Here is a 72,089-nt window from a genome sequence, read left to right as displayed (position 1 = left end):
TTCCACAATGACTGGACCAGTCTGCATTCCCACCAACAATGTACTAGGGTTCCCTTTTCTCCACAGCCTCGCCAGCTCCTGTTGTTTGTTGATCTGTTTATGATGGCCATTCTGACTGGTATGAAGTGGTATCTCATTGTGGTTTTAATTTGCATTTCTCTGATGACTAGTGATGCTGAGCATCCTTTTATATATCTCTGGGCCCTCTGTATCTCTTCTTTGGAGAAGTATCTGTTCAAGCCCTTTGCCCATTTTTTAATTGGATTGGTGTCTCCTTGGAGTGAAGTCATATGAGTTCTTTATATATATTGGAAATTAAACCCCTGTCTGATGTATCATTGGCAAATGTATTTTCCCATACAGTTGGTTCCCTTTTTATTTTGCTGATGTTTTTTTTAACCATGCAGAAGCTTCTTATTTTGATGACTTCCCACTTGTTTATTCTTTCCTTTATGACCCTTGCTTTAGGGGACATATCAGTGAAAATATTGCTGCATGGGATATCTGAGAGTTCCCTGACTATGTTCTCCTCTAGGACTTTTATGGTGTTGTGACTTATACTTAAGTCTTTTATCCATCTTGAGTTTATTTTTGTGTATGGTGTCAGCTGATGATCCAATTTCAATTTTTTGCATGTAGCCATCCAGCTCTCCCAACACCATTTGTTGAAGAGGCTATTATTGCTCCATTTTATGCTTCTACTCCCTTTGTTAAATATTAATTGGCCATAGAGACATGGGTTTATTTCTGGGCTCTCTGTTCTGTTCCACTGATGTATATGTCTATTCTTGTGCCAGTACCAGACTGTTTTAATTACAGTGGCTTTGTAATATAGTTTTATGTCCGGTACTGTGATCCTTCCTGCTTTGTTTTTCTTTTTCAAAGTTGCTGTGGCTATTTGAGGTCATTTATGGTTCCATATAAATTTGTGAAATGTCTGTGAAATATGTCATTGGTATTTTAATAGGGATTGCATTGAATCTATAAATTGCTTTGGGTAGTATGAACATTTTGATGATGTTAATTCTTCCAATCCATGAACATGGTATATGCTTCCATTTATCTGTGCCTTCCTTAATTTCTTTCTTCAGTGTTGTATAGTTTTCTGCGTAGAGGTCTTTTACCTCCTTGGTTAAATTTATTCCTAGGTACTTTATTTTTCTTGTTGCTATAGCAAATGGGATTTTTTCTCCCTGATTTCTGCCTCTGAAATTTTATTGTTGGTGTACAAAAATGCCTTTGATTTCTAAATATTGACTTTGTATCCTGCTGTTTTGCCAAATTGACTTATTGAGTAGTTTTTTTGTCAAGTCTATAGGGTTTTCTATGTATACTATCATGTCATTTGAAAACAATGATAGCTTTACTTCTTCCTTTCCAATTTAGATACCTTTTATTCCTTTCTCTTGTCTGATCACTGAGGCTAGGACTTCTAATACTGTGTTGAATGGAAGTGGTGAAAGCAGACAACCTTGTTGTGTTCCCAATCTTAGTGGGAAAGATTTTAGTTTTTGCCCATTGAGTATGATGTTGGTTGTAGGCTTTTCATATATGGCCTTTATTATGTTGAAGTATGCTCCCTTTATTCCCATCTTGCTGTGATGCATTAGATCAAATTGACTTAACTGACATATATAGAACCTTTCATTCCAAAGAAGCAAAATACACATACTTTTCAAATGTGCATGGAACAGTTTCAAAGATAGACCACATGATAGGACACAAAACAAGCCTCAACAAATTCAGGAAAATTGAAATAATAATAAGAATTTTCTTGGACCACTAGGGCTTGAAACTGGAAACCAACCTCAAGGAAAAACCTCAAAAACATTCAAACTCATGGAGACTGAATAGCACGCTATTAAACAATGAATGGGTCAATAATGAGATAAGAGAAGAAATCAAAAACTTTCTAGAAACAAATGAAAATGAACACACAACAGTCCAAATCCTATGGGACACAGCAAAGGCAGTCCTGAGAAGGAAGTTCATAGCAACACAGGCCTACCTAAAAAATATAGAAACATCAAATAAATGACTAAATCCCACAACTTCAAGAACTGGAGAAACAACAACAGACAAATCCCAGAGCATTCCAAAGGAAGGAAATAGTCAAGATCAGAGCAGAATTGAATGACATAGAGATTAAAAGAACAATTCAAGGGATCAGCCAATCCAGGAGCTGGTTCTTTGAAAAGATAAACAAAATTAACAAGCCTTTAAGCAGACTCATCAAGAAAAAAAGGGAGAGGACCCAAATAAATAATGTCAGAAGTGAAAGAGGAGAAATAACAACTGATACCACAGAAAAACAAAGGATTGCAAGAAATTACTATGAACAATTATATGCCAAGAAATTTGAAAACCTCGATGAAATGAACAAGTTTCTAGAAAAATATAACCTTCCAACACTGAATGAAGAAGAAGCAGAAAGCCTGACCAGACTGATAACAGCTGGTGAAATTGAAGCAGTAATCAAAAAACTCCCGGCACAGAAAAGCCCTGGACCAGATGGTTTCACAGGAAAATTTTACAAAATCTTTAAGGAAGAGCTAACCCCTGTCCTCAGAATGTTCCAAACAATCTGAGAAGAGGGAAGACTCCCAAACTCTCTCTATGAGACCAGCATCATCCTGATCCCAAAGCCAGACAAAGACCCTACAGAGAAAGAAAACTACAGGCCAATATTGCTTATGAACATGGACACTAAAATTCTCAACAAAATATTGGCAAACTGCAACGAGCAATACATTAAAAGGATCATCCATCATGATCAAGTGGGGTTCATCCCAGGGATGCAAGGATGGTTCAATATTCACAAATCAATAAACATAATATGTCACATAAAGAAAAGGAAAGAGAAAAACCGAACGATCATCTCAATAGATGTGGAAAAAACATTTGATAGGGTACAGCACCCAATTTTTATTTCAGTTTTTGAACCAGATCAAATCAAACTTCATGCCTTGAATATTTTTGTATCTGTTAGACTCAGTCTTGAAGAATTATCCAGTGTTTTTAGTTTTTTATTCATTTTTTAATGACATTAACTTTTTGGAGAAACTAGATTAGTTTTCTTGTAGCATATCCCATAGGATCTGCCTGCTCATTTCCTCACAAGGTCATTTACCTTATTTTTTTCCCTCTTATGTTTCCTAACTCTGGAACCAGGTCTAGATACTTGCCTGGGTTATATGGTTATAATCACCTATAGTACTAATTCTTTTTGATGTTAAAATGGTCTCAAATTTGCCCATGGAAAGCCTCATTAAGCTAGCTTCTCTATCCTTTTTGATGTGACTCCATTAATTTTTAAGTATGCTCTTGTTTCCCAGCACAGAAATATGTCATAGCCACATCTCCTGTTTTACTCCCTGTACCTGAAATATGTGATTTTGCAAGAAGCACTGTTTGCCATTTTTTTTCTTAAAGTGAAAAACATTATTTAAAAGCAAAAATTTGAGTGCTGGATTTGCTCATTATTATAAGATTGCTATTGCTTCAAGGACCTTTTAGTGGACTAAACTGTTATATATACTTTTAAAATTTTAAATTCAAATTTACATTATAAAGATTTTTCTTAACTTCTTTTACTTTATATTTTTCTTTTTAACTCTCACCAACCAAAATGCACCAAGGAAAAAGTTAAATTTATTTAGCTTATTTCAGCAAGGGAAAATGTACACAGTAGAAAATCATGGGGCATCCCAAAAGAGGGGCTTTCGGGAGGATTGGAGTGTGTTGAAGTTAAATGTGAGATAGTCTCAGCAGAGGTTATTTAGAATTTGTAAAGTAGTTAAGTTGCTGATATAGCTTGTGATTTTATCTTTAGAACACATAAATTCCTAGGACTGGGGTCTTTCCCAAAAACTATGGGATGAAATGAGCTGACATTAAAAGAGTAAGAGCTTAGGTAATTTGTCTTGCATGTTAGGGTTTGGTACAATTTATCTGTTTTGTGAACCATAACACAGGTATGTAAATTGTGGTTTTGGTTTCAATTATTAATTCCCCCAAACTGTACTTTTCATATACAAACCAACCGATACATAACCCATACGCCAACTACTTCCTCTATTAGCTCTCTCACTCTGAGACACCATCTACCTGTCCTAATCACATAAGGGTCAGATATCAGACATCTATCTATACACACGTCTACGCCCTAGAGCCCGCTGAAACTATTCAAACTATCCAATTCTAACCATGCTTACCACACTTTACCCATTCATTGGACTTCCAACGAAAGCTCTTGCCCGTGTTTCACCTTCCTCCCTCTGCCTCCTCACTAACTCTCATGCTTCCCTGTGTGGCCCTGTATGGTGTGGCATGCCCCCTACTCTTGGGGACTGAGAAATAAAATACTTTTTCAATGGCAATTGTCTTCTGATCTCTTGGCCTCATTGTATTTGGGTAATAAAAGAAACATACGTTTTTAAAACAAACCCCAGGTTGCAAATATATGATAGCCGGTTTGTCACTATGGCTTCTCAGGGACCTTTTATTTGTTTTTCCCTTTGTTCTTTCTCTTTTTCAAATTGCCCCACACCAACCTTGGGCATATTCCACCAGGAGTGAGGCACAGATTTAGTCCTAGTTCACGCTTGCTTTGAAGGTTTATGCCAGTTTTCTGCCTCCTTGACTGCAATTAGAATCACCTGACGAGGCATCTTTAAAAAACACTCATGGTCAGCTACCAGTCCAGACCTATTAAATCAGAGTCTCTGTGATGGATCCAGAGTTCAACTATAAGTATTTTTGTTTAAAGTGCCCCAGCTGATGTTTATGTGCAGACAATGTTAAAAATAACTGATTTGTCTTTTAACATTTAAAGGAGGTTTTCTACTAGACTTGTGTTTTTAACATGTAAAGGATGTTTGCTACTAGACTTTTTTTTTTTTTTTGCTCCCAACTTCCTCTACTGATAAAGCTTAACCTTTGGACATTTTTCAAGAGAAAAACACTTAAAGGATTTAAATCTGTTTTTTCGGGGAGACAGGGAAGGAAGATAGATTTAGAGTAGAGAGGCAATGAATTGATAACACACTATCACATGGAGAATCACAAGAGGTATGGTGGTGAACATGCTTAATATGTTAACATTGGACATGTTTAGCACAGTGCCTGAAATATGGTAGGTGATTAATATATATTATAGAATCATTATTTTTCCTATGTATTACATTCTAGTTTTATTAATGAATGAGGCTAGGGTTCTAATTAATCACTCATAAGAGATGGGAGACAATGGATAATGTTCAGAAATATGAGACAGTATCTATTCTCTATAATGCTAAAAGAAAATAGGACAATTACTTATTTACCTCATGTAGAGTAGGAGCATCCTGACCCAAGATTATTTTTTGAAACAGAAGTGTAAATCACTAAAATACCAGCAAGACTACTTTGCTAAGGGCTCTAGTATGGGGAATTCTAAGCTTAGAATTTTTAATATTAAAACAAAACATTTTTCATTAATAAAGCCACTTTCCTACTGAAGTTTCATTGTGTTTTTTTACATAAAATGGAACTGTGTTGTCATCTCACTACTTAGTGTTCTTTGGAGGAAAGAGTATAGAATTATCTATCTCATTTAATACTGTCTTCACTTCTCAAAATTGTTTAATATCACGTTATTAAAACCCCTTTTATTTTTCTTGTTGCTAGCAATAGATTAGCAATTTTTGATCCAGAACCATATTATTTTGTTAATTTGATGTATGGATTTTTGTACTAATTTTTAAAATTGAGATATAATTTGATGTTATAACACACGATGTTAGGTATACAATGTAATGATTTGATACATGTATATGTTGCAAAATGATCACCACAGTAAGTCTAGTTAACATCCATCACCATATATAGTTATAACTTTTTCCCTTGTGATAAGAACCTTTAAGATTTACTCTCTTAGCAACTTTCAAATATACAACGGCATATTAACTATGCTGTGCATTATATCCCAATAGGCTTTTTTTTATGTTGAACAAGCTCTAGTTTTTGAATGCTGGCCCCTATTGCAAAACTAATGGTACATTCCCTTGTTTGGAACATGCTATTAGGAGAAGGCAGCTTCAATGTTCCACTGACCTCTTCAGGCCCCCATTTTCCCTTTGCATTTGGCTTACTAATATTGTTCATTACTGGTTTGCCAATTTTTTTAAATCCAGAATTTTAAATATTATTTAAATTTGCCCATACTTAGGCTTTAGTTATTTCTGATGCTTACTGTCTGCTCTTCACTCTGCACTCAAACCCACTATAGCTGTGAAGTCATGGTACCAGTCAGTATAATTGCTATCTCAAATATTTTTCTCCTATTCTCCCTCAGCCTTGTCTTTAAGCTGTTAAAGGCAGCCCATTTTGCACAAGCAAAGCCTGTAAGTTTAGGCAGATTGAAGACCCCTATGGCAACTCTATCAATGGGAAACATGGATTATTGGATAAATCCCCACACTGTCCTTCGAAAGAATAATTCTGAAATGGATTCTAAGTTGTTCTTCAGAATACCCATGTTGGGACTGATTTTTAGTTTCCCACAGTGGTAACTCAATAGCTCACCTTTTTGACTTTTTGATTTTCTCTGTCTTATTCTTACTTTTCCTCTTCTTTCTTTTTCCAGCTCCCTGCCATCACTTCCCAAATAAATTACATGTATCCAAGTAAAAACACATTCTCTCCATAGGAGCTTAAGACCTTACCACTTTCATAATTTCAATGAACATTTAAAGACCCTACAATTACAGTCAATGCTTATGTCAGGAAGCATAAAAAGACAAAATTAGCATTATATGCATATTTTTATGAGAATTTCAACTATATTATAATCCTATTTCTGTAAATTCTCTATTGATATCAATAAAGCAATTTTCATAGAAATGTTTGTGATATTGAGTCACCACATGATGGCAGTGCCTGCAAACCTCTATATCTTAGGCTTGACTTCGGGCTGAATCCACGGGAATTGTGTTGTTCCTAATCTGTGAATGGGATGGACAGGCCACATCTAGAAGTGCAGGCAGAAATGCTCCCACTCAGGCTAGCTGAAGTCGCCCTCACATGCACCCAAATACTATGCTTCCTTGCTCACTCTCAAAGGCCTGCAGACCCGGGCTGGTGTCTCCCCACTCCCTCCTTCCCTGTCTCCCTCCCTCCCTCCCAAATCAGCCTCTTCCTTGTTACCACTGACTATATTCCATCAGCACATACTTTTCTTTGGCCTAGCTAGAAGCTACCTGTAGTGTTTGTTTGTTGGGAGTTAGACAATTAGTTGTGTAGACATGGCCCAGGCACCCAGATAGGAACTCACTTGGGTGATGCTCGGACAAGTGGAGTAAATACATTCCTCTTCCTTACCTCTGTTCTAAAACATTAAGAATTTTTTTAATATACTGTTTGACCCAAATGCCCCTAGAAGCAGATGGAGATGGAGATTCTGGAGTTGGACCATTGTCCTGTTAAGACGATGATCCATGGGGTAATCGCGCCATGATATGCCCCAGCATGTAGCAATACCACATTTACTTAAATCAGGGATGACCGAACCGTGGGCCATAGGTCAAGTCTGTCCCATTGCCTACTTTTGTAAATAAAGTCTTATTGGAAGAGTCACACTCATTTGTTTACCTATTGTCTATGATGCTGTCATGCAGACCCTATGGTCTGTAAATACTAATATATTTATTTACCTCCATAGGTAAGGAGGATGGTGAGCAAGTGCAGAAGGTGAATTCTCTTTATTCTCATACAAGCCAGCTTCCTCAGGTGACCTTCCTACAGCACCTCTTCTTTTCCTGTTTTACACGTGCTCCATTCTTTCCTCACAAACAAAACCTGCGCACCCAATCGCTTTCTTATCTGACTGAATCAACTCCTTTGGAACCAGGTATTTGGCTAAATTTCTGTACATAGGGGGTGCCTATGTTAGGAGAGGGTCCATGTGTTGGAAATGTATAAGAATAAATGCTTATAAGAATAAGAACAAATGTTAGTGAGCCTCTCTGGATAAAGCAATGAATGGTTATTCATTTTTATCTTATCTTTATTTTCTAATGATTCCATTGTAAAAGATACTTGTCTAACTAAATATGTTTTATTTCTTTTTAGAGAGAGGGGAAGGGAGGGAGAAAGAGAGGGAGAGAAACATTGATGTGAGAGAGAAACATTGATTGGCTGTCTCTTTTATGCACCTGCTGCCGAGGTGTGTGCCCTGAACCAGAATGAAACTGGCAGGCTTTCGCTTTGCAGGATGACGCCAACCAACTAGGCCGCACTGGTCAGGGCTTAATTAAATATGTATTAGGGAACTTATTCAAAATCCTCTCAATAAAAGCTCTTTACTAACCAAAGGCCCCTGGAATCCCACTAAGAGAAAAATGCTGGAAATACACTTGACTTTTACAGCTTTCCTTATATTTCTGCAATGAATTTCCTGTTTTTCTTGTGTGCCAAGGAAAATTAACCAGCTGGGAGGAATGTATTGTAAGAGAGGTCTCGAAAGCCTTTCAACATGTTGAGGACACAAGATGGCTGGTGGAGTGTGCTTACTAAGGTGTGACTATCCAGTGACTGAATTTTTGTAACCTCCTCCACACTGCACCAAACACCCGTATTCATGCCTTTCTAAGCTCTTTCAACATGCCCTTGCTAACTCTAAATATCCCATGAGCTGCTTTTCCTTTCAATTTCAGTTTTATCACACCATTTTACATTTTACTAGACCAATGACTAGCTTCCTCAGTCTTTTTCAGTCCCTCTAAAGGAGGGACAGAAAGGTGGAAGGAGCAAGTAAGAGCTGAGAGGCAGCTGAGACTGTTCTTGGACCTGTGTTGCTGTGGTGTGAGTAAGTCCATCTTTTACATGTCACTTGTCTGGAACTCGAGACTTGATTTCTGATTCAGAGTGACCTGAAGAGTGGGCGGGAGGGCAGCTTGCCTATTGTCTGACCTGCAGGGGTCTGTGGCGAGCTTTACTTTTGCAGAAGCTCAGCCTCTTTGTAAACTGACAGTCAGGTACAGGTGTCCCTCTCGATGTCCTGCTCCCAAACCTCATCTTAGGGCAGCAACACGTAGAGTGGAAAGAGCTCTTGCTTACTGTTTGCTATAATAAAAAATTATAGTGTACACCTTGTTTCCTAGTATACTGTGATTTGCAGATCATATTGAAATGCATAACCTAAAACTTTTTGCTCAATGCAATTATTGTTGATTAATCTCCATCTGTTTCAACACACAGCTACTAAAATGTTATTTTGTGCTTCATGCTATGCTAAGATATAAGCTTATAGTATCTAACTTTAGATGCTATAAATTACATACTATAAAATTAGATACTAGAGTATCTAACTTGGATACTACAAAATGGAGGAAACTATTTTGATATTTACAATGGCAATCAAAAATTTGTCAGGAGACCCATGGGATAACTGTACTTTTTACTCCTCAAAGATTTCCTTTATTTATTTATTTATTTTAGGGGGGGGAGGGGAGGGAGAAAGAGAGGGAGAGAAACATCAATGTGAGAGAAACATTGATTGGTTGCCTCCCACACACTCCCCAACAGGGTGGTAGGTTGGAACCCACACAGGTGCTTTGACCAGAAAACTACCTGTGACATTTCACTTTGCGGAATGACACCCAGTCAACTGAGCCACACTGGTCAGCATGCATAATTGCACTTTTTTTAAAAAAGATTTTATTTATTTACTTTTGGAGAGTGGTAGAGAGGGAGAAAGAGAGGGAAAGAAACATCAATGTGTTAGAGATATGTCGAGTGGTTGCTTCTCTCATGCCCCCAGCTGTGGACCTGGCCCACAACCCAGGCATGTATGCTGACTGGGAATTCAGTTGGGGACCTTTCAGTTTGCAGGCTGGCACTCAATCCACTGAGCCATACCAGCCAGGGTGGAAAGTCGTACTTTTAATACTTAATTTTTTAAATGAAATTTTACTTTGAAGAGTAATTACAAGAAAATCTTATGTACCTTTCACTGAGATTCACCTTCTGGTGACGTTTTGCTAGATTTACCTTATTTCTCTTAACATATGTATATTTCTCCCTACAAAATATGCAATGGTATGTGCATTTTTATTCTTATTCTCATTCATGAGCGTAAGATGCAGAAAGACCCTTCTTAGTTAAGTACTTTAGCACATGTCTCTTAATATTCAGGACATTCTCTTGCCTTTCCTTGGAAATGGAATCTGCATTCTTTATATTGCCTTTATTCCCACACAGCTATTCCTTCTTCCACTTATTGCTCCTATTCCCATCACTCTCCTAAACCTGTAGATAAAAGATGAGCACGTAGGGTCACACTAAAGCATTAGGGAGCATGTTTTGGTAAGTGGTGGTCACTAGAAATCTACCGTAGGTTATTGGTAAGGAACTTATAGGATAACCCATGTCTTCGAGGAAGATTATTCTGCCAAGCAAGTTGTAGTAGCAATGCGGAGAAAAATAGACAGTCCAGTTTTTTTCTTTTGTTGTTGTTTTTTGCTAATTTTTTTCTTGCAGTAAAAACTATATAACAAAATTTACCATTTTAACCACTTTTAAGATATATATCAGTGGCATTTACATTCATAGTGTTATGCAACCATCACCACTATTCATCTCCAGGTATTTTCAGTAGCCCAGATAAAAGCTCAGTATCCATTAAATAATAACTCCCCATTCCTTCTCCAACTTAAGAAAACCGCTATCCTACTTCCTGTGTCTATGTATTTGGCTATTTTAGGTACTTCATGCAAGTGGAATCATGCAGTGTTTGTCTTTGTGTGCCTGGTTTATTTCACTTAGCATAATATCTTCAAGGTTCATCAGGGTTATGAAGTATTGGAAGATTCTTTTTACAACTGAACAATATTCCATTGTATGCATATATACTGTGTTTTGTTTGTTTATCCCTCGATGCACAATTGGATTGTTTTCATCTTTTGGCTATTGTGAATAGTGCTGCTATGAACATACATATGCAAATACCTGTTTGAGTCTATGCTTTTAATTCTCTTGTGTATATACCCTGAAGTGGTGTTATTGGATCAAATGGTAATTCTATGTTCAATTTTTGGGGGAACCACCATAGTGTTTTCTACAGTGGCAGCACTATTTTATATTCCTACCAGCAGTGCAAAGAGTTCTAGTTTCTGCACATCTTGGTCAGCATTTATGTTCTTTTCCTTGTTGTTGTTTGACTATTTGCTACCCTAATGATTGTGAGGTGGAACTTCTTCGTGGTTTTATTTGCATTCCCCTAGTGATTGGTGATGTCAGGCATCTTTTCACATGCTATGGGTCATTTGTTTATCTTTTCTGGAGTACTGTCTATTCCGATCCTTTCTCTATTTTTAAATCAATTTTTTTGTTGTTGTTGTTGAGTTATAGGAGTCCTTTATATATTATGGATATTAATCCCTTATTATATATGTGATAGGAAAATATTTTCTCCAGTTCTCTGTGTTGCCTCTTTACCTTGTTAATGGGGTCTTTTGATGCACAAAAGTTTTTCATTTTAGTAAAGCCCAATTTATTTTTAAATTTTTACCCATGCTTTTGGTTTCATATTTAAGCAATTACTGCCAAATCTAGTGTCATGAGAATTTCCCCTGTTTTTTTTCCTCTAAAGATATTTAGTGTTTATCTCATTTAATTTATTGACCTATTTTGAGTTAATTTTTGTATATAGTGTTAAGGTAATGATCCAGCTTCATTCTTTTGCATATGAATTTCCAATTTGCTCAGCACCATTTATTAAAAAGACTTTTTTCCTCCATTGAATAGTCTTGGCACCCTTGTCACAAATCATTTGAACATTTATAGGAAGGTTTATTTATGGGCTTTCTATTTTATTCAATTGATTTATATATCTGTCTTTATGTTAGTACCACACTGTTTTGATTACTGTAGCTTTTTAATAAGTTTTGAAGTCAGGAAGTGTGATATCTTCAATTTTGTTTTTCCTTTTCAAGATTATTTTGTTTATTCAGGATTTCTTGAGATTTAATATGAATTTTAGGATGAAAGTCTTAAAAAATTTCTTCAATAAATTTGTTGGATTTTAATCAGGATTGAATTGAATCTATAGATCACTGATATTGGAATCTTAACAATATTATGTTTTCCAATCAATAAACAGGATGTATTTGTATTTATTACTTCTTTAATTTCTTTCAGTAATATTTTATAGTCATTGTGTAAGTTTTTCGTCTTCTTGGTTGCCATGACCTGCGCGGACTGGTGGTCCCTGAGTGGGGAACACAGGAGGTTGAGAAAGACACAGCACAGTTTAGAGAAAAATGGGGGCCAGGTGGGGCGTTGTTCTCTGATGGAGAGGCAATGACCTTGAACATGGTCTCTGCATTTATTTTACAGGGATTGGTTAGATAAAGCTCTAGGGAGTTTTGCACACTTAAGGGACTGCTGTGGGCACAGATAGTTCTATTCCCAGGCTATCTACATGATACAGCTTTCTTCTGCAAAGGTTGCAGTCCTCTTCAGCTGAAGCTTGTGGTTATCTACTCCCTTCTCAACCCCTCCCTCCCTCGCACCCACTGGCCCCGGGGCTTGGGCTGTTGCCAGCTGCCAGCTTGCTCTGCCTTGCAGGTACAAGCGGGCAAGTGTAGTCTTGCCAAGCGCTTAACCTGACTTTTGACATCAGCCTTCACCGTCTTTCTCACTTGGTTAACTTGATTCCTGAGTGTTTTATTCTTTTTGGTACTATTATAAATGACTGTGTTTTCTTACATTTATTTTCAGTTTTTTCATTGTTAATGTATAGAAACACAACAAGAATTTTTTTGTGTTTATTTTGTATCTTGCAACATTGCTGGATTTATTTATTTTTTCTAATAGTGTCTTTGTGTCTCCATGGTTTCTACATATATGATCATGTCATCTGTAAAGAGAAATAATTTATCTCTTTCTTTCCAGTTTGGATGTCTTATATTTATTTATACTTTCTATTTGATCTTGCTGAAACCTGTAATGCTAAGTTGAATAGAAATGGCAAAACCAGGCCTCCTTGCCTTGTTTCCCTTCTTACTAGATAAACTTTTAGTATCGCACCATGGAGCATGATGTTGTGAGTTTTCATCTCATATGGCCTCAATTATTTTGAGATAGTTTTCATCTGTTTCTAATTTGTTGAGTGTTTTTTTAAATCATGAAAGTGTGTTGAATTTTATCAAATGCTTTCTCTGCATCAATTGAGGTGATCATGTCATTTCCTCCCTTTCATTCTCTTAATGTGGTACTTACTACATTGATTTTTGTATGTGGAAACATCCTAGCATTCCAGAAATAAATATCATATGATCATGGTGTACATCATTTTAATGAGCTGCTGATTTTGATTTGCTAATATATTGTTAAGAATTTCTGCATCAATATTTGTAGAGGATATTGTTCTGCAATTTTCTTTTCTTGTTCACATAGCTTTGGTATCAGGGTAATGCTGGTTTCAGAATGAATAAGAAAATGATCCTTCCTCTTCAATTTTTTGGGACAGTTGAAAAGAATTGGTGTTAGCTCTTTAAATGTTTGGTAGAATTCACCAGTGTAGTTATCTGGTTCAGGAATTTTCCTTGTGAAAGATTGATTACTAATTTAACCTCTTTTCCAGTTATGAATCTATTCAGATTTTTATTTCTTCATAATTTTGTTTTAGTAGACTTTGTGTTTCCAGGAATTTGTATACTGTATCTAGGTTACCCAGTCTGTTGGCATCCTTATTTATAACACTCTCATACATTCTTTTTACTTCTATAGAATCTGTCATAATGTCTTCACTTAGATATCTGCGCTTGGTAATCTGAATCTGCCTTTCTTCCCCTGAGCTATCATAGCTCAAGTGTTGTCATTTTTGCTGCTCTTTTTGAAAACCAACTGTTGGTTTTGTCAATTTTCTCTACTGTTTTTCTATTGTCTATTTATTTATTTCTGCTGTCATTTTTAAATTTCCTTTCTTTTGCTGGTCCTGGGTTATTTTTCTCCTAGTCTCTTAAGTCATCGAGTTAGGTTGTTACTTGAGATCTTTTTTCTTGTAAGCATTGACAGTTATAGATTTCCAACTTGGCACTGCTTTTGCTACATTAGCTTCTTATGTTTTTACTTTAATTTATCTTTAATTATTAAGTAATATTCCTTGTGATTTCTTTTTTGACCCATTGGTTGTTGACGAATATGTTGCTTAGTTTCTACATATTTGTGAATTTCCCAATTGTACTTCTGCTATTGATTATAGTTTTATTCTATTGTGCTTTATATGATTTAAATCTTTTAAAATTTATTAAGACCTTTTTGTGGCCTAACATATGATCTTTCCTTGAAAATGTTCCATGCTAACTGCGTGAACTCACTGAGAGGTAACAGAAGTGAGACAGTGACAGAAGTGAGCCAAGGTGTGGGGGAGTGGGGGAAAGAGTGCTGCCGTTACCTCACCGGTAGGACAGAAAAATGGGGCCTTGGGGACAGGTTCAGGGGGTAAGCCCAGGACGAACTGCTGCTCCCTGCTGCTCCCCTGGTTGGAAGTCTCGTGGGTGTGATCTAGAGAGTACAAACATGCTATGAGTCTTGTCTGGAGGCTTTTTATCTTTCTTTAGCCAGTAGGAATTCTAGGGGGTTCTCAGAAGAGGGTCTGTACAGAATATTTATTAGCTTTCCAGGTGTGTCCTTCCATATGTTGATTCATCAAAATGTATGAATAGAGGGGTCAGGGTTATTTTCTGGTTAGTTTCCTTTTTAAAGGACATCATTGAAGAGAAACTGAGACTGAGGCTGGACTGTCCTGGGATGGTCTGGAATGTATAAACCATTTGCTCCTAAATATCCTTGGTTAGAAAAATTAAAACCATGTAATTCATTAGCTGGCTGTAAATTGCTCAAATTGTTTGGCCTTACTTATTTGTCTCAGTTTCCCTTATTCCACGTCGTAAGGAATTTTCCAAGCTTTTTACCATCCTGCCTTACTTACTTCTTTATATACTGTCTATCCATTCACATAGATTTACATTTTTTTATGCATCAATTTCTGTAAAAGTGTAGAAAATACAAGTGGGGTTATACACCCAAATTACTGGTTTTATATTACCCATATATTTCTACTTCCGAGAAATCTTTATATTTTATATGGTTTCCAGTTGTTGTCTATTGTATTTTAAAGGATTCCCTTAAGAGTTTCTTGTAAGGCAGGTCTAGTAGTATTAAAACCCTCAACCTTTGTATAGCTGGGAATGTCTTAATTTCCACCTCATTTTGAAGGACAGTTTTATTGGTTATAGAATTCTTGATTGATTGTTCTTTTTACTTTTAGCACTTAAATATGTAATTCTACTGCCTCTGACTTCCAAGATTGTTTGCTGAGAAATTGTCTAATAATGTATTGTATGTGACAATTTTCTTTTCTTTTGTTGCTATCAAGATACTCTATAGATTTATCCTACTTGATTGCTAAGTTTCTTACATTTGTATGTTGTGTCTTTTATCACATTGGAATTTTTTAGCCATCATTTTGTTAAGCAATCTCTCTGCCACCACCTTCTTTCTTTCTGACTTTCATAATGCATATCTCAGTCTTTTTTTTGGTGTCCTACATATTTCTCAGTTTTGTGCAGTTTTTTCATTCTTCCTTCTGCTCCTGAGACTTGGTGATTTCATATGTCCTATTTTCAAGTTTTCTGATTTTTTCTTCGTCTCATCATGTGTGATATTGAAGCCCTCTAGAAAAATTTTCAAGTCATTTTTTGCATATTCCAATTTCAAAATTTGTTTGGTTTATTTTTAAAACTTCCTTCAGTCGATATAATAATTTTGTTCACATATTTTCTTTAGTTCTTTGTATTTTCCTTTAGCTTTTTGAGCATATTTAATACAGTTATTTTGAAGACTTTGCCTAGTACATTCAATGATTGTATTTCTTCAGGGATGCTTTCTGCCACTAATTTTCTTTGAGTGGGCTACAATTTTTGGTTTCTTTGTATGCCTGGTGATTTTATTGTTGTTGAAAATTGGGCATTTATAAAAACAGCCACCCTTTCTAGTTCTTTGCACACTGACTTTGTGCTGAGAAAGTCCCACACTAATTAGTTTTGGTTTTGGGCCTTGGTATTATCCTCAGGATAAAACTTAAAGCCTTTTAGGCCTTTTATTAACATGCATCTTCTCTGGGCTTATGTGTGGCTGTTTTAATTTTTCCATATACATACTGCTTTTAACTTTTTTACACTTATCTGAGGACATGCTCATTGATTTTAGAAAGAGGGGAAGGGAAGAAGAGAGAGAGGGAGAAAAACATCAATGTGGGAGGCTAACATTGCTTGGTTGCCTCCCATACATGCCCTGTCCGGGGGCCAAACCCACAACCTAGGCATGTACCCTTACTGGCAATCAAACCCATGGCCTTTTGGTTTACAGGATGACACTCCAACCAACTGAGCCATGCCTGCCAGGGCCATAATGTTCTTAAATGTATTAATTCTCCAAATAACATCTCCTTGAGGACTTTGGCGATCTATTTTTTGTATACACTCTGAAAATGAAAATATTATGTTTCTCCCCTCAACAGCCTATTCTTAACACGTCACTTTGGTCAGCACACGTGTGGTCATTTTCCTGCACTAAACAATTCTGACTCTAAATGCCTGAAGTTAGTGCATACTCCACAGGTTAAGGACTCTGTCCCACAAAACTGCCCCATTTTAGATGCCAAACACAAGTGCAGGTTGTTGTTTATACTTCTGTATAATTTACTATAAATTGGAGGTCCCCATGACTTCCTCCTCAAGTTTAATAATTTAACAAAACAGATGATAGAAGTCAGAAAAAATTTACTTACTAGATTATGAATTTATTTTAAAAAAGGATAAAATTCAGGAACAGCCAGATGGGGGAGATTCATAAGGTAAGGTTCTGGGAAGGGGTGTGAAACTTCCATGGTCTATGCTCTCTCTGCGCATGCCACCCTCTGAGCACCTCCATGTATTTGTCAACCCAGAAGCTCTCCGGACAACTTCAGCTAGAGTTTCTTATGAAGGCTTCGTTAAATAGACACAATTGACTAAATCACTGGCAATTGGTGATTAACTCAACCTCTAACCCCTCCTCTGTCCCCAGAGGATGGGGGGTGTGAGGCAGAAAGTACAACTCTCTAATCACATGGTTGGTTTCCATAGAAACTGGCCTCCATTCTGTGATTATCTAGGAGCTTTCCAAAAAATCACCTCGTTAACATAAATTTAAGTGTGATTGAAAGGGGCGTGTTATAAATAACAAAATACTGTCATATCTTGGTAGTCGTCAGTTTTGACACTTGTCATTAGTTGTGGAACAAATTCACAATGAATACCAAGGTACCAGTGTAGTCTCTTTTCACCTGTATTTTCTTGGATTTCTTTCAGGATATGAGGCCAAAAAAACAAATATCATGACAAAATAACACTCCCATCATTTTTATTCCTTAGAAAAGTACAAGGGTTTAGGAGCAGTGTACCAGCAACAAAAAGGAAGGCAAAATACATTTTTTAAAATTATAAATCACAATATCATACACTTATAATGTCTTGCTGCCCCTGTCTGCCCGTCAGTTTCTCTGCAGCTTTCCCAAGTGGTACCCATTGTTTCTCCCTTACTGAGATCCAGATTAGGCAAAAGAGCCAAGTCTTCTGGGAACCCCTGCTAGGTTAGAACATTGTAAGCAAATTCTTCTCTGTTCCATTCAGTTTGAAGGAGGGAATTGGGAACTGAGCTGTTGCCTTAGATGGTCTATTTTATGTCTTCACTCATAATCTCTTGGTTTAGGTTTCTATGGGTCAGTTTAGCTTCAGTTTTTCTCAGCAATGCCCACTACCTTTTCCACCTGAGATTTAAACTATGCCACTACCCCTTCATCTGTGGCCCTTTTGAAATCCATGTGAGGTGAAACAAGACATCAAGAGCTAGCTCCCAAATGAGTTAGAACATTGCAAATAAGGTCTGCACTATTCCCTCTGATCAAGTGAGAAAATAGAGAACTGGGTAGTCACCTCCTACTGACAAAGACTATACCACACTGGGGAGTACGTGGGGAAAGGACAAGTATAAACATCACAGAATTTCTGGCCATTTTGAATGTGGCCTTTTTTTTTTTTTTTTGATTGGGTATTTGCTTGGTTACTTTAGGCTTTTGACTGCTTTTCAGAAGTGTTTTAAAGTTATTTTAGTCAGTTTTGGAGTTGTTTTTGATGTCTCCATGGGAAACAAGGACTTAACACTTCCTAATCTGCCATTTTGCTTGGTTTTCTAGGTTTTAATCCTGAGTCTATAATCTACTTACTCACAGCCTTTGTGAGACTCATTTATCTCATTGGAAAGTGGTTACATAATTTTTAACTTGCAGGTTCTTATAAGTACCACTGAGGCCAGGTATGTAAGGTATGTATCACAGAGCTTAGTATATTGTAGGCCCTCAGTGTATGGTAGTAATTGTTTGCATTTTATTATACTATGGAAGTGGAATTTGGAAAGTGATAATATCCTATATATCATCATTATCATCATCAGAGATTTGGGGGAATGATGGAGCAAGCCATCTACAGTCTGCTATTCAAGGTTACACTTGGTCTCATAGAAAGTACAGAAGTCTCCCTCAGTCCTAAGTTTATGGATGCCTTATATAACACTGAGTAAGAGAATAAATTTGCAATCTTATCTCTACTTGGAGGTTTTTCAAGGCTGGTATATTGCCTTGATGTCTGGATCCAACATGATGGCCCCCATTTGCCTGGTAGAAAACAATAATGAGCATTCTGTCAATGAATCAGGAAGCTGTACAGATTCTTGACCAGCTTAGCCAGTGGTGGTCGTGGCCATTGTGGGACTGTATCACACAGGCAAATCCTACTTGATGAACCGTCTTGCAGGGCAGAACCATGGTGAGTGTTGTTTCAGGCAGGGGACAATTCTTTTTCTTAGTTTTCTTCACTGGGCACATGAAAGAGAGCTAAACTCCTTTCAATAAATCAACTTTCTAATTCTCATTCTTACAAATAAATTACTACCTTACTGAAACCTGTTACCATATTTCTTGCTTTATTCCTATTAAGAAAAACGTTTCTTACTAATGATCAAATTCCTACATTCTTTAATCTGTGCAAGCACTTCGCTCTTGCAGTTGTGTCTCCACTGCCTCACAGCATATCTTGTCTTCTTTGTGGAATATTTCCACCAACATACAGAGATGTTTGAATATCTGTCATCTTAATAATCCTTTGTGAGTTTACATTCCTTTGGGGCCGCTACCCCACCTCGTTTTTATTACTTTGCTTGGCAAAAAATACAATTTCTCACTTTCCTTTTTTCTACTTTCCCCTTCCAATGTCTCTCTTTAATTCACTTTTTTCCTGACTTTGAACCTCAACATTCTTTCTAAATGTTCTTGTTATAGTTATCAATGACCTCTATTTTGTCTGGTTCATGGATACCTCTCTGTCTTCACCTGCATCTCTGGCTTGGTATCATTCTCACAGTTAACACCACCATCTCCTTTAAGTTGATGACATACAAAGTAGGAAATTCTTCACAAATAGAGAAAGCAACACCTTGTATGCTGGGATACTAACATTTTGACTAGTCTGATATTACAGCTCCTTGACTGCTCAAGTTATCTGCTGTCACATATGTTGCTTTTTCATGTCCCTTGCAGGTTTCCCTCTGGGCTCTATGGTGCAGTCTGAAACCAAGGGCATCTGGATGTGGTGTGTGCCGCACCCCTCTAAGCCTAACCACATTCTTGTCCTTCTGGACACCGAGGGCCTGGTAGATGTAGAAAAGGTAAGTCAGGAAGTCACAGATACATACTTTCAATCTTATTTTCTCTGTATTTCTATAGCATATTTGGTCATTTAACTGCTGTGACTTATTTGTGAGATCTAGAAATCCAACTAGTCCAATAGTAAACAAGACAAATTTTTGTTTGTTTGACTTTCATTTCTAGATAAGGTGTCGTGGTATATTGGGTCAATTTTTTCATTATTTCTTAACAGTGGGTAAAAGATTGGATTCAACTTAATAACTATTATTAAACACCTGATTTCTAGGTATCTGGCATGAGTACTGTAAATATTACTGACTGAACTGAAAGTTCTGCCCTCAAAAAGTCTGCAGTCCTAGGGTAAAGTTCATCAGGTGCTCACAGAGCACTTGACAAGGCTTTGGTGTACTTCCGAAGGAGCTGGTTCTATAAAAGCATGCGTTTGTCCTACAACAAATATTTTAAGATGGATTTTTGATACTGTAGCTTTATACTAATAGGTTAAATGAATAATTTCTTCATATTTGGCTTACTTTGAGACTTATGGAAAATACTACCTAAGTTTCTATACTGGTCTATTTCAACTGAAAGAGGAATTAGAAATTCTGTGTTAATTTTTAAAGTTATACATCATACAATACTATATACTCTTGGTGTCTAGATACTTTATTATTTGTTACCAGTTTTATCTTATCTTAATTGATTATTTTTGAAAGATGGTGGTCAGAGAAATAAACTAATTAATAGGCTAGATACTATGATTATTTTTGAAAGATGGTGGTCAGAGAAATAAACTAATTAATAGGCTATTTTTCCTCCAAACTCTTGTAGAGAGTCTTTTTGGTATAAAACCCAATTTTTACATTTGCTCTAGGGCATATCTTTTGATAACATTTATAATAGAAATAATTTCTAGATTATGCCATTATTTAATGTTGTAATTTATATAATCAAATTAGCCTGGCCTTTAAGGCCCTTTGTCTGGCTGCACTAGGCTCACTATCCAGCCTTAAATTCTGCACCTAACCTCTGGTTCAGTCAAATCAATGAACTCAAAAACCCATGTATTTGGCCATCTCTAATTTTGCTTCTGTGAGTCTTTCAATCTATGGGATTACCTTTATTTCTTTAAGTCCACATTTTAACAATTCTTTGTCACTCAGATCAAGACTTTGATGAAGACTTCAAATTTTGCACTCTTTTCCAGATTTCAGAGCTCTGTTCTCCCTTGATGGACATCTGAATTTTGATTCAATATTATAGCTATGGTTTCACTGCTTATATACATTATTAAGATGTAAGCTTCTTATAGATATTGTCATCCTTATTGCACTTATTGTTATGGATATTTGTCACCATTTTGAAATAGTCAACTTAAAAGGAATAATTGTCATTTTAAACTCTGCTTTTTACATTTAAAAACAGTGGGAAACATTGAGTAGCTCCCCTGAACATTTGTTGAATTTAATTGGACACAATTTGAATCCCTGGTTATGTCAACCAAGGTATATTATATATGGCCTATGACCAACAAATATGCATAGAGTGAATATGTGCCAACACCCACCACTGAGTATCTAATTGCACTCCAGCCACTCCATTAGTTTTTCTATATATGTTATTTTATTTCATCCAATTAAATTTTAAGAAGACCTATAGAGACAAGAATCTTTTTTATCTATGCAAAATCTGCAGTTACAAGAAATGCCTTTGTAATTGTCAAAGTTGATATCTGCATCTGTGTCTGTCTTCACACTCACTACTTTGCATGGTGGGTATGTCAGCTGGAATAAAAATGAAAGACTGATAGGCTTAGTATCTGGATGAATTTCCACATGTAAACTTCTAAATGTCTGACCTTACTGTGCTTCCTAGGGCGACCCTAAGAATGACTCATGGATCTTTGCCCTGGCCGTGCTTCTGTGTAGCAGTTTTGTCTACAACAGCATGAGCACCATCAATCACCAGGCCCTGGAGCAGCTGCAGGATCCTTCCGGGGCCATGCCTCCATGTGTCCTTGAGTTTGTGGGAAGGGAGGTCCAGTCAGTTTCTCCTTTGCTCTCACTTAGTTGCCTTTGGTGGATGAGAGGGAACCAGAGCAAAAGATTCTTAATATGTATTTAGAGAAATATGGGAATTGTGGGTAGGAAGCTTTTTTCCTTAGCCAGCTCCTAGTTATGTGACAGAACTCACAGAACTCATCAGGACAAAGTCCTCCCCTGCACCGGATGGAGTAGACGATTCCCTGGAGTTTGTGAGTTTCTTTCCAGACTTTATCTGGACTGTACGGGATTTCACCCTGGAGCTGAAGTTAAACGGTCGCCCTATCACAGAAGATGAGTGCCTGGAGAATGCCTTGAAGCTGATTCCAGGTGACAGAGCATGACTGGGCAGTGGACGGTGCAATACAGGGTGGGAAGTGCTAAACACTGTCGTCTCTGGAGTTTGCTCTTGTATTTTAGGCTGGATGAAGCCTGTAGAAATGGTGGCTGGGAGATAGGCTGGAATGCTCTAGGGACTGGAGTTTAAGTTCACTTAAGATAAGTAGAGCCTCGAGTATAGTATAATTACTCAAAACCAATGTTTTTTACACATTATAATTTAGCATCCAATTGTAACTTTGAATACAGGGTGCTAAAATGTTCTAAATACCAGACACTTGTGTTTTTAATTTTGGCTTCTTTTTTGCTTTAAGCAAAACAACTGACCAGATCTTTGTTACAAATGGAATTACAATGAAAAACCTATTTAATGAAAAACAATTCATGCAATTAGAGTTTTTACCTTTCTAAAATAAGGATATAATTTCCATTTGACTGTATAGATATATCATCTACAAAAAAATGACTTTATGTTCTAAAAAACCTGAAACATGCATTATTTCAACCTATGCTACTGTTATATGACTGAAATCAGAACATTCATTTTACTTTCTGTATCAGAGTTTTTAAAAAGTTCCCACATTTACCCATGCTGTAATTTCAAAGCAGGAAGTTATTTAAATGGCTTACATTTATGTGAGTGTATATTTGGTTAAACCTTAAGAGAAACATCAATTCTGTTTTATTCATTCTTGTCTTCATATTTCTGTTTTCTCAAAACACTTAATGAGAAATTGGCTAGGCAGAAGAGCAACATTGTCAAATTAAATATACTTTTATATGTTATAGAGTTTATAGATTAGTGATGACACTTTAAAACAAAATTTTAGTCACATATACTCTATAGGTTTTTGCTATAAGAGAGCTAACACTGTACACATTATTATTATCCTCACCTGAGGCTGTTTTTACTTTTTAGAGAGAGAGGATGGTGGGAGGAGAGAGAAAAAAAAAGGGAGGTAGAGAAAAATCAGTGTTAGAGAGAAACATGGATTGATTGCCCCCTGTATGTGCCCCAACTGGATCGAGCCAAAGCCCAGGTATGTGCTCTGACTGGGAATCAAACCTGCCACCTTTTGGTGTACAGTACAATGGTCCAAACAACTGAGCTACCCCGCCAGGCTGTACACATTCTTTTTAACATCAAAATAGTCTTCCTTAAATAATCAGGGTGCCATTCCCAATATTGTTCCTTTATGCTTTGTTTGTTTCTCTTCCTTTTGATTCCACAGCTGAATTTCTACATGGGATCAAGTAGACCAAAAAATTACATTTGATCTTTTATTCCAATAGTCATTCATTCAGTAAACCTCTATCCTGTTTAGGTCTGGAGATAGCAGCAATAGGCCTTTTATTTATTTATTTATTTATTTATTTATTTATTTATTTACCTAAGTTAGATCTCACCCCAAATTTCTCCCCAGTTTGTATCATTGATAAGTTTGAAGTTTAAAGAAGCATTAGGTGTCTCTGCTAAAGGAATTATAAACATAGAAGATGACAAAGATACACAAGTCACTATTATAAAAACCTTTATGCACCTTGTCCAAGACTATTCATTCCTACTGTAATCTCTGGATCTTTTTATCCATCAGGCAAGAATCCCAAAGCCCCAGATATCCAATCTGGAGCAAATATCTAATCGCCCCAGAGAGTGCATCCACATTTCTTTCCAAAATGGAAGTGTTTTGGTTTTGACTGGCCAACAAATGACAACAAGCAGCTAGCCAATATTGAGAATATTCCAGGAAACCAACTGGATCCTAAATTCCAGGAACAAATAAAGAATTTCTCTTCTCACATCTTCACCCAGGCGAGGACCAAGACCCTCAGAGAGGGAATCAAAGTTACTGGGAAACATGTCTCCTTTTCACATACTGAAGGACTCAGTATGAATACATTATACGATGTGTTTTCTATTTTTGTTTGATTCTATATAGAATTTTGGGTCTAAAGATATTCATACTACATGAAGAAATGTGTCTATTTTATAGTTATCACAATTTTGAGGGTCTACGAATTCTTATCAAAAATTACAAACTTTATTAGTAATACCTGTGGCTTATACATATCTGAACAAAATGCTCTACAGGTAATAACATTTCTAATTAGATATAAAAAAAGAACATATTATATTCTCAAGGTAAGTCCCATGTAATAAGTGTAATTTGCAAGAAAAATACAAATCTATTTTGGGAATTTAGAGCAGTTTAAGAGTAATTATTAGCACATAAATCCTTGAAAAATGCATTGAAAGTTTCAGAATTAGAGTAAATATATCTAATTTACCCAGCCTCACTTGTCTACCTATATAAACAATTTTGTTTTTAATTTTTAAGTAGGAAATTATGTTTTTTCACATAGCCTTCAGTGAGTTAGATGATGGTAGGCATAAAATTTTGTTTTTAGCTCTGTGGCCTGGAGAACCATAAAAATGAAGTCAGTAGAAAAATAAAGGTGATAATAGCAGAAAGTGGTAGAGTGGTTGTGTGTGTATGATTCAGAAATGTAGTTTCATATATTTCATTTTGTTGAGTGATAATTTGATATTTTCCTCTTAAATTTCCTGGCTTATTAGGGCTAAAAACTCTAGTGGTGACTTATGTGGATACCATTAAGAGTGGAGCGGTGCCTTGTTTGGAGAACGCAGTGACAACCCTGGCTGAGCAAGAGAACTCAGCGGCTGTGCAGAAGGCAGCCGACCACTACAGCCAGCAGATGGCCCAGCGAGTAAAGTTCCCCACAGACACGCTCCAGGAGCTGCTGGACCTGCACGCGGCCTGTGAGAGGGAAGCCATTGCGATCTTCATGGAGAACTCCTTCAAGGATGAAAACCAGAAGTTCCAGAAGACGCTTGTGGTACTTAATCTTAGCACTTATTTATCCTTTGTGACTTTTCCCTTTGACGAATGAAGCCTAGAAGTGGTTCTTCTCTCCCTAATGAATCAAGTAATCTAAATTCTCATGAGGGATAGAGTTTCAAAGGACTCCATTTTCTTCTCCCCTTTTCCCCAAAACTTCAGGTACTTTATCTAAAACTCTCTCTGATCTCTGAGGCATAATCAGTAAAGATATTCTTAGGTAAATACTGCTAGTGAATTCAAGCCTTTCTGGAACATCCAAAAGTCATTCCTGGGCTAGCTGCTTTTTAGAGAATACTCCCCTATTCCCAGGAACCAAATTTTTCTTAATAGTCCCTCATTACAGGCTATTTTCAACTTCTGTTGCTCCTTGTATCATTGTGTCATTGAAGACAGAATCACTGAATGTTAGAGCTGCAAAGAACCATAGAGATAAGGTAATGCAACGTCACCATTTTTGATGAAGATGAAACCTGGGGAGGTAAGAACTGTTTTCCTGACACACATGGTATTTTCGGGGTAGTGAGTAAGTCAAGGCTCATAATTCCTGTTTTATTCCATGTCTTTCTCCAACAGAATGCTTTTCTAATAAGGACCAGAGCTAGACTTCCTTCTGCCAGATTCTCTGGAATTTTATCTGCTCTGTTGCTTTCTTTTGGTGACATTCCTCTCTTCTTCCCTTGCAGGAAATCATAAAGGATAAGAAGGATGATTTCATGCTGCAGAATGAAGAGGCATCGGTTAAATATTGCCAGGCTAAGCTTGATCAGCTTTCAATGGCCCTCATGGAAAGTGTTTCAGCAGGAACTTTCTCTGTTCCTGGTGACTACAAGCTCTATTTAGGAACAAAGGAAAGGATTGAACAGGACTATTGTAATGTGCCCAGGAAAGGAGTGAAGGTGAGGAATATGGGAGCATAGGATCCTACAAATTAAAGTCTAGAAGTTCCGAATTGTGAGAGCACGGCACCCATTGTGCATAATATGAGAGCATGGGGATAGCATGATAGCTTTAGCTTTTAAGGTCCATTATTTGGTCTTTCTTCCCAAGGAGAGTAGAAAAGTCCATTCTCAAAAATGAATATGGATTTCTGAATTCCATAAGAGACAGAAGAGAAATAATTATTTCTTCATGCAACATTACATACAGTGTGCCAAAGGAAGACAATTTACAAGTTATAGTCAGCGTCTTTGTATTCAAAGCTGATCCAAAGAAAAAAGGAAGTTAACCATGGACATAGTTGCATATAGGGTTATAACACTTATGAACCTTAGAAAATTGGCTTATAGGTTGTGGTAACACAAAATAATATTAAAAAATAATGATGATACTAATGATGCAACTAATATATATTGCGTTATCATCATAGTCATAACGTCAAGTTCTTTCCCTAGACTTTTAATTTAATCCATCAAGTAGCATTAAGAAGCACCTACACTTTTTGTGAACATTTTATACATCTGAACTGAGATGCAGAGACAGATTAAAATGACTTGCCTAAAGTTATAGCCAGCAGGTGGTAGAGGGAAGGAGAAGCACTAATTAGAGACAACATTTCAACCTGGGGAGGCAAATATAAAAAAAGCACCAGCGAGAGTGGGTCTGTAGAACTGACCATGGTTCTCACTGGCTGGAACCTGGAGTGTGGGAAGGAAGGGGCACTGGGAGAGAGACAGGAGGGTGACGGGAGGGAGACAGGAGGCAGGGGGTATGGAGAACCTCTAGTCACTCTAAGGAGCTTGGATACTGTGTGTGGAGCCAAGATACAGTTTTAATCATGAAGGAAAAAGTACATGGACTGACTTGTTCTTGTAGCAGTATTCTTCCCAGTGGAAATCAAAGTTCTTTGCTCCTTCCTGTTTCCTTAGGGTAATGAAGTCCTGCAGAGCTTCCTGCAGTCGCAGGTGGCAATAGAGAAATCCATCCTGCAGGCAGACAAAGCGCTCACAGATGTGGAGAAGGCCATGGCAGGTAAGGGGCAGGGCAGTGTCCTTGACAGGAGTCAGTACACAACCTTCCTGAAACAAGGAGCTCTTTTTCTTCTGTGGAACAGATTCTCCAAAATCTGAAAATAATCAGGGGTCATCAGCCAGTCAGAGCCTTTCCCTTGACATCCTGAAATGTGCTGTTGATGGTGGGGTCAAGGGGGTGGTTCAGAGATTTCCCACCTCCCCTCTGGTTTGGTTCAGTCTGTGAGCTCAGGAGGGTAGAGATCAGACCTCACTTACTTTTCTTCCCTCTCTCCACCCTCCCTGGGACCGAGGAACGGGCTAGGAAGGAAGATGCTGAGAAGGAGCAGGAGCTGATGAGACAGAAACTACAGGAGCAGCAGCAGCAGATGGAGGCTCAGAAGAAGAGACTTGAGTAAAACAGCCCAACTGAAGGACAAGCTGGAATGAGACAGAGAGAACATAATAAGAGAGCAGAATATGATGTTGGAGCAGAAACTGAAGGTAAGTCCTGCTGTGGCCTCTGTAGTGCTCGATGGTCATTGTCCTGGGCCCCCAGGTGGGCTGGAGAAGGTTACAGGAAGACCAAGGAGGGAAGCACATTTACTGCTTGTGATTTATTAAAACTTTGAATGTTTTGACAACTTCCTCTTCCTCTTGCTCTTGCTCTTCCTCTTTCTTTTCCACTTCCTCCTACTTCTTTCTCCCACTTTCCCTTCTAAGCCTCCCTATCTCGTCTCTTCTTCAAAGGTTTTGAATTCTACTCTGTAGGTACTCTGGAAAAATCAGGACAAGCATCTCCCCTCCAATCCTTGGAGAATAAAGTAGGATTTGAGTGGCTGTTTTCAGGGATTTTTAAATGATCTCATGAGGTCTGATTAAACAGCTATTCCAATCACGTGTATATCATATGAGAAGTAACTGTTTTAATTTATTGATATTGCTGTCAATTATCAGGAACCCTACTATGATCAAAAGCCTTCGAGGCAGGTCTATGCTTACATAAAACTATCAAAAATATCTAATCTTCAAAGCACAGGGAAGCAACATCTTTTAAGCTTGTTGCATTGTCCCCAAATGTGGATAGTCTACCTAAGTTACCATATGGTATAGGGTGAATGCTCTGATTATCTATCTGGACATGTTTATAACAGATTTTTGGTTGACTGTATTATTGCAAATTGTATTGTATTATTGTATTGTATTGTATTATTGGAACTGAGAATTAGTGTCAGCATACCAAGGTTACCTCTCAACGGGTACTATTTGTTCAGAACACATTACCTTTGTCCTCATGTTAGGATTAGCATTCTTGCAAAACCCAAATGGTTCATGAATATTAGTAAGGCTGTGAACTATGCTTCCTCTCCATGTGTGTCTCAGCTAAGACATGTTCCTTATTCCAAAATTCTCCTTGGTACCATAAGAGAGAATAATTTTAGTATTAAAACAAAATTTGGCCCAGTTCTTAAATGTAAAATATATTTCTTAGAAAATTCAGGATTTTAAAAGTGGTTCTTCCCTCCTCACTTTTGTTTTTTTAGGTTCAAAAAGATCTGCTTAATGAAGAATTTAGAAAGAAAGCTGAAGAATTGAATGAAGAAATAAATCAGTTGAAAAATATGATTGATACTACTCAAAAAGATAATAAACCCTGGCTTGCACAAGTCTTTGAAACAGTTGGCAATGAGATCATTCAATATTGTTGGCTCCTGCTAAACTTCTTGGTAATATTGTAACAGGTGTAAACTCACTACTTAAAAAGAATTAGATTTTTTAAAAAAGAAATAGTATAAAGTGTGGAAACATGCTCTGGCCTCTTTTTGGTGTGTATGCTTTTTGTTTTCATTCAGTCAAATTTTAAACATAAAAAGTGCCTATTAGAAGATATCAATGTCTGACCCACAATAAGTAGAATAAATGCATGCACATTTTGATATAATCTGTTTACTTCTGGAAAAATATAGATGTGCAAAATCATATAGTATATATATATACAGGCTGAAGCCGAACTAGGTTTACAATTGTATTCACTTTCAAATACAAAAATTAATAATTATTTAATAATACAAGAATAAACTGTGATTTGTGTGATTTGAAAATGGATACAACTGTAAGTCTGGTTTTGCCTACCCTGTATAAAAGAAATCCATCAAGACATCACTTTAGAAATTGTGGAGAAATCACCTGGAACAAACAACTCAACAATTGCACAAGAGGAGCCTTACAACCTTGGACAGAGAGAGGAATCGGCTTTAGCACAACCTAACTGGTAAGGAATGTGGTAGCGACTTGAGAAGGCAGGCTGGGTGCCCACAGGTGGCAACATCAGAAGGATATTTAAATGACCAGTTGGATCCCCCTGAGAAGAGCAGGGTCAGAACCATAGGTGGGGATCTCCAGCCAACAGCGCTAGAGCCCAAAAAGTACATAGATAACATCTGGCTGTGTAAAGTGGCAGGGTTGCTCCCTGCCAGAGATGGGTGGCTGGAGATGCAAAGAGATTTTAAAGGGCCAACACTTAAACTTTTGTTTGCTGCCACTTATGTAGGGTTCTGGCAAAGGTGGGTGCAGAGTGGACTGGAAGCACCTGAGGAGAGAATGGGGATGGAGGCTTTGGGGAGAGAACTGAGAGAGCAGCCAGCAGGCTCCTGGTGCTGACTTCTCCCCCATATGGCAGCAGCCACCTTGCTCAGGCAGACAACTCCTCTGAGTGGCATCAGCATGAGAAGACACAATGACCTCGCCCCCAGGAGGGACTCTGCCATGCCCTGTGGTGCCTAAGCCCAACTGCTGAGTGCGGAGTAACTAGATTAACAGCTGAAGGAGACAGCCACAGACAGTAGCTTCCTGGAAGTCTTTGAAACATTGCCTGAGATTAGATGGGGTCAACAGCTGACATCATCAGAGGCAGATCCAGGAAGAAAAAACAGCAGTCTCCTACCAGAGGAGTTCACACCACAAAGTCAGGAAGTCAAAACAGATCAATTTAAGAAGCAGAAGCAAAAAAGAAGAGTCTCACAAATAATGGGAAGACATAGAAACACTCCCCAGTTGAAAGGAAAGGAGGAATCCCCAGAAAGAGAACTAAGTGAAATAAAGGCAAGTAATCTCTCAGATATTGAGTTCAAAACAACGCTTCTAAGAAAGCTTAGTGAGCTCTATGAGCGCAAAGAGAATTACCATAAACTACAGGGTAACTACAAGGAACTTACTGGAAACCATATAAGCATGAAGAAGGACATAGAAACTATCAAAAAGAGGCAAGAGGAAATGAAGAATACAATTTCTAATTGAAGAACACAGTAGAAGGAATCAAAAACAGGCTAGATGAAGCCAAGGGGGACAAGGTAGAAAAAAGCTCCCAGAAAGAGCAAGAAAATGAATAAAGACTCAAAAGAGAATGAAAAGGCATTAAGGGAAATGCAGGACAACCTGAAACATAATAATATCCATATAATAGGAATACCAGAAGAAGAAGAAGTGGAGGAAGGGATAGAGAGCCTGTTTGAAAAAGTAATGATGGAAAACTTCCTTAATTGGCAGAGAGAAAGCCACACAAGTCCAGGAAGCACAGAGGGTCCCATTCAAGAGGAACCCATTAAGGTCCACTCCAAGACACATCATCATTAAAATGGCATATATCAAAGACAAACAGAGAATCCTAAAGGCAGCAAGGGAGAATCAGGTAATAACATACAAGGGAGCCCGATATGGCTAGCAGTGAACTTCTCAACAGAAACACTAAAGCCAAAAGGGAATGGCAAGAAATATTCCAAGTCATGAAGAGCAAAGGCCTGCAACCAAGGCTGCTCTACCAAGCAAGGCTCTAAATTAAAATGGAAGGTGAAATAATGAGTTTCCCAGACAAAGTAAGACTAAAAGAATACATCGCTACCACACTAGCACTGCAAGATATGCTGAAGGGACTCCTTTAAGAAGATGATGAAAAAGAGTGGGAAAGAGAAGAACACAGGTACAAAGGGAAAAAAGTGAATATGTACCTTTCAATAATAACTCTAAATGTAAATTGATTAAATGCTCCAATCAAAAGACATAGGGTAGCTGAATGAATAAGAAAACATGACCCACACATATGCTGCCTACAAGATACCCACCTCAGAACAAAGGACCTACACAGACTGAAAGTAAAGGATGGAAAAAAATGTCCAAGAAAATAGACAAGAAAAGAAAAGCAGGGGTAGCAATACTTATATCAGACAAAATAGATTTATAAACAAAGGCCATAAAAAGAGACCCAGAAGAACACTTCATAATACTTAAAGGAAGAATTCATCAAGAAGACATCAACATTGTAAACCTATGTTCACCAACATAGGAGCACCCAAATATATAAGGAAAATCTTGGAGGATTTCAAGAAAGATATAGACAGCAACACACTGATAGTGGGGGATTTTAACATTCCACTCTCAACAATGGATAGATCTTCCAAACAAAACATCAACAAGGATATTGTGGAACTGAATGACCCATTAGATCAGGTGGACTTATCTGACACATTATAGAACCTTTCATCCCAAAGAAGCAAAATATGCATTCTTTTCAAATGCACGTGGAATATTTTCAAACAATATAATAATGTATTCTGGGATTAAAAGAGAGAAGATATAATTAACATAAAATAATACAAAAAAGAATGGGGATATGGATCAAGTGTTCTAAGGTCCTTGAATTGTTTTGAAAGGTAAGTTTGAGTTTAATGACTTAAGTCTGTATATTGTCATTTACACTGTAAACAATGCAGAACAGAGAAAGTTTTAAATTTCCATAGCTGGAAAAGTAAAAATGATTTTCACATGCCTTACTAAGTCAGAAAAATAATAGACCAAAAATGTCAGTAAAGTAAGAAAAAATTTTTTATAAATAATACAAATTTGGCCAAACATATTAATGTAGAATAGGACCCTACTCCCAACAAAAGAATACTCATCTTTTTAAAGCATACTTGGAACATTTACATGAAGTTTATATATACTAAACCACAACGCAAGATGAGTAATGCCATATGTGAGATTCCCTAGAAGCAAAACCTCAGAGGCTGAATCATGTGCAAGTGATTTATTGAGAAAGTGCTTTCAGTAGAATGGGCCTGAGGTAAGTAGGAAAGGGCAAGAAAGTAAAAATGAAAGAGGCTGCCATCTAGGTGGAAACTGACTTCAACTTGATCACGAGAGATCTCGGCAGCACAGACAGCACCATGGTTGATCCCTTCTTGAAGCAAAGGGGCTGGACTCTGTATGGAATATCAGCATTTCCAGAGACCATCCATCTTAGGCAGAGCAGGTCCCATTAGTTCAAAGGAATGAAGGCTAGCCAACCCATTTGTGACAATCAAATGTTTCTCCAGACATTGGTAATTGTCAGGTGGGAGACAAAATTACCACTGTTAGGAATTACAGAACTGGAAAAAATAGAATTAAGTCTATTCAATCACATCTCAATTTCACAATAGGTGTTCTAGGGTATAAACAGCCATAAGGGCCAGAAAAAAGCAGGAAGAAGGGGCCACTTATTCATATCTAACGGAGATGTCTTCTTTGATTTAAAATATGTTTAAATTGACTATCTGTGGAGAAAATAAAAGTAACATGATCCAGCCCATGGACTCACAATGTACTTCCTCAGGTCTCTTTGTTTTCTTTGTCAATTGGTAAGGAAATGGGCCTTATTATAATAAAAATTTTCAATATTTGTTATTTTATTTTTTATTATTTTTATTTTTAAAATAATTTTTTAGCTTTCAATTCCAGTTGACATACAATATTATATCAGCTTCAGGTGTACAACCAAGTGATTTGACATTTATATAAGTTATTATGTGATCACCCTAATAAATATAGTACCCATTTGACACCATACATAGTCACTATAATATTATTGACTATGTTCCTTATATTATACATTTCCATGACTTTTCTGTAACCACCAAATTATACTTCTTAATCCCTTTACCTTTTCCACCCATTCCCTCACTGCCTCGCCCCTGCCCCCGCCCCCTCATCTAGTATCCTTTAAAATATTCTCTGTATTTATGCATCTTTCTCTGGTCTGTTTGTTCACTTATTTAATTAAATAATTTATTTTAGATTCCACATATAAGTGAAATCATACGGTATTTGTCTTTCTCTGTCTGACTTATTTCACTTGGCACAATACCCTCTAGTTTCATCCATGTTGTTGCAGATGGCAAGATTTATTTATGCCATTCTTTTTTATGGCTGAGTCATATCCCATTGCATATATGCACCACTTCTTTCTTTTTAAGTAATTTATTTATTTTTTCAAATACATTTGTCTCTGCCTACGCCCCACCACTTTCCCTTGCACCTCCCACCATCCCTCCCTCCCTCCCTCAACCCTTCCCCTTTGGTTTTGTCCATGAGTCTTTGCTATATGTTCCTTGACTTTCCCCTTCCTTTCCTTTTCCTCCTCTCCCCCTCCCTCCTTCCTTCTTGTCTCTGTTCATTTCTTTTCCTTTCAGTGTTGCTGGTCTTATTTCCTTGCATCTTTGTATTGTTGATTAGGTTCCACTTATAGGTGAGATCATATGGTATTTGTCTTTCGCCCCCTGGCTTATTTCACTTAGCATAATGCTCTTGAGTTCCATCCATGCTGTCGCGAAGTTTAGTAGTTCTTTTTTTCCTTTCTGCTGCGTAGTATTCCATTGTGTAAATGTACCATAGTTTTTTTTTGATCCAATCATCTACTGATGGGCATTTAGGTTGCTTCCAACACTTGGCTATTGTCAATTGAGCTGCTATGAACATTTGGGGTGCATAGGTTCTTTAGAATTGGTGTTTTGGGATTCTTAGGGTATAGTCCCAGCAGGGGAATCACTGGATCAAAAGGCAGTTCCATTTTCAGCTTTTTGCGGAAATTCCACACTGCTTTCTGCAATGGCTGGACCAGTCTGCATGCCCACCAACAGTGTACTAGGGTTCCCTTTTCTCCACAGCCTCGCCAGACCTGTTGTTTGTTGATCTGTTTATGATGGCCATTCTGACTGGTGTAAGGTGGTACCTCATGGTGGTTTTGATCTGCATTTCTCTGATGGCTAGTGATGCTGAGCATCCTTTCAAATGTCTCTGGACCCTCTGTATCTCCTCCTTGGAAAAGCGTCTGCCCAGGTCCTTTGCCCATTTTTTGATTGGATCGTTTGTCTTCTTGGAGTGGAGTTGAGTGAGTTCTTTATATATCTTGGAGATCAAACCTTTATCTGATGTATCATTAGTGAATATATTTTCCCACACGGTTGGCCTCCTTTTCATTTTTGCTGATGTTTTCTTTAGCCATGCAGAAGCCTTTTATTTTGATGAGGTCCCACTTGTTTATTCTTTCCTTTATGTCCCTTGCTTTAGGAGACATATCAGTGAAAAAATTGCTGGGATATCTGAGAGTTTCCTGCCAATGTTCTCCTCTAGGACTTTTATGGTGTTGTGACTTATATTTAAGTCTTTTATCCATCCTGAGTTTATTTTTTGTATGGTGTCAGCTGATGACCCAATTTCAATTTTTTTGCATGTAGCCGTCCAGCTCTCCCAACACCATTTGTTGAAGAGGCTATTATTGCTCCATTTTATGCTTCTGCCCCCTTTGTCAAATATTAGATGCCCATATAGACCTGGGCTTATTTCTGGGTTTTCTATTCTGTTCCACCGGTCTATGGGTCTGTTCTTGTGCCAGTACCAGATTGTTTTGAGTATAGTGGCTTTGTAGTAGAGTTTGATGTCCGGTATTGTGATCCCTCCTACTTTGTTTTTCTTTCTCAAAATTTCTGCGGCTATTTGAGGTCATTTATGGTTCCATATAAATTTTTGAAATGTCTGTTGTATTTCTGGAAATATATCATTGGTATCTTAATAGAGATTGCATTGAATCTATAAATTGCATTGGGTAGTTTGGACATTTTGATGATATTAATTCTTCCAATCCATGAGCACGGTAGATGCTTCCATTTATTTGTGTCTTCCTTAATTTCTTTTTTCAATGTTGTATAGTTTTCTGCGTACTAGTCTTTTACCTCTTTGGTTAAATTTATTCCTAGGTTCTTTATTTTTCTTGTTGCTATATCGGATGGTATTTTTTTTCTGATTTTTTCTTCTTCTATGTCATTGCTGGTGTACAAAAATGCCTTTGATTTCTGAATGTTGACTTTGTATCCTGCTCTTTTGCCAAATTCACTTATTAGGTTGAGGAGTTTTTTGGTAGAGTCTACAGGGTTCTCTATGTACACTATCATGTCATCTGCAAACAATGATAGCTTTACTTCCTCCTTTCCTATTTAGATGCCTTTTATTTCTTTTTCTTGTCTGACCGCTGTGGCTAGGACTTCCAATATGATGTTGAAAAGAAGCGGTGAAAGTGGACATCCTTGTCGTGTTCCCAATCTCCGTGAGAAAGCTTTTAGTTTTTGCCCATTGAGTATGATGTTGGCTGTAGGTTTTTCATATATGGCCTTTATTACATTGAGGAATGCCCCATTGATTCCCATTTTGCTGAGTGTTTTGATCATAAATGGGTGCTGTACCTTATCGAATGCTTTTTCTGCGTCTATCGAGATGATCATGTGGTTTTTGTCTTTTCTTTTATTTATGTGATGTATTACGTTTATTGACTTGCGTATGTTGAACCATCCCTGCATGCCTGGGATGAATCCCACTTGATCATGGTGGATAATCTTTTTAATGTATTGCTGGATGCGGTTTGCCAATATTTTGTTGAGGATTTTAGCATCTATGTTCATCAGCGAAATTGGCCTGTAGTTTTCTTTCTTTGTAGGGTCTTTATCTGGTTTTGGGATCAGCGTGATGCTGGCCTCATAGAAAGAGTCTGGGAGTCTTCCCTCCTCCTGGATTTTTTGGAATAGTCTGAGAAGGACAGGGGTTAACTCTTCCTTAAATGTTTTGTAAAATTCTCCTGTGAAACCATCTGGCCCTGGGCTTTTGTGTGCCAGGAGTTTCTTGATTATGCTTCAATTTCCCCAGTTGTTATCGGTCTGTTCAAACTTTCTGTTTCTTCCTCCTGCAGTGTTGGAAGATTATACTTTTCTAGAAATTTGTCCATTTCATCAAGGTTTTCAAATTTCTTGGCATATAATTGTTCATAGTAGTTTCTGATGATCCTTTGTATTTCTGTGGTATCAGTTTCTGATATTATTAATTTGGGTCCTCTCCCTTTTTGTCTTGATGAGTCTGCTTAAAGGCTTGTCAATTTTATTTATCTTTTCAAAGAGCCAGCTTCTGGGTTGGTTGATCCTTTGAATTGTTTTTTTCATCTCTATGTCATCCAGTTCTGCTCTAATCTTGACTATTTCCTTCCCTCTACTTGCCCTGGGATTTATTTGTTGTTGTTTCTCCAATTCTTGAAGTTGTAGTGTTAGGTCATTTATTTGAAATGTTTCTATCTTTTTTCAGTAAGCCTGTATTGCTATGAACTTCCCTCTCAGGATTGCCTTTGCTGTGTCCCATAGGTTTTGGACTGTTGTCTGTTCATTTTCATTTGTTTCCAGAAATTTTTTCATTTCTTCTCTTACCTAATTATTGACCCATTCATTGTTTAATAGTCTACTGTTCAGTCTCCATGAGTTCGCAAGTTTTCGAAGTTTCTCTTTGAGGTTGATTTCCAGTTTCAATCCCTTGTGGTCCGAGAAAAAGTTTGGTATTATTTCAATTTTCCTGAATTTGCTGAGGTTTGCTTTGTGTCCTATCATGTGATCTATCTTTGAAAAACTGCCATGAGCATTTGAAAAGAATGTGTATTTTTCTTCTTTGGGATGTAAGGTTTTATGTATGTCAGTTAAGTCTATTTGATTCACTGCATCATTCAGCTGCACAATATCTTTATTAATGTTTTGTTTGGAAGATCTGTCCATTTTGACAGTGGGATGTTGAAATCCCCTACTATCAGTGTGTTGCTGTCTATATCTTTTTTGAAGTCGTCCAACAATTTCCTTATATACTTAGGGGCTCCTATATTGGGAGCATATAAGTTTACAATGTTGATGTCTTCTTGATAGATTCTTCCTTTAAGTATTATAAAGTGTCCCTCTGGGTCTCATTTTATGGCCTTTGTTTTGAAATCTACTTTGTCTGATACAAGTATGGCAACCCCGGCCTTTTTCTCTTGCCCATTTGCTTGGAATATTTTTTTCCATCCCTTTACTTTCAATCTGTGTAGGTCTTTTGCTCTGAGGTGGGTCTCTTGTAGGCAGCATATGTGTGGGTCATGTTTTCTTATCCATTCAGCTACCCTGTGTCTCTTGATTGGGACATTTAGTCCATTTACCTTGAGAGTTATTACTGATAGAAACTTATTCATTTTTTTTACATTGAGAGTTATTACTGATAGAAACTTATTCATTTTTTCTCTTTGTACCTGTGTTTTTCTCTTTCTCACTCTTTTATTTCATCCTCTTAAACCAGTCCCTTTAGCATATCTTGGAGTGCTGGTTTGGTAGAGATGTATTCTTTTAGCCTTCTCTTGTCTGGAAAACTCCGTATTTTCCCTTCTATTTTAATTGAGAGCCTCCTGGGTAGACCAGCCTTGGCTGTACGCCCTTGCTTTTCATGACTTGGAATATTTGTTGCCATTCCCTTCTGGCTTGTAGTGTTTCTGTTGAGAAGTCAGTTCCTAGGCGTATTGGGGCCCCCTTGTATGTTACTTTCCCCTTCTCCCTTGCTGGATTCTTGAGGATTCTCTCTTTGTCTTTGATAGTTGCCATTTTAATGATGATGTGTCTTGGAGTGGACCTCCTTGAGTCCCTCTTGAGTGGGGTCCTCTGTGCCTCCTGGATCCATGAAACCCTTTCTCTCCTCAAATTAGGGAAATTTTCCATCATTACTTTTTTGAGGAGGTTCTCTATCCCTTGCTCCTCTTCTTCTCCTTCTGGTATCCCTAGTATATGGATATTATTGCATTTCAGGTTATCCTGCATTTCCCTAAATGCCTCTTCATTCTTTTTGAGTCCTTTTTCCATTTCTTGTTCTTTCTGGGAGCTTCTTTCTACCTTGTCCTCCATCTCACTGATTCGATCCTCGGCTTCATCCAGCCTGCTTTGGATTCCTTCTACTGTGTTCTTCAATTCAGAAATGGTATTCTTCATATCCTCTTGTGTCTTCTTGATAGTTTCTATGTCCTTTTCCAGGCTGATATAGTTTGCTGTAAGATCCTGATAGTTTCTCTGCAGTTTCTCATAGTTATTTTTGAGCTGGCTGAGCTCATTGAGCTTCCTTAGAACCATTGTTTTGAATTCAATATCTGATAGTTCCCTTGCCTCTATTTCATTTAGCTCTCTCTGTGGGGAGTCTCCTTTTCCACTCATTTGGGGAAAACTTCTTTTTCTTCCCATTTTTGTGACAGTCTGTTAAGTTATTTATTTATTTATTTATTTATTTATTTATTTTTGCTTCTGCTTCAATTGGGCTGTCTAGATTTCCTGACTTTGTGGATTAAACTTCTATGGTAGTAGTTGGATCTTTTTATTTATTTATTTATTTATTTTTGTCCTTTACTTTTCTTTCTGGCCCTGCCTCTGATGATGTCAGTTGTTGACCCTATATGACCTTGGGTCATTTGTTTGAGCCTTCCAGGGGTCTACTGTCTGTGTCTGACTCCTGCTTTGGGCAGCTGTGTGACCCCTTTGGCCAGGGATCCACTATTTCTGTGGATCGCTCTGCACTCTCACGCCGGCTCCTTGATTAGGCTTATGTTTATGATTCAGACCCTGTTCTTCTCCGGGAGAGCTAACTCGGCCCTGCAGGATCCCCCTCCCTCCCGCCTGGGCTCCTGCGTGCTTGCCTCAGCCCAGGGGGTTTCTTCATGACCTCAGGTACTCGTCTGGCCCCCTAGGCCTACAGGCACCCCGGCACTGGTCCATTTAGGGTCTTCTATTGTGTACTTTCCCCACTTTTGGCTCTTTGGAGGTGTTGCCTGCCCTGGCCAAATGGAGATTACGGAAATGGGAGGAAGTCAGCTCCAGGACTCTCTGGTTAATCCTGTCTCCGGTCTCTCCTCCAGGGACTCTGGGCAGCTCTGTGACCCTTTCGGCCCAGGATCCACTATTACTGCAGACTGCTCTGCACTCACGGGCCTGCTCGGGTCGATTTACAACTGCCCTCATCCATCTGCCCACTCCCTTGCAGGCCCCATTGGTGCCAACCTGAGGGAGGCCTTGCCAGCCCCCGTGAGCCCTTGCCTGCCCACGCGGGTCCACACACACACTTGCCAACCCTCGCCGGCCACTCGGCGCAAGTGTGCGCGCCTGCACCGGGTGGTTTTGGGCTCTCTATTGTGTGCTTTTCAGCTTTTGGCTCTTTGGGGGTGTGTCCTTTTCCCACACAATGGAGACTAGGGAAAGGAGAAGGAGTTGGGACTCCCCGGTTCCTCCTACCGTTCTTTCCCCAACGCCTCCATCTCCAGTCTCTCCTCAAGGCTCTGTCAGCCAGTCGGCACTTAGCCCCCTAGCTCACACACGCACAAGCTGTGTGCGGAGTGCACAAAAGGCAGGTTAATTGATTCCCTTAGGCCTGAGCGAGGTGGTAGCTGCAGAGTGGGAGGTGCGTTATCACCGGAGCTCCACTAGCCGCCCTCTCAGTTCTCTTCACAAAGTTTTCCTCACCAATCTTTTCCCAGGCACCAACCCACCCTGCTGCCGCCTCTACCTAGAGATCAAGGAGGGTGGCTGCCACTGCAATTTTTGCATTTGCCCTTTAAATGTCTCTTTGCATCCCCAGCCACCTGTCTCTGGCAGAGAGCGCCCCTAAGCTTTTCAGGGTTGCGTTTTGTCTGTATTTTCCTGTTTTTAGCTGCTGTAGTTTAGAGGTCCCTGTTTATGATTCAGACCCCGTTCTTCTCCGGGGGAACTAACTGGCCGTTTCAATGTCCCTCTGGTGCTAGTGCCCATGGGCACCAAGCCCACCCTCTCGAGCCCCCACCACACTTCTCACCCGTTGGGATGTGTGAGAGTTGAATCCACTGTCTGTCCGTGGCTCCAAGGCTCCTCTCCCACTATAGTTCCATTGTTTTCCAGGTAATTACTCCATTATTTAGTTGCAATTCCAGTTTGGTCTTGGGAGGAGGAGGTCAGCGTGACTCTCATTCACTCCTCCGCCATCTTTTTTTTTCGATCTGCACCACTTCTTTATCTGTTCATTTATTGATGGACAATTAGATTGCTTCCATATATTGAGTATTGTAAATAATGCTACAATGAACATATGGATGTATATATCTTTTTGATTTAGTGTTTTGGATTTCTTTAGATAAATACGCAGAAGTGAATTGCTGGGTCTTTCTTTGTCTCTTGTTATAACCTTCATTTTAAAGCCTATTTTCTGTTCTATCAGTATTGCTACCCTATATTTTTAAAAAATTATTGTGTTGCAGCCTCTCTAGGCTGGGAAAGTCCACTCAGGGCTCAGGTAGATGGAAGAAGATGCATGGAGCCTTGGGGATGCTTGACATGCCTTTATTCAAGAGGGTCACACAGACATAAACCCAGGTCTGGGGACATCACACAGGCCACAAAGCCCGTGTCCATGCTGCACACAGACCACAAGCCCATGTGGAGGGAGTCACACAGGCCCCAAAGCTGTGTCAAAGTTGGTGCCTCGACTCCCCATCTCATCTGAAGCTCCTATCCCTTAAATACTAGCCCTAAACAAAGCAGGCTACAGGCCAGAAGGTGAAGTAACTATCAAGAACTGTGCATGCAAGCGTACTCAAGCCTGCAGGGCAGTTTATTGTACCCGGGCTTAAGGCCGTGAGACCTGGGCTCAAGGCTGTGGGAACACTGCTTTATCATGCTACTTCAATGTTGTGAGGAGTTGCTCCCTCTGGTTACCCATGCATCTAGGTGAGGGAGCCAGACTGCCTCCATGTATCCTACAACTATTTTCATGAAATATGTTTTTCCATGTCTTTATTATCAGTCTGCATCTTTCGATCTGAAGAGAGTGTCTTGTAGACAGCATATGTAAAGGTCTCGTCTTGTTATCCAATAGGGCTTCATATGTCTTTTGATTGGAGCATTTAATCCATTTGAGGTAATTGTTGATAGATACATATTTATTGACATTTTGTTAGTCATACATTTAAGAAATTTTGTTTTCTTTTCCTTAAAGAAGACCCTTTAACATTTCTTGTAATACTGGTTTGGTGGTGGTGATCTCCTTTAGCTTTTTCTTGTCGGGGAAGCTCTTCATCTGTCCTTTCATTCTAAATGATATATTTGCTGGGAAGAGTAGTCTTGGTTGTAGGTCCTCATTTTTCATCATTTTGTATATTTATTGCCAACACCTTCTGGCCTGCAAATTTTCTGTTGAGAAATCAGCAGACAGTCTTATGTGAACTCCCTTGTAGGAAACTAACTGTTTTTCTCTCGCTGCCTTTAAGGTTCTCTCTTGGTCATTAAACTTTGGTTTTTTAAATTATGATGTGTCTTTATGTGGGTCTTTTCAGGTTCATCTTTTGGACTCACTGTGTTTCTTGAACTTATATATTTATTTCCTTCACCAGGTTAGAAAAGTTTTCCATCGTTATTTTTCAAATAGGTTTTTCAATTCCTTGCTCTCTCTCTTCTTCTTTCTGCACTCCTATGATGCAAATGTTGGTATACTTAAAGTTGTCCCAGAGGGTCCTCAACCCATTCACCTTCTTTTGGATTCTTTTTATTTTTCTGATAGGGTGTTTTCTACTTCCTTTTCTTCCAAATTGCCTATTTGAGTCTCTGCCTCATCCATATAACAGGAAAACATTGACCAGTTGCCTTCTTGTAAGCACCTTCTTGAACCTGCAGCCTGGGTATTTGCTCTGACTGGGAATCAAACCTGCAACATTGAGGTCTACAGTACAATGTTCCAACCAACTGAGTCATATTGGTCAGGCATATGTTTAGTTGTAATTTTGAAATGGTTGTGGGAGGATGCAAGTCATGCATTTGCCTGCTCTGCCATCCTACCCAGAAGCCTGTTCTTTTATTTTTTATTCAGAATAATAGTAAGTAAATAATTGAAATCAGAACAAAATTTAAAACTCAGTAGAAACAAATCTAAGGAAAATGACTAAACAACCTTGGATTTGTATTATATGTTTATGTCTTAAGAGACATTGTTTCCTTGGAGTCGCAGAACCTTCAGAGGCAAACCTAATGCAGATGATGATGGTGATAATGGCAGTAACAAATACAATGCTACAAGAGCACACCTTTATCAATTCATATTTTCTGCATTGTCATTATATCCTTCATATTTTTCAAGGTTACAATACGGAGAGCAAAACTCATATGTTCCTGGCTGACATTAAAAGGGGTATTTTCAACGTGAGTGCATTTCATCACTCAATTATATGTGTTGACCACTGACCATGGGCTGGGCACTGGGGAAGGCATTGGGAAGACATTGAGAATTGTGTGCTTAGCATAACAGTTCCTGTGCTCACACTTTTTTTTTTTTTTTTTTTTTTTTTTTTTAGTTTACAAATAAGACATTGAAGCAAGTTACACAAACAAACAACGGGATTTCAGATAAGTATTGTAAGGGAATAGTAGTACAGGGTACTATGAGTTAATGGCAGAAAGAACACCCATTTAGTCAGTCAGAATCTCCACTGATGAAATGAAATTTAAGATGAATTTTTAGTATGAGTACAATCAGGAGGGAAATGGGGAAGTGAGTTATATGCAAAAGGGAAGTTTGTGTACAAAAGTCCTTAGTAGTGAAGAGCTGGGCATGTTTAATACCCAAATGAAGGACTATGTGCAGACGCTCAGATAACATGTGAAGAGAGGGGCAGGCAGGAGCCAGGTTGTGTAGCATCTTGCAGCTGTGGTATTGAGAGTGCAAGCTTTTAAGACTTCTGTGTAGAAAAAAGTGACTTAATTTTTGTTTTAAAAAATTCACTGTGACTACTGTGTGAACATGAATCAAGACTGAAAAAAACTAATTATTCCTGACCATGCCTTCAGCCTTAAAAATAGGCCAACCAGTGGCTTCTTAAAATTACCAGCTTGGTTGTTAAAGATTGAAAATGCCCAGTGCCATATACTTACTCTTGAAAACAATAATGAGGGGTGCTAGAACTCTTATTTATAATGTTTCTCCCTTTACTCCCTCTCAATTGCACACACTTTCAGCCATTACTTTTTCTTTCAAGCTTTAATTTTATATATATATATAAAATTATATATATATAAAATTATATATATATAAAATATATATATACATATATATATATATAAAACATTCTGTAAGTTTAAGGTGAACAGTAGTTAGGTTTTTTAAATAATCTGGTATGAAGGTTTTTCAGCCAGAAAAACAGTCTCTTACATCATTCAAGGCCACTGGGAAAGGCTTTTCCCAGAAACATAGTTCAAATGAAACTGAAAGCGGGGAAGAGCTATTTTTACCATAGGCTCACTTCAAGGAAATCAGCTGCCTTTTGGTAGCAACAATCCAAAAGCCTGGTTTTGATAATCTAAATCTATAGCAGAATGCATAAAAAGGGTTCAGACAATTAAATCGCAATCCTTACTGTGCTTTGCATGCTTTTTTTGGATACCACATCTTCCACTGGGGGCCACTTCTATTTCATGGGCCAAAAAAATTCATGAATGGATTGTGCAACTGCTCCTTGTTTGGAAACCTCACTAAAATTCCTGAGTGCTGTAACCAAAATTTTGAAATTCAATTTAAGCTGCATGACTGTCTTCCTGTGGTACATTTCACCATAGGGTTTCCAAGGCAAAGGTATCCTAGCACTATTTGAACTCAAGAGTTACTCACACACAACCTCCTTCTTTCTTATAGCAGAATAGATATTGGGATAACATAGTATAAAAAGAGAAAAGAAAGTTTTATTATTTTAACATCTGACCCCCAATTTTTAATTTAATTTTTAACTGAATTTATTGAGGTTACATGTACTAATAAAATTATCTATGTTTAGAGTGAACAATTCTATAATAATCACCTGTATATTGTATTATGTGTTCACCACCCAAGTCACGTCTCTTTCCATTGCCATTTATCCCCCCTTTACTCTCTCTTGTTTCCCCCACTCCATTTCCCTCTGGTAATGACTGTGCATTTGTTTTTCTATGAATTTTTCCTTAATCTTTTCACCTTTTTAACCCAGCCTTCCTACCTCGTCCCCTCTTACTAATTCAGAAAAAAATAGAGGCACCCCTATGTTCATTGCAGTATTATTTACAATAGCCAAGATTTGTAAGCAGCCTGAGTGTCCCACAGTAGGTGAGTAGATAAAGAAGCAGTGGTACATTTACACAATGGGATACTACTCAGCTATAAAAAAGAAGGAAATATTACCTTTTGTGGCAACATGAATGGACCTGTAGAGTATTATGCTAAGTGACCCCCAGTTCTTGATATATATGGAAATGTGTGTGTTTGTAAACACTCATTAACATGTCTATTGGAGCAGAGGGGAGACTACAAGCATGTAAGCATCAGCAGAAACCTCAGCAATAAAAAATGGTGTTCAGTTGCTTTGTTAGAGAAAGTTTAATTGCTCCTAAAAACAAGGTAGTGAGTAAAGTACAGATTAGAATAGGGAGAGGAGGGTGGAGCCAGCAAGGTAGAAGGGGCTGGGCTTCTGTGGATTGATGAGCTCATGGTTCTGGTCAAAGCTGTGATGGTCAAAGAAATCTTAGGGGAAAAGCTTCCTCCCCATGTTGAGTAAAATCTATTACACTCACATAAGCTTTTTGGACAATCTTATATTTGGCAGTGAGGTAATAGGAGGTGATATATGCAGCTCTATATCTAATTGATTACCATCTAGAAGGTGAGGCCATTTTCATTGTGTCTGTAAAAGTCATGCTACAAGGAATCAGACATTGTCACAATATGGTCTCAGATAGCCCTGAAACCACCCAAATGTCACAGAAAATAATGGGAATCACTCCTTAATCTGCTTTCCCCTTTAGGATGTTGTGTTGAGACAATATTTTTGAATTAGAGAAATGGGATTTTATCCCAATAAATACCTAAGCAGACTCAAGAAGTCCATCATGAAATAGCAAACAAAAAAGAGCTCTGAGAGTAGAATTTTAGGGAAGGAAATGGAAGTTCAGCCATGCATTCTTGGACTGTTTTAAATCCTTTACTATATTTCATGTGTTGGAGACTGGGCTTCCAGCATTAGATTGTCTCTAAGGTAGGTACTGGAGGATGAGCTACAGATTATGTCTGCTAAATATTAGAGGTGGTTTTAGGAATATTTTAACAATGAAAGTAGTCTAAATGTGTTTCAATAGGCAAATCCAAATGTTATATTTGTATCCATAAATACAGTTATGCAAGAATATGTGCATTTACACACAATAGTAAAAAAATCACATGAAAGAAGAAATATAACTGGTTACATTTTATATGACATCATTTTTCTGACAAAATAATGAAAACAGATATCAAATTACCAATAAACATACAAAAAATGCTAAATTAAATGAGTCATTAAAATTATAATGTGTTGCCACTACACATTTGCCATTGAAAATCAGGAAGATAATATCTATGTCTGATGAGGCTGTGGAGAACATGGAATGTTATGTACTGTAGTGAAAATAAATACAAATTAGTACAATTATGAAACTTTTTGACAGTATCTGCTGATGCTGCACATATGCTTGTACTTTATCCTTTTCTATGTATATGCACAAAAAGTTGCACACGTGTAAACTAAAAGATATGCGCAAGAAATTTCATAACAGTAAAAAATTAGACAATGCTTAAATATACATGAACACTTGTATAGATAAATAGATTATGTTGTATTCATAGAGTGAAATACTGTATAACGATGAGAATAAATTATCTACAGCTATACAGAAATATGTGGACTAACCTTAAAATCATAATATTGAAAAAATATGATTTATACTAGAGGATATATTGTTTATGATTCCACTTAAATAAAGCGCTAAGGCACATAGTGGTTAGTTTTGTTTGGAAGTATGGGAGTTGGTAACATTGGAAGAGAGCATGAGAAATAACGGGGTTCTGTCACAATCTGAGTTTTATATTTGGATGCTGGCAATGATGGTGTGTTCAGTTTTGAAAATTCCTAAAATTGTATATTTATGAAGTGTACACTTATGTATGCATGTATATTCTTAAAGTTTATGTAAATATGTTGAAAGAACTAAAAAGGAAACCATGTATCAAAACCAAAGGAAAGCATGAGAATGTTTCATGAAATACAGAATATTAATAAATAAAAATTATAAAAAGAATCATACCCTGGCTGGTGTGGCTCCGTGGATTGAATGCTGGCCTGCAAACCAAAGAGATGCTGGTTCAATTCCCAGTCAGGGCACATGCCTGGGTTGCAGGCCAGGTCCCCAGTAGGGGGTACAAGAAAGGCAACCACACACTGATGTTTCTTCCCCTCTCTCTCCCTTCCCCTCTCTCTAAAAATAAATAAATGAAATCTTTTTTAAAAAAATAAAAAGAATCAAATAGAAATTCTAGAGGTGAAAAACCCAACCAATAGACCAAGAGAAAACAATCAACCAAACCAAAAGTAAGCAAAAGTGAGGAAATTATAAAGAGAAGAGCAGAAATAAATGATGCCATTTAAAACATAAGATGGAAAATCCTAAAACGTATGTAGCCTGGCTAATAAATTAATTTCAACCTTGTGAAATTCTGAGCAAAGTGTCCAGCTAAGCTGAGTCCAGTTTCTAATCTGCAGACACCATAAGATGAAGCTTTGTTGTTTAAGCCCTAAGGTTGTGATAACTTCTAACACTGAATAGAAAACCAATACATATTTTCACTAAAGTTAACAAAACAAAACAAAAGAGCATATCCTGGAATAATTCTAAAAAACATATGCAAGGACTATACACTGAAAATTATAGAATATACTCTCTCTAACCTTTCATTACATTTCAAAGCTTCTTAGTTTTATAGGTAATAATCAATTGCTTGACTTTGCTTATGGTAAAGATCATTACTACTATTTAAACATCAGCTATTGTAAGAGTATAATTCCATACTTTTCTTTATGTATGTGACTTATAAATTAATTTTTTAAAAATAGAAAATTATTTGTCTTGAAGTAGATTTAGGAAAGCAAGAGAGAATACACTTGGCAAATTTGGATTCTTGAATTGAGACATAAAAACATGAAAGTGATACTTTTACAAAACATGAAGTGAACTGGAACTCCGGATGAGGAACTAGTCATACAAGGAAAGAACCCGATCTGGAGTTGCTGAGCTTGTAGGAAAAGGGCCTGACTGTGCTGAAACAAAAGGAGTCCGTATAGTCCTACACTACTGTTTAGAAAGAGTGATGTTGGTGTAGGAGAATCAACAGAGTCCCTGTAGTTTATTGATCAAGGAGTACACAGGATAATCAATCAATGTTTTAATAACTGTTCTGCCTTTTAGCAGTTGCAGAGCAAGTCATAATGAAAAATATCATCCGGGTTTCAATTTTTGGGTCTAACACTTATTCACTATGCACCTTTGGGGAAAATCCTAACTTTTCGAACTTCTCTACAACATTTGCAGAGTGGGTATAATACGGCCTAACTCACAGTGTATATGTAAATATCAAAGAGGACAGGTATGTGGATTCTTTCATCTATATGTCTAAATTCTATAGTTTCTTTATATATATACACATAATACACATATAGACAGAGGCAGAGAGGAAGAGGGAGATAAAGAGTGATAAGTGAGAGAAACATTGATCAGTTGTCTCTTGCATGCCCCTAACTGAGGACCTGGCCTACAACTCAGGCAAGTGCTCTGACTGGGAACCAAGCCAGTGACCTTTTGTTTTGCGGGATGACGCCCAATCCACTGAGCCTCACCGCGCTCTATAACCTCTTTAAAGCCAACTATTTTTGACCTACTGCTATTTTTCCCAGGAAGACATATCCTCTTCTTGCTCTGATCTTGCACAGTGTTTATTCTCATTTATTAGACTCAACACATTTTCTTTTACATTATAGCTTTTGGTTCTACTTCTAGAAGAGATTATCATTTTTTTTTGCATTTATATTTTTATATGTTTACCTGCCCATGTAGGAAGTCATCTTTTTGAGGGCTTGGTTTGACTTTCTGTTGCCTGGGACACGCAGGCTATCAGTTCTTACTTTTGGCTATTAGAGGGAATGGCTCTAAAAGATAATAAACTTGGCACTGCCATGCATCCGTGGAATTATTTAATACCATAAGAAATACTTAACATTTGTCTTGTCCAAAACCTGAAAAGACACATGAAGGAATTTAATAACTCTATAATCAGCTTTCGCAAAGTTGGAAAGTGATTTTTCAAAGTCTGATAGGAATTTTTTAAAGCCTCCTCAGCTATTCCCCAGGCCCTCCTTGTGGATAATAAGAAATGAACATGCAACCCACAATTGCCTGACACTGAGTGAACCTAAGGAAAAAATAGTGCAGGTGGCTTTTTAAAAGTACAAGCAGCTGAAAAGTCTCCCTTGCCTAAATTTGGCCCCCCACCAGCCTCCTTAAAAGTTGTTTGTGAAAGACAAATGAAAAGTTTTAAATGACTTCTTTACAAATATTAGTAGTTCTGTGTTTGTAATCTGTGGTTGTGATCTTTGTGTTTGTATGTTTAATGTATGATATGGTATTTTCTACCTCTGAATGGTATTACTAGAAAAATCAGTGTTTGAAAGAGGTCTGTTTAATGGGCTTAAAGGAGTTAACTTATATGAATTAAAGCTATATAACAGAAACTAATGCAAATGTTGTCTAAGTTCTGAAAAAATATTGGCTATTAAAGCTTATTTAAATCTGTTGGTTTAATTAAAACAGACATGACTTAGAGTTATCAACATTAAATTTAGTCCTTTTAGTCTACGCAGGCGTACTAAAACTCAAATAAATTTACTTGACAGTAGGAAAAAATAGCTTGAAGTGATAATTTCCCTAGTGGCTCATAAAGTTTTCATGAGTAATATAAACAATTGTTAAAAGCAATACATTTAAACAGTTGTAAATAAAGTGACAGGTTTTAAGTAAAACTTTTTAGCAACAATTATGAGGTCTGATATATGTACTTTAAAATGTTTACCAAATCTTTTGACAATTTGAAACCTTAGAGTTTTATTGTTAAATGAATCATTCAATATCTAGATCAATTATAAATAAGGTAAAATTATAAAACTTTAGTCACAAAATAGGTTTACTTTGTTTTCTTTTCTTTTCTTTATCCTCACCTGAGGACATTCTTATTGATTTTAGAAAGAGGGGAGAGAGAGAGAGAGAAAGAGAAACAGTGATGTGAGAGAGAAGCATTTATTTGTTGCCTCTTGCATACGCCCCTGAGGCTATATGGGGTCTTTTTTGAATCCATATAAATTTTTGGAATATTTGTTCTATATCTGTGAAATATGCTATTGCTATTTTAATATTAATTGTGTTGAAACTCCACTCCAGGAAGATAAATAATCTAAGTAAAAAAAGGACAAAGGCCATGAACAGACACTTCTCCAAGGAAGAGATACGAAGGGCTCAGAAACATATAAAACATACATGTATTTTTGCTTTATTGCCTTATTGCTTTACAGAGAGTACCCATGAGGAACAGGCTCTTGACTTCTGTCAGCCTGCTGTTAGGGCCTTTCAGCCCTGCTAATCTGTGTTCATTGCGGGATTAAGGAACACAAGCCAAGTGAGGAAGAGGGACCAGCCTGGGATTCTGAAGCTGCGTGTGGAAGAAACAGGACTGCTCTCTCCCTAACCCTTTCATGCCTTCGGATGGAAGGAGAAAGGGGATGAACACCCAACAGTTACGTCACGGGAAAGGGTATATAGCCTTTCGATTTCGGTTCTGTTCTTCTCAGCCTGATTTGGAACTGTTTATCTGAAATACCCCGCCCGGATTTTCGGCTTTTAAAAAGAGCAGCCGGTATCCGAAAGAATCAGACGCAGGAGACGCGCGCGAGGGGAGAGCCAAGAGAGCTGAGAGACCTTGTCCCTGTTGCTGTGTCGGAGACGCGTAAGTTAGCTCCTAGACTTGGTCTTCTGTGCACGACTTCGTTAACTAACAACAACAACGCGCGCTCCGACACACATCCCACACCGGAGGTGCAGGCTCCGGACTGGCAGCTCAGAAGGCAGCGGGCAGGGGGTGAGGGCCTGAGGAGAGGTGACCCGCGGGACGATCTGCTCTGGGGAGCCCAGCGGCTCTGGTTGGATACCAGGCTGCTGCAAGGGGAAGGCGGGCACACCTTGTCCCTGGAAGGTGCTGCTCCTTCTTGGGTGTCCACCCAGGGCTGCACGGAGCCCTACATGGGCGGAGGAGGAGTGCATCCTAAATCACTTGCTTGGGGCTCAAGTCCGGTCTGTGGCGGCGGAAGCAAACCCGGCCTCGTCCTCGGAAAGGCACCGTTAGGAGGCGCTTTGCCCAGCTTCCTCCTCCGCGCCTCATTTCCCCTTCGGACCGTGGGAAAACAGAGAAAAAAATGGTCCTCGACATACAATTAAATATTAAGACATACTTTATTGTATTAACCATATTTAGTGTTTCAAAGATTTTATAAAGTGGTATTTAGATGAAATTAATTCGTTCCCAAGTATTTTAATAAACTGTTAAAAATAACTATAAGCTCTAAGCCTTTTTTTATTCTGCAGTTTCCAAATGTGTGATCCCTACCAAACAAATTACTTTTTTAGGTTCAGTTGTTTTGTTCTGTTTCCTTTGTAAGAATAAAAATATTTCTGTTTTTAACTTATATAAACTAGCAACATAAAAGTGGGAGGAAAGGGAGCAAGAAGGAGTGAGAAAAAACTGGGAGGTCGTTCTTGGACACACTAACCTGAGGAGCTGTGGGGCAAACATGCTAATTCATCAGCTTTTGTTTGCATGCAACTTGGTCTTGAGCTTAAAGTGCTCAATTTCTGATTCAAAACGGTCTCAGGAATGAATTGGTAAGGGCACCTGTGCAGCCTGATAGTCCGGACTGCAGAGTTCAGTTGTGGCTTCAGTTCTGGGAAAGCTCAGCTTCTCCATTTGGGGCAGAGGTAACTGTGAGGTGAAAGCTCGCATCATGTCACGTAGCCAGGACAGCGGCAAGAGGAGAGGCAAAGATTGGTGCATGGAGAGATGAGAGATCACGGTCTTCCGGCTCTTTAAGAGGGGAAGTTGGAGGCAGTTTCATTATCCATGAGCTCGATGTTCCTACTTATAGTTTGCATTAGGATAGATTTATCACTGGTTCAAAAAGCTTCCTGGAAAATAAGTAGTACTTTCTCCTTCCTAACAAAGTCCTATAGTTAGACTTTGTCCAGGAATTCCTAGACCTATGCCCAGGAATTATGCAGACCCACTTAATATTTTCACATAGATATTTTTAACAGTACAAGAGAGTGCAGACTTGGGAGGTCTTGTCATTAACTATTTTATTAATATACACTTTTATTGGCTTTTAACATTCATCTATTTCTTAATTTTGATGCACATTTCATTTTGAAAAACAAAATAAATATCCCATGACTCAGTTCCCTGAACAGAGGATGACTTAAACTTTGTGGCTAATGGATTTTGATGACTTCTCACAAATGAAAAAAATCAAAAGCTGTTTCCCTTCTGGAACTCCAAATTCATTCAGTCCCTTGAATATCATAGGTGATTCTGTAGGTACTATGTTTCATTGATCTGTCATGTGTCAAACCAAATTGTCCATTTAAACCTCAGATATTGATGAATACTAGTCATACTCATCACTAGTTCCATAGCTGTTCGCAACAACTAGGACCACAAGACAGAAGAGATGCATGAAATCTCTGGCTAACAAATCGTGGCTTATGTTTCTGGGGTCATCCTGGTGCCAGGTCCTCCCTCGGCATCAGCTTCACTGCCCTGATGGCAGCTGGTTAATTCTTAAGTTTGGTGGGAGGATGTTCTCATGAGGTGACAGCTTTGCTTCTCAGTGATGATGACCCTCACGTTGGGTACAGCCACTCTAGTGCATTATAACAATTGGCGGCCCAGTGCCAGCAATGAAATTCATTCTGAGATCCTCATGGCTTTGGGAGCACTTTGGCCCTTGCAGAGAGTCACCGAAAGGGCAGAACCAAAAATTGATGAAATTTTCATTGCAGGGGTTAGCCCATGCATACTGTGCCAGAAAGAAAGCAGAAAACTCACACAGCCTAAGATAAAGGGTGTTTTGCATAATGCTGCATCAGAGACTGGCATTATAATCTTTTTTTCAACTGGGATGTTCTTTCAGGTTTGGCAGGTTGCCATGGCACCTAGACCCAACATGACGGCCCCCATTTGCCTGGTGGAAAACAAAAATGAGCAGCTGTCAGTGAATCAGGAAGCTGTACAGATTCTTGACCAGATAGCTCAGCCAGTGGTGGTCGTGGCCATGGTGGGTCTGTATCGCACAGGCAAGTCCTACTTGATGAACCGTCTTGCAGGGCAGAACCATGGTGAGTGTTGTCCTCAGGCAGGGGACATTTTTTGACTCTCTATTACAGCTTATTAGTTTTCTTTTCTGATTACACAAAGAGAGGGCTAAACTCCTCTCAGTAAACAAACCTTCTAATTCTAATTCTTACCATTAAATTATTACCTTATTGTATTTGGTTACCATGTAATTTGTTTTATTCCGTTAAGGAAAAATCTCTCCTACTAATGTGCAGATTCCTACCTTAGTTTACCTGTGTGAGCACCGTAATCTTGCAATTGTGTCTCCTGCCTTTCACGACACATTTTGTTTTCTCTATGGAATATTCCAATCAACATATAAAGATGTTTGAATATCTATCATGAGTGCATATCCCACTGTGGCCACTAACCTCCATCAAACTGCTGCCATTTTTTATCACTTTCACTGGACAAAATAGTATCTCAATTTCTTTATTTTGTTTTGTTTTTTCTTTAGCTGTCTCTTTTGTCCACTTTAATCTGGCTTGGACTTGACCATTCTTTTAAAACGCTCTTATGATGGTTATCAGGTACCTCCATTATGTCTGGTTCATGGATGCCTCTCATCTCCAGCTTGAACCCTTGAGCCACAGTTAACATTCATTTTCTCCTTGAAGTAGATGGCGCACAAAGTAGGGCATTTTCTTACAAAATAGAGAAAGCACCATCCTATATTCTCAATTACTAACATTCCAACAAGTTTGACTTTGTAACCCCTTGGTTGCTTAGATTATCTGTTGTCACTGTGTGTTGGGTCTCTCCTTCTGCTATAGGTTTCCCTCTGGGCTCTACGGTGCAGTCTGAAACCAAGGGCATCTGGATGTGGTGTGTGCCGCACCCCTCTAAGCCTAACCACACCCTGGTCCTTCTGGACACTGAGGGCCTGGGTGATGTGGAAAAGGTGAGGCAGAAAGTCACAGATAAATTGTGTTTAATCTGGATATTCTCATAATGAACTCTTTAATTTAACAGCTTCATTTTTATGTGAAACCCCAAATCCATCTACGTATCAGGCACATTTTTGTTTGTTTGAATATTACTTCTAGGTAATGTGTCATGGTACACTGAGTAAGATTTTCTTTTATTTCTGGGCACTGAGTGAATAATTTGATTCAGTTTAATAAATAATTGCTGAGCACCACATTCTCAGGTCTCTAGTTCAGTACTGTAGATACTAGTGACCAAAGTAAAAGTGTTTCCCTCAAAGAGTCTGCAGTCCTATGGTGAAGTTCATCAAGTATTCACAGAGCATTCTGGGAGACTTTGACATATCTCTTAATACACTGATTCTATGAAAGCATGTATTTTTCCTACAACACCATTTTAAGATGGGTTTTGATAGTATAGTTTTATACTATTTGGTAAAATGAATGATTTCCTCTTTTCTGCTTTAGTTTGAGACTTATTTGGACATAGGACCTATATTTCTACAACTCTCTATTTCTACCCAAATAAGAGTTAGAAATTTTGTGTTTATTTTCATATATCCAACAGTGGTCTTGCTGTCTAAATAGCCTATTGTTTGTTGTAAGTGCCACTTCTTATTGTAATTAATTATTTTTTTAAATTGAAGTTTAGGAAGATAAACTAACAAACTGCTGTTTCCCTCTAAAAATTTCTTATTGCATCTTCTAGACTTTTATAACTTTGCTAAGGAATGAATTTAGACACTGTTTATATTAGGAAAAACTCTATTATGTCATTATTTAGACACTGCTGTATTTTACACAAACAAATTAACCCAGCCTTTAGGATCCTTCATCTGGTTGCAGTAGGCTCACTATGAAATTTTAACTTCTTGCCTACACTGTGTTCCAGTCAAATCAAGTAACTTCATTTCATTAAAAAGATGCCTGTATCCTGCCATGTCTACTTTTGCTTCTGTGGGTCTTTCTACTTGCAGGATAACCTTCATTTCTTCAAGTTCGCATCCTACCAAACCCTTAATTTTCAGCCAAGATGCTGAGGAATACTTTAGGTTATATACAAGTTTCTAACTTTCAGAGCTTTGTTCTTTGATGGACTTGTAAATTTTAATTTAATATTATAGCTATAGGGCCCAGTGCTTTTATATTATTAAGATGTACGGTTCTTACAGATACTATCTTTGTTGCATTCGTTGTTATAGATATTTGTCAGCTTTGAAATAGTCATCTGGAAGATAACATTTTTAATTTTAAATCACTTTTTAAATTTAACAACAATGGAAATGTTCAGTAGTTTCACATTGGTTGAATACATCCCCAGTTATGTTACTTATGGTATATTTTATATAACCCATGACCAACAAATACCTTTAGAATGAATATGTGCTAACACCCTTCATTAAACTTAATTGTACAATAGGTACTGCCCTAAGCTTTTCTATATGTTATTTTATCTCATCCAATTGAATAAAAAAAACAAAAAACAAAAACGCCCTGTGATGCCAGAATCCTTTTACATATTAAAAAAAATCGCAGTCACAAGAAATGCCTTTGTAATTGTCAAAGCTGATATTTGTATTTATGTCTGTATTCAAACTTACTTCTTTGCATCGTGAGTATGTTAGTTGGAATAAAAATGAAAGACTGATAGGCTTAGTATCTGGATGAATTTCCACATGTAAACTTCTAAATGTCTGACCTTACTGTGCTTCCTAGGGCAACCCTAAGAATGACTCATGGATCTTTGCCCTGGCCGTGCTTCTGTGTAGCACTTTTGTCTACAACAGCATGGGCACCATCAATCAACAGGCCCTGGAGCAGCTGCAGTATCCTTCCGGGGCCATGCCTCCATGTGTCCTTGAGTTTGTGGGAATGGAGATCCAGTCAGTTTCTCCTTTGCTCTCAATTAGTTGCCATTGGTGGACCAGAAGGAACCAGAGGAAAAAAGAGTGTTTATAATATATATATATTTTATTACAGAAATGTGGGAATTGTGGGTAGGAAGCTTTTTTCCTTAGCCAGCTCCTAGTTATGTGACAGAACTCACAGAACTCATCAGGACAAAGTCCTCCCCTGCACCGGATGGAGTAGACGATTCCCTGGAGTTTGTGAGTTTCTTTCCAGACTTTATCTGGACTGTACGGGATTTCACCCTGGAGCTGAAGTTAAACGGTCACCCTATCACAGAAGATGAGTACCTGGAGAATGCCTTGAAGCTGATTCCAGGTGACAGAGCATGACTGGGCAGTGGACGGTGCAATACAGGGCGGGAGGTGCTAAACACTGCCTGTCATCTCTGGAGTTTGCTCTTGTATTTTAGGCTGGATGAAGCCTGTAGAAATGGTGGCTGGGAGATGGGCTGGAATGCTCTAGGGACTGGAGTTTAAGTTCACTTAAGATAAATAGAGCCTAAAGTATAGTAAAATTATTCATAGCCAATTTATTCTTTACACAATTTTTAATTTAACATCTGAACTTAGCCTAGAATATAGTGGTGCTAAAACCTTCTGAAGACCAGATACTTATGTTTATTACTTTAGCTCCTGCTTTCCCTGTTGAGGAAAACAACTCATCAGATACTGTTAGGTAAAAAATTGCAAGGAAAAGATTAACAAAGGAAAAAAAGATACCTTTTATATAATTAAATTTTATTCTTCTAAAATAGACATATAACTTTTTAATGTATTTATATATTGTCTATAAAATGACTTTATGTTCTACTAAATCTGAAGAAGTATATTTTGTCTTTTCAATCTATGCATTTATGATATTTTTGGTAATTATCAGACTATACATTTTAATTTCTATATCTTAGCTTTTCATTTATTAAAAATAAATTTTATTTTTTCAATTAAAATTTACATTCAATATTGTATCATATTATTTTTAAGTGTATAGCATAGTGGTTAAAGGTCATATACTTTACAAAGGAATCCTCCCAGTATTTGAAGTACCCACCTGGCGTCATAAGTAGTTATTACAATATTATTAACTGTATTCCCTATGCTGTACTTTACATCTTCATGACTGTTTTGTAACATCCAATTTGCATTTGTTAATCTCTTTTTCCTTTTTCACCCAGCCCTCCCACACTCCTCTCCTCTGGCAGCCATCAGTGTGTTTTCTGTATCTATGAATCTGTTTCTATTTTGTTTGTTTATTTTGTTCTTTGAATTCCATATATAAGTTAAATCATATGAGATCTGTCCTTCTTTGATGTATTTCACTGAGCATACTATCCTGTAGGTTATCTATGCTGTCACAAATGGTAAGGGTTCACTCTTTTTTATGGTCAAGTAATATTCCATTGTCTACATGTACCATCTTGTCTTTATCTACTTGTCTATTTTTGGGCCCTTGGGTTATGTCCATGTCTTGACTATTATAAATAATGCTGTAATGAACATAGAGGTACATCTATATTGTTTGGAATTAGTGTTTTAGTTTTCTTTAGATATATAACCAGAAGTAAAGTTGCAGTGTCATAAGGCAGTTTTATTTTTAATTTTTGGAGGAATCTCCTTGCTGTTTTCCATAGTGGCTGCACAAATCTGTATTGCCATCAACAGTGTACTATGGTTCCCTTTTCTCCACATCCTCACCAATACTTGCTGTTTGTTGTTGTATTGATAAGAGCCATTTGGACAGGTGTGAGGGGAAATCTTATTGTGGCTTAAATTTGCATTTCTCTGATGATTAGTGATGTTGAGCATCTTTGTATATGCCTTTTGACCTCTCTATGTCCTCTTTGGAGAAGTGCCTATTCAGGTTCTCTGCCCACATTTTAATTGTTTTGTTTGTTTTTATGTTGAGTTGTTTGAGTTCTTTATATATTTTGGATATGAATCCCATATTGGTTGCATTTTGACCAATATTGTCATCCATTCAGTAGGTGTCTTTTCATTTTGTTGATGGTTTCCTTTGCTGTGCAAAAAAATTTTAGTTTGATGTAGTCCCATTTGTTTATTTTATGTTTTTGTTTCCCTTCCTAGTGTAGATATTTCAGAAAAAATATTGCTAAAAGTAATGCCTGAGATTTTACTGCCTATATTTTCTTCTAGGAGTTTTATGGTTTTGATTCTTTAACAGTTAAGTTTTTAATCCATTTTGAGTTTATTCTTGTATGTAATATAAGAAGGTGATATAGTTTCATTTTTGCATGTATTTGTCTAATTTTTCCAATGCCATTTATTGAACAGCCTTTCTTTACCCCACTGTATGTTGTTTTGCCTCCTTTGGCATATACTAATTGCCAAAGATAAGATAAGTATGAGTTTATTTCTGGGCTCTCTATTCTGTTCCATTGATCTATGTGTCTGTTTTTGTTCCAGCACCATGCTGTTTTTATTACTACAGGATTGTAGTATATTATTGATATCAGGTAGCATGGTACCTCCAACTTTGTTCTTCTTTTTCAGGATTTCTTTGGCTATTTGGGGTCTTTTGCGATTCCATATAAGTTTTGGATTATTTATTTTTGTGCTGTGCAAACATCATTGGTATTTTGATAGAGATTGCATTAAATCTATAGCTTGCTTTGGGAAATATGGACATTTTTACAGTTAATTTTTTTCTATTTATATCATAGTTTTTTTAATTTGCACATATTTATCCATGATATAATTTCTAAAATAATAAATTATTTCCATGGGTGTGTATGTATCTGATGAAACCTTGAAAGGAATATCAATTCTGATTTATTCATTCTTGTCTTCATGATTCTATTTGTGCTTTCTCAAAATAAATGAGAGATTGGCTAGGCAGAAGAGCAGCACTGTTAAACCAATATAGTTTTTTATCTTAAAGACTTTAGAGATTAGTGGTGACATCTTAAAATTGCATTTTAGTTATAATTACTCTTCAGAGGTTTTTTTTTTTTAAAGCTAATGCTGTACACATTTTTTTTTGGCATCTAAACAGTTTTCCTTAAATAATCTGGGTATTATTGCTAATATTTTTTTTATTGTCTTGTTTATGGCTCTTCATTTTGGTCTCACAGTTCCATTTCCACATGGAATCCACATTTTCCACATTTGACTTATTTTTCTGTTAGTCATTCATCTAGTAATCCACATATACAACGTAGACAATGCTCTACCATTTTAGGCCTGATAACAGCAATAGATTTTTTTACCATGTTTGATATCTTCCAAAATTTCTCCCCAGAGTCATATCCTTGGTAAATTTGATTTTAAAGAAGCATTGGATATCTATGCTAAAGGAGTTATAAAATGAAACTATGCACATAGAATGTGGCAAAGATACAAAAATTTCTCATAATACTCTTTAGGTCCCTTGTCCTCACACTGTTCCTACTGTGATCTCTTGTTTTTTGTCTTTCAGGCAGGAATCCCAAAGCCCAAATATCCAATCTTCCCAGAGAGTGCATCCGGCATTTCTTTCCAAAAAGAAAGTGTTTTGTCTTTGATAGGCCTACTAATGACAAAGAACTCTTAGCCAATATTGAGAATGTTGCAGAATACCAACTGGATCCTAAATTCCAGGAACAAACAAAGAATTTCTGTTCTTACATCCTCACCCAGGGGAGAACCAAAACCCTAAGAGAGGGAATCATGGTCACTGGGAAACGTGAGTCTCCTTTTCACATTCTGTGAGGTCTGATATTTGCTGAATATATTACATGATGTGTTCTCCAGGATTTCTATTTGATTCTATGTCAAATTATGGGTCTGCAGATATTTATGCTCTATGAAACAACTGTATATTTATCATACTTTTGGGGGTTTATAAATTCCTCTTCAAAATTACAAGCATTATCATCGATATATATGAAAAAATCGTCTAGTGATAATAAGTCACTAACTGGGTATTAAACAGAATATACTATTTCCTCAAAAGAAGTTCTTCATAATGAGTGTGATTTGAAAGGAGAATGCAAAAGGTATTTTGAGAGTTTAGAGCAGTCCAGTAATGAATATTGGCTCATATATTTCTGAAAACTTACTAGCAACTTTAGAATTAGAAATAAATATAATCACATTCACTCTAATTCATATGTCTGATTATGTAAACAATTTGTTAATGGGATATTATGTTTTCCAGATACCTTTACTATGTTAGATGAAGGTAGACATTAAATTTTTTTTTTTTTATCCTTGGATGATGATATGTTTATTGATTTGAGAGAGAGAGGAAGGGGGAGAGAAAGAGAGGGAGAAGAACATTGATGTGAGAGAGATATATGGACCAGTTGCCTTCCATATATGTCATGACTGGGGATTGATCCCACAACCTCGGTATGTAACCAGCTTTGGAATCAAACCTGCAACAATTTAGTGCATGGAATGATGCTCCAACCAACTGCACCATTTGGCTAGAGCGGCATTGAGTTTGTTGGTCACATGAAGAACCATAAAAATTAAGTCAGTGGGACAATAGTGTTACCAGAAGAAATAGGTTCTTCTTTGATGTCATGGGAAAAGAATTTCAGGGTCCCTCATGTAAAAAAAGTTTTAAGCAATGGTGGCAAGATTTATTAAAGTGAAAGCAAAAGTAAACTCTCAGAGATATAGAGAGTGGGCAGTCTAGAGGGCAGCTGCTTGCCTGAAGTGTTCATTAGCTTCCATATATTATCTTGAGTTTGGAAAAAAGCAGGCTTTCTTTCAAACTATGTGATCTCTTTCTTGAATTTTCCTGGGCTTGTGCTGTGCCCTCCCCCTAATAAATCTCTTTCTTGGCATTTTCCAGGCTTGTGCCATTAGGCTTTTATGCTCACCGTTTTGGTTCCTGAAGCACATGCCTCATAGCTGTGCTTGGTCATTTGGCATCTACTGTGCATGTACTTAGCAAGGGGAATTCCCTCTGCACCACTTTCTCCCACCCCCATTAGTCAGGCAGACTTCCCTGTGGGGCTGAAAAACTGTCTCTCCTGCCTATTTGGATGTTTTTGTTTTGTTTGGCAAAACGATGTCAGTTACTCCAATGTCAGTCACTGCCCAGGGTGACTGAAGCTGTTTCTTCCTACTTAATCAGGCTTAATCAGATGTCTGGTTCCCTTCGCTCCCTCCTCTCTTGATAACGGCTAACTAACTGCCTATTGTAAAAGTGTAGCAACGTAGAAAGAGGCAATGTGTGTGTGTGCACAAGAGAGACAGAGAGAGAGAGAGAGAGAGAGAGAGAGACAGGGAGACAGAGACACAGAGAGAGGGAAACAGATTTTTAGAGATGTAGTCTCAGAAACTTGAGCTGTTGAGTGATAACTTGATAAATTTCCTGGCTTATTAGGGCTAAAAACTCTGGTGGTGACTTATGTGGACACCATCAACAGTGGAGCGGTGCCTTGTTTGGAGAACGCAGTGACAACCCTGGCTGAGCAAGAGAACTCAGCGGCTGTGCAGAAGGCAGCTGACCACTACAGCCAGCAGATGGCCCAGCGAGTAAAGTTCCCCACAGACACGCTCCAGGAGCTGCTGGACCTGCACGCGGCCTGTGAGAGGGAAGCCATTGCGATCTTCATGGAGAACTCCTTCAAGGATGAAAACCAGAAGTTCCAGAAGACGCTTGTGGTACTTAATCTTAGCACTTATTTATCCTTTGTGACTTTTCCCTTTGACGAATGAAGCCTAGAAGTGGTTCTTTTCTGGCTCATGGATCAAGTAATCTAAATTCTCATGAGGGATAGAGTTTCAAAGAACTTCATTTTCTTCTCCCCTTCTCCCCAAAACTTCAGGTACTTTATCTAAAACTCTCTCTGATCTCTGAGGCATAATCAGTACAGACATTTTTTCTGATGTTAATACTGCTAGTGAATTCAAGCCTTTCCAGAACACCCAAAGTCATTCCTGGGCTAGTCACTTTTTAGAGAATACTCTGCCATTCTCAGGAATCAAATTTCTCTTAAAAGACCACCTCACCAGATATTTTCAACTTCTATTGCTCCTTGTATCATTGTGTCATTGAAGACAGAATCACTGAATGTTAGAGCTGCAAAGAACCATAGAGATAAGGTAGTGCAACTCCACCATTTTTAATGAAGAAGCCGAAACCCAGGGAGGCAAGGAAGTTTTCCTGACACACATGGAATTTTCAGGGTAGTGAGTAAATCAAGGCTCATAATTCCTGTTTTATTGCATGTCTTTCTCCAACAGAATGCTTTTCTAATAAGGACCAGAGCTAGACTTCCTTCTGCCAGATTCTCTGGAATTTTATCTGCTCTGTTGCTTTCTTTTGGTGACATCCCTCTCTTCTTCCCTTGCAGGAAATCATAAAGGATAAGAAGGATGATTTCATGCTGCAGAATGAAGAGGCATCGGTTAAATATTGCCAGGCTAAGCTTGATCAGCTTTCAATGGCCCTCATGGAAAGTATTTCAGCAGGAACTTTCTCTGTTCCTGGTGGTCACAAGCTCTACTTGGAAACAAAGGAAAGGATTGAACAGGACTATCGTAATGTGCCCAGGAAAGGAGTGAAGGTGAGGAATATGGGAGCATAGGATCCTACAAATTAAAATCAGGAAGGTCTCCTGAAAATCTGAGAGCACAGCACCCATTTTGGCATGGGGATATCATGATAGCTTTAGCTTTTAAGGTCCATTATTTGGTTTTTCTTCCTGAGTATAAAAGTCCATTCTTAAAACTGAATATGGATTTCTGAAAGCCATAAAAGACAGAAGAGAATCAATCATTTCTTCATGCAGCAACATGACATACAGTGTGCCAAGGGCAGACAATTTACAGTTTATAGTCAGAATCTTCATATTCAAAGCTGATCCAAAGAGAAAAGGAAGTCAACCATGTAGACAGTTGCATGTAGGGTCATAATATTTATGAACCTGAGAAAATTGGCTACATAGGTGGTGGTAAATATAATATTAAAAATAATAATAATGATGATGTACTAATATATTTTTAATTGTTACCATCATAGGCATATCTTTTATTGTATTTTTTTATTGTTCAAATACATTTGTCTCCGTTTTCCTGCCACCACTTTCCCTTGCCCTTCCCACTCCCACCCTCAATCCTTCCCCACTTTGGCTTTGTCCATGGGTCCTTTATACATGTTCCTTCATTTGACCCTTCCTCTTCTTTTCCCCGTTACCCACCTCCTTCCTTCCCTCTAGTTACTGTTGGTTTGTTTTTTCTTTCAATGTTGCTGGTTATATTTTTCTTGTTTGTTTTGTTGATTAGGTTCCATTAATAGGTGAGATCATATGGTATTTGTCTTTCACCCCATGGCTTATTTTGCTTAGCATAATGCTCTCCAGTTCTATCCATGCTGTTGCAAAGGGTAATAGTTCTTTCTTTCTGCTGTGTAGTATTCCATTGTGTAAATGTACCACAGCTTTTTGATGCACTCATTTATTAATGGGCACTTACGTGGCTCCCACCACTTGGCTGTTGTCAATTGTACTGCTATGAACATTGGGGTGCATAGGTTCTTTGGAATTGGTGTCTCAGGATTCTTAGGGTATAATCCCAGCAGTGGAATCACTGGGTCAAAAGGCGGTTCCAATTTTAGCTTTTTTAGGAAATTCCAAACTGTTTTCCACAGTGGTTGCATCAGTCTGCATTCCTACCAACAGTGTACTAGGGTTCCCTTTTTTCTTCAACCTCACCAGCTCTTGTTGTTTGTTGATCTGTTTATGATGGCCATTCTGACCAGTGTGAAGTGGTGTCTAATTGTGGTTTTAATTTACATTTCTCTGATGGCTGGTGATGCTGAGCATCTTTTAAGCTCTTTCTCCAGGTGTTTTAAATTAATCCACCAAGTAGCATTAAAAAGCATCCACACTTTTTGTGAACATTTTACACATCTGAACTGAGAGGCAGAGACAGATTAAAATGAGTTGCATAGAGATACAGTCAGCAAGTGGCAGAGGGGAGGAACAGCATTAACTAGAGATATTTCACCCTGGGAAAGGAAATATATATAAAAAGCACCGGAGACAGTGGGTCTGTAGACCTGACCATGGTTCTCACTGGCTGGAACCTAGTGTGTGGGAAGGAAATTGTACTGGGATGGAGACGGGAGGGAGACAGGAGGCAGGGGGTATGGAGAACCTCTAGTCACTCTAAGGAGCTTGGATACTGTGTGTGGAGCCAAGATACAGTTTTAATCATGAAGGAAAAAGTACATGGACTGACTTGTTCTTGTAGCAGTATTCTTCCCAGTGGAAATCAAAGTTCTTTGCTCCTTCCTGTTTCCTTAGGGTAATGAAGTCCTGCAGAGCTTCCTGCAGTCGCAGGTGGCAATAGAGAAATCCATCCTGCAGGCAGACAAAGCGCTCACAGATGTGGAGAAGGCCATGGCAGGTAAGGGGCAGGGCAGTGTCCTTGACAGGAGTCAGTACACAACCTTCCTGAAACAAGGAGCTCTTTTTCTTCTGTGGAACAGATTCTCCAAAATCTGAAAATAATCAGGGGTCATCAGCCAGTCAGAGCCTTTCCCTTGACATCCTGAAATGTGCTGTTGATGGTGGGGTCAAGGGGGTGGTTCAGAGATTTCCCACCTCCCCTCTGGTTTGGTTCAGTCTGTGAGCTCAGGAGGGTAGAGATCAGACCTCACTTACTTTTCTTCCCTCTCTCCACCCTCCCTGGGACAGAGGAACGGGCCAGGAAGGAGGCCGCTGAGAAGGAGCAGGAGCTGATGAGACAGAAACTACAGGAGCAGCAGCAGCAGATGGAGGCTCAGAAGAAGAGCCTTGAGGAAAACATAGCCCAACTGAAGGACAAGCTGGAACGAGACAGAGAGAACATAATAAAAGAGCAGAATATGATGTTGGAGCATAAACTGAAGGTAAGTCCTGCCGTGACCACATTAGTGCTTGATTGTCATTGTCCTCAGGTGGGGTGGAGAAAGTTACAACCAGATCATGGAGGGAAGCATATTTACTGCTTGTGATGTATTAAAACCTTGAATCTTTCCCCTTGTTCTTTAGTTTCATTGTAAAAGTGTCTTTGAAATCTATTCTATTGTACACTATGGTGTGTCAGGACTAGTAGGTGGCTTACTGAATCATTGAAGAATATAAATAAGGTTTCAGGTGTTATTTGGGGATATTTTTATTTCTCTTAATAAATATTCTTTTTTATTTTTTAATTATTTTATTTTTTATGCTATTACAGTTGTCTCAATATCTCTCCCTTTGTCTCCCTCCACTAAGGTCCCTGTGCTTCCACCCCTGCACTCCCTCAGGCAATCCTCCCATCATTGTCCATATCCATGGGTTATGCATATATGTTCTTTGGCTGCTCTATTCACCATGCTGTATTTTCCATCCCCAGGACTGTTCTGTAGCTACCAATTTGTACTTCTTAATCCCTTCACATTTTCACTCATCCACTTCACAACCCAGCGACCATCAAAATCTTCTCTGTAACCATGAGTCTGTTTCTGTTCTGCTTGTTTGTGTATTTTGTTTTTTAGATTCAACTATTGATAGATATATACTTATTGCCACTTTATTTTTCATTTTCTCCTTCTTCTTCTTCTCCCCCTCCTTCTCCATCTAGAAGACCCTTTAACATTTCATATAATTGTGGCTTGTTAGTAATGAACTTCTTTATTTTTTTTTCTTGACTGAGAAAGTCTTTATCTGTCCTTGATTCTAAATGATAGCTTTGCTGGAGAGAGTAATCTTGGCTATAGGTCCTTGCTTTTCATGAATTTGAATATTTCTTGCCAATCCCTTCTAGCCTGCAAAGTTTCTTTTGAGAAATCAGCAGTCTTATGGAAATTCCCTGTAGGTAATTATCTGCTTTTCTCTTGCTGCTTTTAAGATTCTCTCTTTATCTTTAACCTTTGGTATTTTAATTATGATGTTTCTTGGAGTGGGCCTCTTTGTATCCATCTTGTTTGGGACTCTCTGTGCTTTCTGGACTTGCATGTCTATTTCTTTCACCAAATTAAGGAAGTTTTCTTTCATTATTTTTTTTAAATAGGTTTCCAATTTCTTACTCTTTCTCTTCTCCTTCTGGCGCCCCTATGATGTGAATGTTGGCATGCCTGAAGTTGTCCCAGAGGCTCCTCACACTATGATCATTTTTATGGATTCTTTTTTCTTCTTGCTGTTCTGATCAGTTTTCTTGCTTCTTTATGTTCCAAATCACTGATTTGATTATTGGCTTCATCCACTCTACTGTTGATACCCTGTAAATTGTTCTTTATTTCAATTAGTGCATCCTTAGTTTCCGAATGGATATTTTTTGTGCTGTTGAGGTCCTCACCAAGTTCCTTGAGCATCCTTATAACCATTGTTTCGAATTCTGCATCACACAGGTTGCTTTTCTCCATTTTTGTTATTTTTCTGGAGTTTTGTTTTGTTCTTTCATTTGGGCCCTGATTCTTTGTGCCTCATTTTGGCAGCCTCCTTGTGTTTATTTCTATGTATTGGGTAGAGCTATTCTGTCTATCAGGCTTGATAGAGTGGCTTAATGTAGCAGGTGTCGTTTATGGTCCACTGGCACAGCTTCCCCTGTCACCCAAACTGGGTACTCAAGGTGCACCCACATTATAGGCTGTGTACACTGTCCTCTTGTAGTTGGGCATTGATTGCTGTTGGCATGTCCAAAGTCAGCCTCTGCCTATGTTCTCTCTGTGGTCACACAGCATAAGGTATAAAGTGATCTGCAGATAGTCTGCTACTGATGCTGGGCTTAAAGGTCCACTGGAGAGCACAAGCTGTGAACCAAGGCTGGCTCATACTAGTGCCAGGCCTGGGACATCTTAGTGAGTACTAGGTGGCTTCCTGAAGCCAGATGCTGCTTGTTTGAGAGAATTTAGAAAAATATGAACCATGGGCCAAGATAAGCCACTCATATGAAAAAGCCACTGGAAACAGCTTGGGTGGGCCTGAAAGCTTGGTGGGGTAGAACCTCATGGAATCACTATGGCAAACAGTGTGAACCATGGTGATGGAGTCTCAGATATGATGCCTGCCTGCTGGCTTTGTGGCTCTGTTGGGGGATGGCTCAGAAAGGAACAATGGCCTCTGCCAGCACTTCTGTCTTGGAGAAAGCTGCCCCCAAGTTCCTCCCCATATGTCGTTGATGCCTTTAAATCTTCTGCCCCCATGCTGGAGCTCAGAAGGAGTATGGATCTTTCAAGAGGGTCTGCCTGGAATTCCAGTAGTTTCTGTCTCCTACAGCCTCAATCTCTGCTGGCTTTATAGTAAGAAATTATGGAGACTTATCTTCCTGGCACTGGAACCCTGGGATGGGTGGGCCTGGTGTGGGGCTGGGACCCCTTGCTCCTGAGGTATGCCTCCCAATTTTTATCTGCCGCATGTGGGTTTGGGGCCAGTCCATTTCACATCTCCACTGCTTCTACCAGTCTTGATGTGAGGTCTTCTTTAATTCTGTAGTTAGAAGACTTCCATTCAGCTCAGTTTCTGACCATTCTGAATGATAGTTGTTCTATAGTTTAGTTGTAATTTTGATATGGTTGTGCAAGAAGCGAGCCATGTTTATCTACACTGCCATCTTGACCAGAGTCCTTAAGTGACTTACATAGTCTGATTAAATAGCTATTTCAAACACATGTATTTATTATAACCAGCAACTGGATTGCTTTACCACTATCATCACCAATTAACTGGAACCCAACTAGCACCTAAAGACCCTAAGGTAGATCTATGCTAATAATAAAATATCAGAAATGACCATACTTCAAAACACAGGGAAACGACAGCTTTTAAATTTGCTGCATTTCCCCAGGCATGCGTTGTTTCCCCAAGTTATTCAATGGCAAAGGAAGCATTCCTGATTTCCATCTGGACATGCTTATAATGGAGTCCTAGAACAAAGCTTAAGTTCTGACTATTTTTACATTTTGGTTAACCATGTTATTCCAAGTGGGACTGAGAATTAGTGTCAGCACATCAAGGCTACCTATCAACTGGTGTAATTTGTCTGGAACATAATACATTTGTACTCAGGCCAGACTTAGCATCCTAGCAAAACCCTATTTGTGTGTGAACATTTGTCAAGCTGTGAATTAAGCTTTTTTTCAGTGTTTAGGCCCAAGACAGGACCTATTTCTTGTTGCAAAATTCCCCTTGATGTAAAAGAGACAATTTTAGGAGTGAAAGAAAAATATTTCAAATATTTGAGAACACATTTTGAATACTAAATATAATTCTGGAAAAAATTCTGGAGTTTAAAAAGGTTTACTTCTCTCAAACTTTTTTGTTTTAGGTTCAAGAAGAACTGCTTAAAGATGGATTTAAAAAGAAATCTGAAGAGATGAGTGCAGAGATAAATCATTTGAAAAATATGATTGATACTACTAAAAATGATGATACTCCCTGGATTGTAAGCGCCATAGATAGACTTGGCAGTGAACTCACTTCAATATTGTTTGGTCCTGCTAAACTTATTGGTGGTGTTATAAAGGGCATAAGCTCATTATTTAAAAAGAAATAGTTCTCCTTTTAAAGAAATTGTAGAATGTAAATATATGCTTTTGCTTGCTTTTGGTGTGTGTTCTGCTTTATTTCATTCATCTAAGTTCTAAACATTAAAAGTGCCTACTAGAGGATATCAATGCTTAGCCTTCATTAGATAAAATAAATGCACCTACACTTTGATATAACATGTTTACTTTATGAAATATACATATTTAAAGTCATATAAATATACTTACAAATAATCCATTGCATCATTACTTTAAATGACAAAAGGTTGGGAACTACTTATGTATTCATCTATGGAAATTGGTAATACAAATTTGGCATGTGCATATACTGGAACACTATGCATCCAGTGAATAAATTTTCAGTGCAGCTCTATTTTTATAATTATACAATAATCTTGAAAATATATTGTAAAGGGCAAAAATGAGGCACATGAGGTGTGTATCATGTGTTTACTGGAAAAAAGTATACTGTGTGCACTCATACATATGTACACATTGAATAGGTCTGGGAATGCTCATTAGAAGCTAGTGATATTGGTTCCTACTCGGGGGAACTGGGTGGAATCAGGGGTGACCAAGTCACATGGTTTTCATTTTATATTCTTTCTTTTGAATACTGTAAAGAAAGCTTGCATTACCATTTCAAAAATAAATAACATAAAATGGAAAGTGTAATACTAATAACAAAAAAATGTAAAAAATGGCTATTAGATGATGAAAGTACTCATTACTTCTAGAAATTACATCAGCCTGTACAGTGAGGGGTGTAAGATTAAGATCAAACTATAGAAAGTATAAAGTTTGCATCCTAATCTTGTTTTCATTTAGGCCTGTTCTTAATCCCTTATATTTGCTTCAGAACTGAGATATACACTTTCTTGCCTTTCTTTGAAATTTCATCTAGAGATATCAGTAGCCTGTACTTCCTGTCTTTGAATTACACTTTCATGGTATTAGAAACGAATTCCCAAACATAAGACTATGCACTGGTGAGAGGGATCCCATCATTGTTAAAAGTGCAGTGGTGACCTCTCTGTCATAGGCAAGGGCCAAAATGACATGTGCCATTGCAGGACTAGATGCCCCTGCTAGTGCAGGGGATGATAAGCCTTTACAGATGGAGACCAGGTGTTACCACTAAATATCAGAGGCCAAGAACATACAACAATAGTAATGAGCATCATGGTTTATCATAGCTCAGGCTGCCATTAAAAGTTATCATATATTTTGTGGCTTAGAAAACAAATATTTGACAATGAAAATAGGACAGAAACCAATTTAAAAACAAAAAACAACCAGAACTGCCAGAAAACCTAACTATATGGAAGTCTGACAACCAAGGAGTTAAAGAAGAAACATTCATCCAGACTGGTAAGAGGTGCAGAGAAGGGCAACGGGGGCAGAGAGGACATGAAGTGGAGGCAGGTGGACCAGGCAGGTGAGGTGGCCCCTGGCAGACCAGTCAGTCCCACATTCACGTGTGGATAAACCAGGAGGAATAACTGGGGAGTGAGACATACCACATAACCCAGGGTCCCAGACCAGAGAAATAAAGCCTCAAAATCTCTGGCTGTAAAAATCTGTGGGTGTAGTGGCAGTGGGAGAAACTCCCAGTCTCACAGGAGAGTCTGTTGGAGGGATTCAGGGGGTCCTAGAACATATTCAAGTCCAACCACCCAGGAATCAGCACCATAAGAGCCCAATTAACTTCTAGGTAATAGAGAACATGACTGAAAGCTGGACAAGAGCTGAGCAAGCAGCATTGTTCCCTCTCTGACCCCTTCCCCACATACAGCAGCACAACACAGCTAAATGGGTTGCCCCACCCTGGTGAATACCTAAGGCTCTGCTGCTTGCAAAGTAACAGGTGTGCTGAGGCAGAGAAATATGGCCCAAATGAAAGAAGGGATCAAAACTCCAGAAAAAGAACAAAGTGACAAGGAGATAGACAACCTATCAGGTGCAGATTTCAAAACGCTGGTAATCAGGAAGTCCACAGAAATGATTGAGAATGGATGCAAAATAAAGGAAGAAATGAAGGCTATATAAAGTGAATACAGTAAAATATACAGGGACCAACAGTGAAGGGAAGGAAACCAAGACTCAAATGAACAATTTGGAACAGAAGGAAGAAATAAACATTCAACTGGAACAGAATGTAGAAACAAGAATTCAAAAAAATGAGGAGAGGCTTTAGGAACCTCTGTTTAAACATTCCAACATCTGAATCTTAGGGGTGCCAGAAGAAGAGGAAGAGCAAGAAATTGAAAAATTATTTGAAAAAATAATGAGGGAAAATTTCCCCAATCTGGTGAAGGAAATAGGCATGTAAGTCCAGGCAGCTCAGAGAGTCCCAAAGAAGTTGGACCCAAAGAGGAACACACAAAGACACATCATAATTAAATCACCCAAGATTAAAGGTAAGGAGAGAATCTTAAAAGCAGCAAGAGGAAAGAAGAGAGTTAGCTACAAAGGAGCTCCCATAAGACTATCAGCTGATTTCTCAGAAGAAACCTTGCAGGCAAGAAGGGGCTGGAAATACTCAAAATCATGAAAGGCAAGGACCTACATCCAAGATTACTCTATCCAGCAGAGCTCTCATGTAGAATAGAAGGGTAGATAAAGTGCTTCCCAGATTAGGTCAAGTTAAAGGAGTTCATCATCACCAAGCCCCTATTATATGAAATGTTAAAGGGACTCATCTAAGAAAAAAGAAGATAAAAACTGAACATTAAAATGACAACAAACTCACAACTATCAACAAATGTACCTTAAAAACAACAACAACAACAAAACAACTAAGCAAACAACTAGAACAGGGACGGAATCACAGAAATGGAGATCACATGGAGGGTTATCAGTGGGGGTGGGGGAGAATGGGGAAAAGGTACAGGAAATAAGAAGCATAAATGGTAAGTACCAAATAGACAGGGGAAGGTTTAGAATACTATAGGAAATAGGGAAGTCAAAGAACTTACATGCATGACACATGGACATGAACTAAGTGGGGGGAATGTTGGAGGGAGGAGGGGTGCAGGGCAAGGTGGGGTAAAGGGGAGGAAAAAATGAGACAACTGTGATAGCATAATCAATAAAATATACTTAAAAATAAATATAAAAACTAAATATATACTCAAAATTATAAATATAAATTTATAAAAGCCTTTAGTTCACTTAAATGAGCTAATTGTATATATGAGCATAGTCACATTTAACTTAAAAATCACAATTCTAAATAAATTATTTATTTTAAATTGTGTTTACAAGGCAATCTAAAGGAAAGGGCCAAATGCTGTTACATATTAAATGTATATCATTTTTGCACAGATCTATTAAAACAAAAATATTAATTTAATGGCTTTGATTCTCTTAAACATTTTGTACTTCTAAAATTTCCTGAGGTTGACCTTAAGGAAAACAATTACCATCTCAGTTATTTGAATGTATTTAACCCTGAATATTTAGATGCAACATGAAGTCTGGATCTGCAGACATTCAGGGGAAATTTTATTGAAACTACAGAAACTATTATATCATCCCATATAATTTTGGAGGTTGCCTTCTGTGCATATCCAGTTATATCTGCAATGAGAGATTTCAGCTGGCACACTGACTAGATTCTCAGTTATAATCCTAATAGAGTGCGCCAAACCTTACTTATAATTGCTGTGTCAAAAAAGTCCATTACTCAAAGGAGATGGTCACATAGCCAGGATTGTTAGGCACTTTAATAATAATATATTCACTCTTAGTTGCATCTCTCTCACTTGATTACATGCTGCATTTCTTTGGTTTCTGAGAATGCAAATGTCTTCTTGCTTAAGATGGATGCCTGTGCAACTTAATGGGAAATCACATATATTTTCATATACTTTCTAGGATTAGGCAGTTCTTTTTACTAAAGTGGAAACAGATGAAATTCTGATATCTTGTGGCACTGTTTGACTTGCAATTACAGTGTATAAGTTTTCTAACAGGACATCCCATTACAAAAAAAAAAAAAGAAAACAAGTATTCATATCTTCTAGTTCTGGAGGCTTTTATTTTGAGATCAGTGTGCCATTGTTGGTAGATTTTTGGTAAAGGCTCTCTCGCTGCTGTACAGACAGCTGCTTTCTTCCTGTGTTTTCACTTGGTGGAAAGGGTGGGAGGGGCTCTCACTATTCTTAATTATAAGGGCAGTGATCAGATGCATGAGGGTCCCACTTTTGTCACCTAATTACCTCCCAAAGATCCATAACTAAATACCATCACTAAATACATATTGAAGGTTAGGATTTCATCAAATGAATTTTTGGAGAACACACATATTCATTTCATAACAGGTTGGAGTCACAGCTAGCTGGGCCTGA

At 38.0% G+C, this 72,089-nt stretch overlaps 1 protein-coding gene and 1 pseudogene across 1 annotated transcript; both read left to right on the top strand.

Annotated features, from left to right (window-relative positions):
- The first annotated feature begins 18,727 nt into the window (after positions 1–18,727).
- Positions 18,728–28,748, top strand: LOC129085630 (guanylate-binding protein 6-like; annotated as a pseudogene).
- Positions 28,749–49,912: 21,164 nt separating this feature from the next.
- LOC129085629 (guanylate-binding protein 6-like) lies at positions 49,913–67,745 on the top strand. Its single transcript, XM_054592051.1, has 11 exons — positions 49,913–49,996; positions 52,233–52,437; positions 53,209–53,336; positions 55,078–55,187; positions 55,391–55,587; positions 58,705–58,950; positions 60,607–60,887; positions 61,580–61,792; positions 63,533–63,635; positions 63,926–64,119; positions 67,518–67,745. The coding sequence occupies exons 2-11, from the start codon at positions 52,248–52,250 to the stop codon at positions 67,743–67,745; spliced, it is 1,890 nt and encodes a 629-aa protein (XP_054448026.1). The 5' UTR covers positions 49,913–49,996; positions 52,233–52,247.
- Positions 67,746–72,089: the final 4,344 nt, after the last annotated feature.

The sequence above is a fragment of the Pteronotus mesoamericanus genome, unplaced genomic scaffold (genome assembly GCF_021234165.1).
Source record: "Pteronotus mesoamericanus isolate MK-2021 breed Mesoamerican mustached bat unplaced genomic scaffold, CSHL_Meso_final scaffold_31, whole genome shotgun sequence".
Taxonomy (NCBI): Eukaryota; Metazoa; Chordata; class Mammalia; order Chiroptera; family Mormoopidae; genus Pteronotus; species Pteronotus mesoamericanus.
This window is presented reverse-complemented; position numbering and strand designations above follow the sequence as displayed.

What these genes read in the sequence shown, in the direction of transcription:
- LOC129085629 (XM_054592051.1), top strand. Translation starts at nt 52,248, where the DNA reads ATGGCACCTAGACCCAACATGACGGCCCCCATTTGCCTGGTGGAAAAC. An exon ending in TGCCCAGGAAAGGAGTGAAG is followed by an intron (nt 61,793 to 63,532) that starts GTGAGGAATATG and finishes CTGTTTCCTTAG; the next exon opens with GGTAATGAAGTCCTGCAGAG. An exon ending in TGTTGGAGCATAAACTGAAG is followed by an intron (nt 64,120 to 67,517) that starts GTAAGTCCTGCC and finishes TTTTTGTTTTAG; the next exon opens with GTTCAAGAAGAACTGCTTAA.